The sequence below is a fragment of the Euphorbia lathyris genome, chromosome 7 (genome assembly GCF_963576675.1).
Source record: "Euphorbia lathyris chromosome 7, ddEupLath1.1, whole genome shotgun sequence".
NCBI classification, from domain to species: Eukaryota; Viridiplantae; Streptophyta; class Magnoliopsida; order Malpighiales; family Euphorbiaceae; genus Euphorbia; species Euphorbia lathyris.
The window spans coordinates 72682261-72754349 of record NC_088916.1 but is presented as its reverse complement, the minus strand read 5'-3'; the positions used below and the strand labels follow the sequence as shown (position 1 = coordinate 72754349).

The 72089-nt window shown below is 36.3% G+C and overlaps 3 protein-coding genes and 1 non-coding gene across 6 annotated transcripts in view; 1 reads left to right on the top strand and 3 right to left on the bottom strand.

Moving 5' to 3' along the window:
- Positions 1-2296, bottom strand: part of LOC136235435 (bifunctional aspartokinase/homoserine dehydrogenase 1, chloroplastic-like) — an 11912-nt gene extending 9616 nt beyond the window's left edge. Inside the window, exons 1-2 of the mRNA XM_066025105.1 lie at positions 2046-2296; positions 75-142 (exon numbers count right to left, since the gene is read on the bottom strand). Of these exons, the coding sequence (XP_065881177.1) occupies positions 75-142; positions 2046-2182 (205 nt within the window). The 5' untranslated portion in view covers positions 2183-2296. The remainder of the gene's footprint in view (positions 1-74; positions 143-2045) is intronic.
- A 43892-nt stretch (positions 2297-46188) lies between these two features.
- Positions 46189-50668, bottom strand: LOC136200708 (uncharacterized). 3 transcript variants are annotated; one of them, XM_065991132.1, is made up of 4 exons: positions 50459-50668; positions 48979-49501; positions 46500-47730; positions 46189-46409 (listed from the first exon to the last, which is right to left on the bottom strand). In XM_065991132.1, exons 2-3 carry the CDS (start codon positions 48998-49000, stop codon positions 47126-47128), a joined length of 627 nt encoding a protein of 208 aa, XP_065847204.1. In that variant the 5' UTR covers positions 49001-49501; positions 50459-50668; the 3' UTR covers positions 46189-46409; positions 46500-47125. The 3 variants fall into 3 exon arrangements, with proteins under 3 accessions (XP_065847204.1, XP_065847202.1, XP_065847203.1); XM_065991130.1 differs by lacking the exon at positions 46189-46409 and having other exon boundaries at positions 46419-47730; positions 48979-49311; positions 49404-49501; XM_065991131.1 differs by lacking the exon at positions 46189-46409 and having other exon boundaries at positions 46419-47730; positions 48979-49288; positions 49404-49501.
- Positions 50669-60825: 10157 nt separating this feature from the next.
- Positions 60826-60900, bottom strand: TRNAR-UCU (transfer RNA arginine (anticodon UCU)). Its single transcript has one exon. It is a non-coding gene; the product is annotated as a tRNA-Arg (tRNA).
- A 5842-nt stretch (positions 60901-66742) lies between these two features.
- LOC136235869 (protein DOWNSTREAM OF FLC-like) lies at positions 66743-68804 on the top strand. The gene is made up of 2 exons (XM_066025942.1): positions 66743-67008; positions 68315-68804. The coding sequence occupies exons 1-2, from the start codon at positions 66855-66857 to the stop codon at positions 68638-68640; spliced, it is 480 nt and encodes a 159-aa protein (XP_065882014.1). The 5' UTR covers positions 66743-66854; the 3' UTR covers positions 68641-68804.
- Positions 68805-72089: the final 3285 nt, after the last annotated feature.

Sequence of the window (72089 nt, the reverse complement as noted above, 5' to 3'; positions counted from 1 at the left end):
TTCACAAATTGAGGATACAAATACAGTTATTCATGCATGAATTTAATCTCGAGAACAGGGTATTATTATATTACCTTTAACTGAAGAAGACGCATGAACACATGTTAATTCCCTATTGCCCCATTGGGGAACAAAACCTGTCCTGAACAATCCATAAAAAAGCTTCAGCACTTTGCTCACAAAAACATCAAGACTTCCTACTCATCATACATTGTCAGGTTAGGCCCTAACAGCTGCAACACTAAGGCCAGAAAACCCATAAAAATATTTTTACATGAATTTGTGCCTAAACCTATGCAATTAGGCAGAGAATAGTTTCATTTGTTAAGACCTTTCCTGGTTAACTTGTTCTCACTTAACCTCAACTCCCGTTATATCATATGGAATAGGATAAACCAGAATTACAGTCATCATCTCTTACGCACGTATATCATTCTCAGTTTTGACGGATTCAAATCCATAAAAGAGCACAGAAACAAATTTAAGCATGAAGCCACCAAATTAAGAAACGAAATTAAGCTCCAGTTCCAGTAAGTGGCGGATCCAGGATTTCAGAATAAGGGGGGCTAATTTAAGCCCAAGGTTAAAAAAAAAAATCTTGCATATATAAAAAAGTAAAATCAAATTATACAAAATTTTAATTGTATTGATAAATAAATGCTAAAAAGTACTAGTTACATATACTATATTACTAAAAAGACCTAAAATAAATTCCATAAACTATAAAAACCCTAAACTAAAATTTGGAATCTGATAGTCTGATTCCACAGAGTGATTATGTTGGGAATTATGGATTTTTAACCTGGTACGAGACTAAGGGGACACATATAGTTAGAAGTCCTATTGTGTCTGCAATTGCATCAACAGAAAACCCCTAGAATAGAATCAAATGCTTGAATGACTCTAGTTATAAGTTGTTCTGTTTCTTTTAGTAATATGTGCAATCATAAGAAAAGACCAGAAGAAAATATGCCAAATCACAACAAAGACATTATGAATTAACGTTGTCTAGCAAACAATCAATTTCTTTTTAGATGAATTAATTAGACCTTTTAAGTTAACAATTAAATTAAAGTCTGAACATCTAAGTTTTAGATTTCTACTCAACATTTGAATTTCCATGAATTGAAGAAAGTCTCAAATTAGTTGTTTACTTTCTTCAACTGCCAAATGCAGCAATGTCAAACCGATCAGGCATTTCTAAGCCATTTTTTAGGCAGGACAGTGAATTTCAAGGCTTAAAAGACAAAAGACACTATCTAATAGTCCAATCAGGCATTTCATCAAACAACTTGTCCTCAATCTTTTTCAATGCAAGGATATTCAACAATCGGAATGAATAAGGATTCAGAAAACAGAAAGCAGGATTGAACAACTCAACTTAATTAGTAGATAAAGCATTTAAAAGTTCCTTCAATATTCAGATAAGAGATACATAGTTACCAAAGGGAAGAGCTGAACTTATTGAATAGCTCAAGCAAATTAGGAGAGAATCGGAGAGTACCGTTTCACCTGCTATCGCAAGTTAGAGCCGGAGGAGAAATGGTGGTCAACAAAAGACAATCTAAAGTCTGAACATTTAAGTTTTGATCAGTTGTTTCTTTCCCTTTGATTATCTTAAGATTTCTACTCAAACTGTGGGGGCTAATATTTAGCCCTCCCTAAATCCTCCATGGCAGCGCCCGCGGGGCTGCCTCCGCCTTCCAGTTGATTAATTGCTTCTATTGTAAACATAAACCAAACCTAAAACAGATCATACTAATACAGAGGTAAGCATCCTTTTGCTCTTCGCACTTCATTTTCAGTAACAAAAAAAAAAAGACACGTACACTATTCTCAGTAAGGAACAGACATTCCATCAACGGAACATTTCCTCTCTGCTCCATTTTCTCATAAACCAAAACAATACAATCAAATCAAGAAAAATATGAACTATTCTCAGTAAGGAACAGACATTCCATCAACGGAACATTTCCTCTCTGCTCCATTTTCTCATAAACCAAAACAATACAATCAAATCAAGAAAAATATGAACGAATTTGTACCTAAAAAGAAGAGGAGAACGTGAAAGGCTAAACAAAGGAGAGGAAGAGATCTTCTCCTTGGGCTTCTTCGTACGGTGAGGAAATGCATTGGAAGAGAGAGTATGTAATGTGTTGGAGATTGAAGCAGAAGAAGCCATAGAACAGAGAGAGAAAGAGGGAAAAACAATCTTCCTTCCTGTTGTTCTGCGGATTTTGTGTTTTTTATTTGGCGGCTTTTAGGCTTTGCGCAGAGCAGGTGCGAAGTATGGTGAAATGAAATGCCTGATGAGAAGAGTAGTGTAGAGGTAATGCTAGAGTGCTTTTGCTGTTCTACTTTCCTAATCTATAGTTCCACTAATTAAACAACACGTGGAAGTTTTCTTTTTGTAGAATGCGTGACCAGCGATAGAAATAGTGGTAATTTCGTTATTTTTAATATTTGAAAGTTTAAAATCATGGGATAAGTATCAAAATTGTTCTAAAGTTTTTTGGGCTAAAGGCTCAACGTTTAAAATAGCACCAATATAAGCTTAACATTTACAAGATAATATCAATTTAGGCTTAACGTTTATAATATAAAATCAATTTAGTCTTCACGTACAAAACAGCACCAATATGGACTTAACGTTTATAAAATAATACGAATTTAAACTTAACGTTTACAAAATATATCCAATTTAAACTAAACGTCACAATTAAATTAACCATATTATATCTTTTTCCTATTAACTTTATACGTTATCTTTTCTATTTAGTTCTATTCTCTTATTTATTATAAATTATAATACAATTAATTAGTTTTCTTGCCCATTAAAACCTTATATTTGTTTTTCATCAACCATTCCATGACTCCTAAATTCAATGTCTCATGTAATATATGCAAACTAAAATTAATTGAATATCCACAATATTTTGAACACTAGTTAAAACAATATTGATACATGTCAGTATTCAAAATATTATGGATATTCAATTAGTTTTAATTTGCATATATTACATAAGCAGTGAAATTTAGTAGTTATGGAATTGTTTATGAAAAACGAATATAAGATTTTAATGGACAATAATACTAATTAATTGTATTATAATAAATAAGAATAGGGACAATTACAAAACTAGCACCTTTTAAGGGGTTAGTTTTCTTTTCTAACACACTTTCAAAATCTCACCAAAACTAACACATTTCATTAGCTAAATTCCAACCTTACCCTCATCCCTAACCTTTTATAACGTTGTCTTTCCCCCCATTTTTCCCTTTTCGCCCCGCTCTCGCTCTCGCTCTCTCGCTCACTATCTCTCTCTCTCTAAAGAACGGGATCAATTTACAGACGCCGATCAACATTCAATCCAACCCACAGTGTGTGCTTCAAGATTTTATACACAATCATGTAAGTTTTACATTTATTTACAATATTTAAAGCTTCGTCCTATTCATGGTTAAGATGTATCATTTTGTTTCTCTAAAACCCAATGTATATCGTTGCTGTTGCCATTTCATGCTATTACTGTTCGTGCGAAACCCTAAAATGAGTGACATTGTTGTAAGAAGATGCATTTGATTTGGAACTTCAATCTGTGGTTTTCCCGACAGTGTCGATATTTGTCGATATAAGATGAATATCGACAGTCAGAAATGTGTGATTTTCCATTCTAAATCATAAAATTCAAACACAAAGCACATAAAACATAACCATATTTTTATATTAAACTAAGGAAAAAAAATACATAAAACATAAAAAAAACGAAAAAAAACACAGTAAAACATATTAGAAAAACACAAAACACATAAACAAAAAAAAAGAAACAAACACAAAACACCTAATAAAAGTACGTAAACATTAAAAACAAAAAAACACATAATAAACTAAAGGTACTCAGGACCCATTAACGCCTCAGCGTAGTCCTTCCTGGACTTCTCCAAGTCCCTCTTGAGGCGCCTCACTGTCCTCCTCAGCCGCCTGTTTTGTCCCATGACTGACTCCAGAAGGTTAGACATTTCTTCTGCAGCCCAAGACATGGTGTGTGACATGCCCCTCATGAACCTCACTATTTCGTCCGTGTCTCCATCACGGAACGAAAGGATGAAAGCAGCCATGAGTTCTTCGAACTCGGGCAGAGGATGAGGTGGTGGTGGTGGTGGTGGCGACTGTGGTGATCCTGGTGGTGTCGCTGCCATTTTTTTGATAAACTTGAGAGCTGAAGAGTTTACTAGAATGAATAATAAAGTATGAACAGACAACGAGTCTATTTATAGATGAAGGAACTATAATATGCATGGGGAATCTCAACAGATGATAACATCATGATATTAACCCGAGGACTAAAAGGGATATTCACCTTGAGAACGCCACAAGAAGAACCGGATGGCGGATCTCCACGGTTCAGCTCAGTGAGATCCGCTGGCGAACCTATGAGGTGAATCTCTTCATTCACCCGATTCGCCACTATAACGGCTGGCCGCCGACTCGGCCATAAAGATCATTAATGAGTAATCAATTAGCTAACTGCCAGGTTAGAGATAACTCGTAACCGCCATTAATAGAGCATTAATGGAGACCTTCTAGTTACCTGAAGGTTACGACTTCCTAGCTATATATAGCCTACATCCCTAGGCTATCAAGGGACACATTCTTACAACCTTTGTCAATTCAGTTGGTTTCCTTGAATCATCTTACTGACTTTGGCATCGGAGCTTCCCCCTGTCGAACCCAACGACGCCCCCACAGGGACGGACGTTGACCAGAATTTCGCTACCTGGTGCGGTGAACGTGGAATCCTTGACCAAACAAAGGGTTTTTCGTTCACACTAAAAAACTATGACAAACGGAGATCAAAATTCCTCCTCAGGGATTGAAACACCATTAGTTACACCATCTAGTGCTGGCCGCACTGATTCTACTGCTCCTGCAACGCACGTCGAAAATAGTATGCCTCCAGATGCTTTCATCAGTATGTGTGCCCAAGCAATTGGAGAACGGTTTGGAACCGAGACAGGGAAGCAATCATTTATGACCCTCCCTCCACATTGGAGCATGGCGTCCACATCGACCGTATCATCTTGGCCTTTGTTAAGCTTTGGACCGGGCGCCCAAAGTTCTTCATTCCTCCAAGCTCACAACACGGATTCTATGATAACCACCACAACGTCGACTGGCGAACGGCAAATTAATCGTGAGTTATTTCCTGATGGCGCTGAAGGAAGTCAAAGAAACAATCGCAAGACCTGGATTAAATCTGGACGGACCCAATATCCCCAGGCGTCCACGAACGAATCTTCCCCCGGGCGGATCCAAAGGGCGAACACACAAAAAGCACAGAAAGGAGAAAGGCAGGTGGTCCATGTCACTTTCGCCCCGACGACCGAGATCCTCCCATCGTGGTAGATCGCCCCCATCTACTGGTCGTGGACGGAGTAAAAGGCCAAAAGAGACACCCCATCCAAGTAGGCCACCACCACCACCACCACCTTCGGGAACAGTTGGACACATCCCGTTAGGAAGTCAAGGGGGGGAAACGGGCCGACTCCCCCTGGCGGAGGAGGCGGAGGTGGAGGTGGCGGAGGAGGAGGTAGTGGAGGAGGTGGCGGACGCGGTAATGGGGGAGGGCGTTCGCCATCAGATCCATCGTCTGATTCAAGTTCTTCTTCTTCTCCAAGCAGATCGCCACGAAGAGGTCGTCCCAGGGCGGATCAAGAAAATTTTGATGATAGAGTTAGGGCCTTGGTGCTCCGTATGAATGAAGAAAATGCTAGGCATAACCCGTTCGCCAATAGGGATTCGCCTTTCGCAGCTTGGATTGAGGCGGAGGAAACAGACAGAGCTTTTAAAATTCCCAATCTTGCAATATACACAGGAAGTGACAATCCAGAAGCTCACGTTAGAAAATATCGAATACTGCTTAGGCTCAACCGTGCCACCGAGCCCGTGCTCTGCAAAATGTTTGTTACCACGCTGGGGGGCCCAGCCTATTTGTGGTTTCAATCTTTACCTCCAGGTTCGATAAACAGCTTTGATCAATTGAGCAGGGAATTTTGCGCTAAGTTCACCAGCTGTATTCCTCCAGTAGTGAAATCTGGGAAGCTTTTTGAGTTAAAGTAGAAGGCGAATGAATCCCTTAGGGAGTATGTGGACACTTTCAACCAGTTGTGCATACAAATCGTTGATGTGGACATCTCCGTAACTGTGGAATGTTTCGTAAGAAATACCACCTGTAAGAGTTTGCAGGAAGATCTCATTCGAAAGAAACCCAACAACATGGCAGAGTTGATGGAGCGTTGTAAAGATTTCATAGAAGTGGATGACATTCACTGAGGTTCACCATCATCGTCGAAAAGGGACAAAGGCGAATCTCGTCCCCGAGATAGAGACAGGGACAAGCGTCAGGACTCTTCCTCTAGAAACCGGCGAAGAGATTCTAAGAGCAAATCAACGTTTGTCACCTCTTTCACACCTCTCAATGTTTCTAAAAGTGAAGTCCTTATGTGGATCGAGAACAGTCAACACAAACGGAGCATTTCATACCCCGAACCGAAGGGAGGGGAGTACACCAATAATGGTAAAAATCCTAAAAACTATTGTAAATATCACAGGAAAAATGGCCACGACACTGACGCATATTGGGAGTTAGCTCGAGAGATCGAGCGTCTCATAGAGAGGGGCAAATTGGATCGGTTCATCCAAACTGAAGGCAAAAAAGGAGATGGTGATAGACCCAAGGAGGACCCAAAGAAGAAAGGAAAGGGTACCATCAATGTCATAGCAGGCGGACCCGGATACCAACCAATGCTAAAAAAGGCAAGGACTGCTGCCCTTGACAGGACGTCGTTAAATCGCCCCTTTTCCGATGTAGGTCCTGAGATATCTCCCCATGCGGATGCACTGGTTGTCACTATGATGGTGGAAGGCTGGGAGATGAAAAGAGTAATGATTGATACTGGGAGTTCATGCAATGTCATCACTAGAGGAGCTTTCGCCAAACTCATGATTGATCCCGTTCAAGTAGAACCAACTGTGGTCGATATCCTGGGAGTGACGGGACATACTATCCAAACAAAAGGCCAAGTCACTCTGGATTGTGAGCTTACAGACGATGATCAAGTCTGGAAGGGTGATCTGGAATTTTCTGTCTTGGATGGTCAGTTAGCTTACAATATCATCCTCGGACGGCCCTTTATCTCCGAAGTTGCAGCCCTTATCTCCATACGCCACTTAATACTTTACATTCCCACGGCCAAGGGAGGTGTAATGATCAGAGGTAGCCAAAAGGTGGCCCAGGAGACATATTCGGCATCACTAATGATTCGCCCACAATCTAAGGAAGAAGATGAAGAGGAGCGCGTCACAATGGCCTTGGGCGAGACCGAAATGTACCTTATGGAGGATGAAAAGCAGGTGCGAATGGCTAAAGGACTCAAAGGCGAAATTAAAAATGCAATCACCAAAGTGCTCTGTGAGGCGGAAGATGTCTTCGCATGGAAGGATGAAATTCTCCCAGGAATCAATCCAGACGTGATCACTCACAAGCTCAACATTCATAAAGATGCAGTTCCCGTGGCTCAGAAGCGGAGAAATCATGGCCTGGAAAGGCAGAAGGTGATAGAAGAAGAGATCACCAAGCTCCAGCGGGCGGACGCCATTGAGGAAGTGCTTTACACACAGTGGTTGGCGAACGTCGTGTTGGTGAAAAAAGCAGGCGGATCTTACCGCATGTGCATCGACTTTATGGACCTCAACAAAGCTTGCCCCAAAGACAACTATCCTTTGCCATGTATTGACATGCTTGTAGACGGAACCGCCGATCACGCCATGTACTCCTGTACTGATGTGAAGTCAAGTTATCATCAGATCCCCATGGAGCCCTCAGATAGAATCAAGACCTCGTTCGTAACACACCAAACCACTTATTGTTTCAAAGTTATGCCCTTTGGGCTTAAGAACGCGGGTGCAACTTATCAGAGGATGATGAACAAGATATTCGCGGATAGTAAAGGGGATAACTATTCTGTCTATGTGGATGACATGATCATCAAAAGTACGACCATAGAAAAGCATGCGGATGATATAAAAGAGGTATTAGACGTACTCCGACGCCATAACATTAAGCTGAACCCGGAGAAGTGCACTTTTGGTGCGACGTATGGAAAATTCTTAGGGTTCATGATCAGCGAAAAAGGAGTTAGCCCAAATCCTGACAAGGTTAAGGCTGTCCTAGAAATGCAAGCACCACGGAATATCAGAGAGGTACAACGCCTTAATGGGCGTATCATAGCCTTGGGCAGGTTTATCTCTTGTTCAGCTCGCAGATGTCAGCCCTTTTACGAGGTCATTAAGAAGCAAAAGGCATTCGAGTGGAATGAGGATTGTGAAAGAGCCTTCGAAGGAATCAAGCGGTTCCTCACGGAGCCACCCATGATGAGTCGACCTTTGAAAGGAGAGGACCTCTACATGTATGTATCAGTTACGGATAAAGTCGTGTGCACGGTCATGATACGAGAGGAGGATGGCCAGCAATTTCCGATTTATTATGTGAGCAAGATTCTGAAAGACGCTGAAACCAGATATTCAAAACTTGATAAAATGGCGCTGGCTGTTGTCACCACGGCAATCCGCCTTAGGCCATATTTTCAGGCGCATACTGTAGTGGTTTGAACAAATATACCAATGAGAAAGGTGTTGCAGAAACCAGACACTTCGGGAAGATTAATGGAATGGGCAATCCGCCTGGGCGAATTTGATGTAAGATATGAAAGCAGGTCAGCTTTAAAGAGTCAATTTCTGGCAGACTTTGTGAATGAATTCACTAATGAAGGGATGGATCATCCCAAGCCTCCAATAGAGGAATGGACAATGTACACCGACGACGCTTCCTCGGCGGATGGAGCTGGTGTAGGCGTTGTGATCAAGGGTCCCCAATACATAAAATTACGGTACGCAGCAAAATTAAATTTCCATGGAACTAATAATGCTGCTGAATATGAAGCTCTGATATTGGGATTACGCCTACTCAAAGAAATCACTCCTGAGCGGATTGTGATCTATAGCGATTCCAAGCTAATGGTCAACCAAGTAATCAAGAATTACGAGGTGAAAGACGAGGTTCTGGCCAAATACGTAGCAGAAGTCAAAAAATTGATGGATCACCTTGAGGCTAAAGAAACTAAATGGGAACTGATTCATGTACCAAGGGAATCCAATACAGAGGCGGATCATTTGGCCAAAATGGCCTCTTGCGAGGAAAACTGGACAGATCTGGATTGTCCCTTCGAAGTTAAAATAGCTCCAGCCTTCGCCTCAGAAGAAGTATCCCTACTCACAACAGTAGAAGATGATTGGAGATCGGTCATCCGCCAATATCTGCTAAATGGAACCTTACCTGAGGACAAAGAAGAGGCACGACGGATAGTTAGGAGAGCGGCTTATTTCTCCATGATCAATGATGGCCTTTACAGAAAATCCTTTAGCCATCCCTGGTTGAAGTGCATTCTGCCGGAAGAAGGACAACAAATCCTCAAAGAGCTACATGAGGGATCATGTGGGGCTCACGAAGCATCCGCCACCATCTTGAAGAAATCCAGGTTAGCGGGTTTCTACTGGCCCACGGCAGAATTGGATGCCCAAAAGTTGGTAGAATCTTGTCACAGTTGCCAAATTCATGCGAATGAATCACATACTGCCAAACATATCCAGAGGCCCATCATAGAAGGATGGCCATTCGCCCTCTGGGGAATAGACATCGTTGGCCCATTTCCTCCGACTCGCCGACAGAGGAGGTATGTGGTAGTGGCAGTGGACCATTTCACCAAGTGGGTAGAAGCCGAAGCTGTTTCCCCCATCACTGCAGAACGAATGGTGGAATTCGTCAAAGACAACATCGTGGGAAGATACGGTGTTCCACATACCATCATCACCGATAATGGAACACAGTTCAACTGTGACGAATTCAAGGCTTTCTGCGAAGGGTTGGGCATCCTGAACAGATTTGCCTCCGTTTATTATCCCCAGTCCAACGGAATGACTGAAGTTACCAATCGAACGATCGTAAAGGGGATAAAGAAGAGATTGGGAGAGCATGACAAAAAGTGGACGGACCAGCTGACAAGCGTTCTATGGGCTTATCGCACCACCCCAAGGACGGCCATAGGGGAAACACCATTCGCCCTATCTCATGGTGTCGAAGCCGTGATCCCAGTCGAAATACAGGTCCCCAGTGATAGGGTGGCCTTTTATTGTGAAGAGGACAACAATAAACGGCTAAGGGAGCATCTAGATCAGATAGAAGATCGCAGGGACCAATCCTATGTGCGAATGGCGGCATATAAACAGCGGATTGCAGCTTACCATGATAAAAACGCCAAGCTTGTGGATCTAAATGTGGGTGATCTTGTGCTCCGAAAGGCTGACAAAGTCCAGTCTCGAGAAGGTAAGGGCAAGTTAGGGCTCAACTGGACGAGTCCATATCAGATAGTGGACAAAATTAGATTCGCCACATTTAAAATCCAAGACATGGAGGGCAACACACTGCCACGCACATGGAACCTCCAAAATCTCCGCAAATATTTTGTCAGAAAATGAAGTGTACATACGGTCTTGAGTACTCTTTTTCCTTTAATAAGCTTTTTCCCATGTGGTTTTTCTTATTAAAGGTTTTAACGAGGCTCACCTATAAGACCTACTTGCTGTAATAAAGCATTTCTCCCATTAATAAACATCATTTGTTCTATTATCTATATTCTTTTTAAAGTTTATTGCAGCAATATCAATATTCCAGTCTTAAAAAGAAAGGGGGCATCCAACGCTCTCCACATTTACAATGTATCGCTATCTTATAGCTACTTTCTTTTCGCCTTAAAGACATAAGAACATCAATCTTATGGGCGGATCCATCTCTAAGCGGATCCCAATCTCCAATAGAGTTAAAACGATCATTGGACGCAAGGTCTTTACACTCTTTTATCCTTCCCAGAGAAGGATTCATAAGTCCTACGGGCGGATCACTTCACCTCAAAGATAGGTAGCAAATTGATCCCCTGGGCAGCTTTACTTCCTCTAGAAGGAATAGAACAGCTTCTAACCTTCACAAAGGTTCATACAATGGAGTATGGCTGGCCACCTACTCCAAATCCTTACGCAAATGTAAAGGTAAAATAACATAGCTTCCATAAAGGATTAAAGCAAATGGTACTTAAAAGTGTTTTTACAATGTCACAAATAAAAACAAACTAAGTAACAATGGGAGCATCCTCCTTCGCGCTTTCCTTGCTCACGGCGCTTGCTTGGGGATCTTCTTTCTCCACATCCACAGATACGCCAGCCGGAGATACCTCCTTATCCACAGAGGATGTGGGGCCAAGGGGAAGAGTCTGGTCAAGAATCGGACCTTCATCCGCCTTAGGGGGCACCTCCTCAAGCTCATCTAACGTGACAGTAGTGGACGGCTTGGTTTCCTCCATAGGTCCCTTCATCCATCTCCGAACATAATCACGGAGGTACTCCTTAGCATCTGACATTTTGTCGAATTTCGCCACATCCTCTGGTTCGGGGACGGCGAATTGCGGATCTGTGAAATTAGTCTCAGGATGCGCCAGAGAGAAGTACGCCATGAGCATTTCGCCGTAATAAAAGGCTTGCTCACCCGCCATATATTCAGCTTCTCCAAGGGCGTCCTCGTGGCTTTTGGCATCAGACACTATCTTTGCCTTTAACTTCTCAATTTCTGCGTCCCTAAGAACCAAGGCGGCTGTGGCGGAAGCAAGGTTGGCATTAGCGGAAGCGAGGTTGGCATTAACAGAAGCGATATTCGTATTGGCTTCCGCTACCTCTTTCTCTAACTTCTCGATGGTTGCCTTATCCGCCACGTTTTAGAGGAGTTCTGTTTCCATGGTACGTATGCGAGAATACAACTGTCAAAAACAAACAATTCAGTCAAAAAGCAAAAGGGAATGAAGGACCAATATTTTCCGCAAAACGAAATCCTTGCTAAAGGAACTCACCATGAGGAGCTCCGTTTTCCCCTTTTGCGCATGAATGGAACCAGGAATCTGGTTATGGTTCCTCTGCACTTCGCCCACTTGACCTAAGGCCTCATCCAAATCGTTTAGAATGGATTCATTCTCGAAAGAACCTTGGGCTCCAAATTTGGCGGACCAGTATCCACCAATATCGGGCTTCGCCGTCTACACAAACGTTCTAGGGTCAGAACTCAAGTCCAAAACTTGATAAACAAATAAAGATCAAAGGTAACCTACCTGGGCAATCTCTCCAGCAGGCTTGGCGGACCTCAGGGCATCCGCCATAAGCTTAAGACCTCCGGTGGTGTTAGGCTTCCTCCTCTTTAGTGGCGGCTCAACCACTGTTTCTGCAGGACGTTTTCCAGTATCTGCTTGAGGATTCGCCGCTTGAAATTTCTTGCGTGCTTCAGCCTCCAAAAACTTCTTACGCTTCTCTGCAAGAGCGTGATTGGCCTTAGATAAACCCCTGCCAAGGAAAACATTAAAGTAATCAAAGTTCACGAAGAAATGAAAGGTACCTTGGTCAAATTGCGTAATCTTTGAGTAAATGAATTGATCCCCTTCCCGGCGAATCAATGGAATATCACTCATCATGAAAGCTAAGGCATCCGTATATGTCCATGCAGCCGCCTTGATCTGCTTCATGAGCTCCGCCACCTTCTCATCACTATCCGTTAAAATTCATATATCGCGCGCCATATGTAACGGCATGGGATTCCAAAATGAAGGAAAACCCAGTGGTTCGCCATCTTTTATCTTCACGTAGAAGAATCTCTCATCCCAGCAATGAACATTGGACATTTTGTCACTAAAGGGCGAATACACTCCGAATTTGGCGAACGAAAGATAGGATTCGAACTTCCGTTTTGATGGTTTGTGAAAAGCTCTAAAGATACTACTCCTAAATTTAAGGCGAGCTAGCAGTCTAAAGCGATATCCAACCAGCAGTTGGGATGTAGCTGGCTAATCGTGATGTCAAAGTAGGAGAGGATATCCGCCATCATCTTTGGAAGAGGAAGTCGGAATCCTCTCTCCACGTGACTACAGTATACTGTAAGGAAACCGCTAGGCGGACAGGAAGGACGTTGATGAGATGCGGCAAGCTGAGTTTCATAGTTCTTGATCCAGGGGAAGCGATTCGCCAGATCCACTAGATCCGCGGCGCTCATACGAGACGGAGTAGACTCCGCTCGGGGATTCTTTTTCTTAGGAGGAATTTAAGAAGAGGCCATTGTCCCCGGAAACCACCTAGATGCACCGATCGGAACGGCGCCGGAGACAGAAGGAAAAAGAGTCGGGTTCCTAGTGGAACGAGTTTGATAATGATTACGCGCCGAGTTACTAAACCCAGCTAAATCAGAGTTAATCGTGCCCTCGGAAGAAGAAGAGTTCTCCGATGATGAAGTAGTCCAACTAAAGTCGACTTCTATTTCGGGAGAAGAGGTTGAATTAAAAAGTTCTGAAGTTGATCTAGAAGATGAAGACGAACTTCTAAACATCCAGAGAAAAGTTAAACAAAAGAAAATAAACTTACATGAGAAATCGGAAGCTTGGTGCGATACTATGAAAAATTCCTGGAAAAAGCTTCAAGCAATAGAGAAAAAACGAAGAAGTGAAGAAGAAAGGGAAAGCGAGAGAGGAAGAAGAAAGTTTTCTCATTCCTAGGACAGTGTGTCCACTACACATGTCATTCATCCATTGGCATTGAACAATGTGCTCATTAATGCAGGTGTTTATGACGGCGCGCGGAAGATCAAAAGCCCTAAAGGACTTTAAGGGCATTTTGGGGGGGCTTCTGATAACATCGTGATATTAACCCGAGGACTAAAAGGGATATTCACCTTGAGAACGCCACAAGAAGAACCGGATGGCGGATCTCCACGGTTCAGCTCAGTGAGATCCGCTGGCGAACCTATGTGGCGAATCTCTTCATTCACCCGATTCACCACTATAACGGCTGGCCGCCGACTCGGCCATAAAGATCATTAATGAGTAATCAATTAGCTAACTGCCAGATTAGAGATAACTCGTAGCCGCTATTAATAGAGCATTAATGGAGACCTTCTAGTTACCTGAAGGTTACGACTTCCTAGCTATATATAGCCTACATCCCTAGGCTATCAAGGGACACATTCTTACAACTTTTGTCAATTCAGTTGGTTTCCTTGAATCATCTTACTGACTTTGGCATCGGAGCTTCCCCCCGTCGAACCCAACGACGCCCCCACAGGGACGGACGTTGACCAGAATTTCGCTACCTGTTATCAACAGACTATAGAGTGATATTCGAAGAAGAGTGAAAGTCAAAATAATCATTACCTGCATTTAATGCTCATTAACAGATCATTCTAGAAAAAAGTCTATTCATATTCCGTCGATATATGTCGATATATGAGCACTATCGACATCTATCACGACAATACTTCGCAGATATGTGCCGTTATATGTCGATATGTGCCGATAGGTGTTGAAACCTATGTTGTATCGACATATATCGACGTATTTAATGCTTAGAGTGATATTCGAAGAAGCGTGAAAGTCAAAGTGATCATTACATGCATTTAAGGCACCGCTTAACAGATCATTCTAGAAAAACGTCTTTTGATCTTCCGTCAAAATCAGTCGATACATGATCACTATCGACATCTATCACGAGAATGCATTGTAGATATGTGCCGATATGTGTCTATATTTAAGTTGCATCGACATATATCGACATATCTTATAGTTTAAAGTGTGTATACCAATAATATATAATTTTCGTTAGCTTTCTTCGTTTAGTTACAATAATATATAATTTACTTCCGTGTTTATGGTAATGCAGAAATATGTCTACCCCGAATATTTGTCTGTGTATGCTTTCGTGGGATGGAGAATGGAAAAAAGAGGGGCCCATGGACACTATGATATATGTTGTTGGTCAATCGAAGGTGCTCCATTTTTCAACGCCAACTGATTATCAAACTTTGAGAGATAGAATTCACGCTTTCTTGAATGTTGATGCAGCCTGTTTTGGCATACAAATGGCAATGCACACAACATACGGTCCAAATAAACTTTTTGGAAGATTAGCACACATAGTGGATGACAGTGATATTGCTGGTTTCGTTGAGTTTTGTAGATGGAATAAACCCGATGTGATGCCATTATATGTGACTATGACTTCTCGAACAAGTGTTGCGGAAGTAAGGCGACCAATGGTTGCTGAAGTACGGTGACCAAATGTTGCGGAAGTAAAACGACCAATTGTTGCAGAAGTAAGACGACCAATTGTTGGTGAATTATGGTCACAAAATGTTGCTGAAGTAGAGACAACCAGAATAAGTTATTGTGTACCTAACATAGCAATTGAGACTCGTGGTCTGGCAAAACATGTCATAAATCCATATACCCAATCTCCTGTTGGGCTAGACGATATTACATTGGATCACAATTGTGGGTATGATAATGTAGTGCACGGGGATGATCAAGGATATGGTAATGGATGTGATAACGATGACCATGGATATGATAACGACTACAATGGATTTGACAATGATGATCACGTATATGATAACGATGATCGCCAAAGATCCGTTTCAGAACCATCGATTGCTAATGTTCAACCAAGTTTGCATGAGATTGATGATGAAGCAAGAATGAGAAGGAGAATGGATCCATTTCGGTTTGTTCCACAAGTACCAGAGGATGTATACAAATGTACAAATAAACAAGTCAGTCAGATGTATAGCACAATAGTGACACATATAGGCACAATGCTTGGTCAGCTTACTTCAAAAATGGCTAGGACTTTGGGCAATTTAGTGATACCGGTCTTTTTCCATCGTAGCCATCGTGGGATGCGAGTGCCTTTCTTCTCATACCATGTTCGGGTGGCATCCCATACTTCCAACAACCAAGCCTACAACAAAGTTCCAATTCATTATTTATGCCTATTACCAACATTTCTAGTATACAGAATATACACACATCATACCTGAAATACGTGTGCAAAACCATATAGGTTGTATGAGACACGTTTAGTCCTTAACTTCGCCCTATAAGCGACCAATTGATCAATTCGGTCTTTTCCACCATCTATCCCATTAACAAGAGACTTGTAGGTCACATCCCAGACACAAACACCCCACGGGAACTCGTTAAACAATCTTGGAAATTCAGCAAGTTCCAACACCCAAGGAAGAACTTTTTTTTCGCAAGTGTTATCCAACACACAGCCAATGGCAAAATACAACATGGCAAATGAAACTGCATCCTGATCAGACTGATCCTTCCAAACAGTTTGCAGCATAATTGTTTCCACGTCTTTATAGGATGGTGTAGGGATGCCTAGAAAAAACTTATTCCTAAATCTATATGGCTTATTTATCCCACTGAACCTTTCCAGAAATGCTTCCATGTCTCCAAACCGTAACCCACTTAGGAGTCCAAACTCCCAATCCCCAAATCTTAACTCAACACCTCTAACTTTGAAGCAAAGTTCCCTGGATTTGAGGTCTTCACGTATGATCTCCCTTGTTAAAACGGTATGGTAGAGGACTCCTGCAAATACTGTATTGGTCATTTCCAAATACTGGCCGAAGCAACTCTTCCTAAATAGATTTAGTTGGTCTGATGTTAACAACCCCTTTATCTGGTTTGCTGCTTCTAGGTTACACCTAACCGTGATGACGCTTTCCGTTCCAAATGCTTTTTTGTATTTATATGCAGATTTCTTCTTGGCTTTCTTCTTCGAAGGAGAGCCATGCTCATCTCTCTTCCTCTTGTCTACACGATCATGCTAAAAAATGTTGTAGACATATCATCAGGGAACATACAATTAAGCTAATTATAACGTTGAGTTAGAATGAGCTAGCGTATGCTAAAATAAGAGAGTTATCAGTAATAGTTCATCGATATGAATGTTCTATCGGCAATATAACGTCGATATGAATGTTCTATCGGCAAAATGATCGACGATATGAATGTTATATCGGCAGTATATCGTCGATATGGATGTTCTATCGGCCATTAGGCTGTCTATGATGATGTACTATCTACAATTAGGTTGCCGATGAACATACACATCGACGAATTTCAACCAAACTGAATTACTTCCTAACACCAGACGAACCTAGAAAAAACCCTAACACCAGAAGCAGTAAACGAAACGAAACGAAACGAAATGTTCCTTCTCAAACACAACAAATGTACATGCAATAGAAGAGAGAAACGCAAATGTAAAGTCAAGTTATTTACCCTCTTTTTCGTTCTTCCTTCTGAATTCGATTCGTTGTCTAAGCTTGGTGTTCTCGCCATGTCCACTTCAAGTAACAGAGATTCACCGGATGAAATGTACAGAATCGGCCAATGAATCGCCGGAAAGTTGGAGAGAGGAATAGAGGGGTGTTAGGTTAGAGTGATGGAAGTTCGAATGTTGAAGAGCGGGAGCGGAGTGTTAGAGATGAGGGCAAGGTTGGAATTTAGTTAATGAAATGTGTTAGTTTTGGTGAGATTCTCAAAAGGAGTTAGAAAAGAAAACTAACCCCTTAAAAGGTGCTAGTTTTGTAATTGTCCCATAAGAATATATGATTAATTTAACTATGACGTTTAGCTTAAATTGTATCTATTTTGTAAAACGTTAAGCTTAAATTCGTATTATTTTGTAAACGTTAAGCCTATATTGGTGCTATTTTGTACGTGAGGCCTAAATTGATGCTATATTATAAACGTTAAGCCTAAATTGATATTATATTGTAAACGTTAAACCTATATTGGTGCTATTTTGAACGTTGAACCTAAATTGGTACTTTTCCAAAAACCTTAGACCTATTTTGGTACCTTATCCTTTTTTTTCTAATGAAAATACGTATTATTTTTAATAATTATATTTTTTCTAGATACTAATAACTAATCCCTAAATCCTACTTAACAACTTCAAATATTTCTATTTTTCTTCTTTTGATCATTTTACTTGTCATTATTTTTTGTCTCCAAATCTTTTTTTTTTCAAATACTCATTTAAGAAATTCATATATGTTTTTTATCAAAAAAAAAAAAAAAAGAAATTCATGTTTATGAAAATGTCGAATAAAGGAAAAAAAAATATTTTTTTATTTTTTAAAGGGTTAAGATGCAAAAATACCCCTAATATTTTAGGTCAGGAGTAATTTTACTTCTAACATCTAAAATGGTGCAATTTTACCCCAACGTTGGGAGCCAAGAGCAATTTTTATTCCTTATTCTGCACCAATTCATATCAATTCGTTCTAAAAAAAGATTTCATGTTTTTTATTATTTAATAATAGAATTGAAGATTAATATTTATAAAATGACCGAGAAGATAGTTTGATGAATTATTTCTCAAATTTACCCAATTTATTAATGTTAGGGGTAAATTGCTCTTGGCCTCTAATGTTAGAGGTAAAATTACACCATTTTAGACGTTAAGGGTACAATTGCTCCTGGCCCAAAACGTTAGGGGTATTTTTGCATCTTAACCTTTTTAAAATGGGTAAAAGTTTGTGATTTCCTTTAATTGAGGATTTTCATATTTATATTGATTTTATATTTAATTTTTAAAAACAAAAACGTATAACCATCCTCCTTTTTGCTTCAAAAAAATAACCACCCTTCTTGAAAAGGATGTGATGTTTCAATAATAATTTAATAGTATTTGATATAATTGGAATTAGTTTCTTTATTATGAGTCTTGTGTAGTATTTAATATGGTTAGTGAGTTTTATGTAAGGAACCCTTCGAAAAAGTACACAGGAATTCATCTTTTAACAACTATTTATAGGGTTAGTTTCATGTTAGTCAGATTTGGTTAACTATTTACAACAAACCATTAGTGTAAAAAAAATATATTTAAATGTCAAGTTTTTGAAAAAAAATGGTTATATCATCAAACATTGCAACTGTAGAGTTTTTTTTTAATTAGAAATAATTTAAAAATAACTGAAATGTGACAAAAACAGAAATAAAAAATGACAGAATGACAAAAATCTAAGAAAAAACAGAAAATGATAAAAGCATAAAAAAGAGTTATTAATGTAAAATAATTTTCAAAAGTGTTTTTATATGTAATTTCCTCTTATTTATAACTATGTCAAGTTGTAATTTTGGATTATATCAAACTAGTAAAATCAGTACTTTAATATATTTTAAGGATTAGAATTTATAAATTAAAAGTCTAGAATATACTTTCTAGGATTTATAATTTATGAATTGGAGTCTAGAATTTTTAAACTATGGTGTAAAATCGTAATATATAGATAATAATGATATATTAAGAATTAAGTTTAGTGATATGACTTAATTGTAATTTTGTACTTAATTATGATATTCATGTATTTAACCCATTAAATTTCTATTTAGCTCGGCCCTGTTAGAGATTAGAGATAATATCTATATTATCTCTACAGATAATTATCCTCACACTAAATAGAATTGTAGTTTGTACACAAGTCTATTTAGCGTTCCATTATATCTAGGATTAAGTCTTAGAGTTGTATCTCAACTATACAACTAATTAGGGTTCAGAAAACCTAATTAGTATACATTCATATGTCTGTCATATATATACATGTGATCAATACGAACCCTAATTAAGGGAATTATTTTACTCATTCAATTTCTCTCTCTCTCTCTACACAATTCGGCTCTCTCTCTCTCTCCAAAATACCGAATTGCTTCAACATGGTATCACGAGCAGGAAACGGTTCAAATCCATCTGGCTCCGCTTCCGCATCAATCCCTCCCAATTCCCTCAATCAATCTGCGCCTCTGTCTCAAGAACAGCGGATGTCGTCAATCTTCCTATCAGAATCAATGCCGATCGCGGCTCACAATCCGAACGCGTCTCCATCTACGATCATGTCGATTGTAGAAACAGGCGAAGCAACAAGCTTCGCGACTCTGCCACCTGCTGCCACGGTCGCTCGGTCGAACAGCGGAATCAGAAGCTTCAACACGGAATTCACCGTGGATACGGCGTCGGCCTCGTCGCTTCAGCCGTCGTCTGGCTGGAGGTTCGAGTCTCCTTTCACGATGGCACCAATGTCGTCAGTCACCTCCTCTTATTTGTTCGAACAACATGATGGAGGAATTTTTCCTCGACCGCGACAGCAAGAACAACCGTAACGGACAGCGGTTCAGCAGCAACACCCGCCGCTATTTCATCCTCTAGGTAATTTTTCGCAACCGCCTATCAGACCTGGCTTTGGACCTCCCCCGTCCTATCATAGTTCGCAATTACCTTCTACTTTTTACACACAGTCCAATGACTCGTTGTATGCTAATCCACCTCAAGTTCATCCCTCCAATCAACATCATAACCACATTGGCTCGTCCAATTATCAAGCTTACTCCACACCTAGTAGTGAATCTGTTAATCAGCCTCGCTCTCATCCTACGCATACTCAGACTCATATTAAATTAACACCACATAATTATAAAGCATGGAGGATGGCCATTGTGTCTACCCTCAAATTTCATCACTGCTTTGATCACATCACAAGCAATATACCACCACCACCCAAATTCTTATCTAGGGGAGGTTTTCTGTCCAACAATGATAATGTTATTCTTAACCCAGTCTACACTGTGTGAGATGAGTTAGAAAATGTTGTGATGTCCTTGCTATTACATTCGATTACAGAGGAAGTTTATGAAATTATCACTTGCTTTCACTATTCACATGATATTTGGGTTGCACTTGAAAACGCGTATGGCGTTATTACTGATGATAAACAGTTTCAACTAAGCATTCAGTTACATGAGTTTGAACAAAATGAGTTACCCATTGGTGAATATATGCAAAAACTCAAGGCTATTCTTGATGATCTGGCTGCATCTGGCAATCCATATCCCATGCACCTTCTACCGTCATTACTTTACAAGAATGTTGGGGATCCTTTCAAGTCATGTATTCAGAATTTAGTGACTCAGAAGGGTATTCATATTGACTATTATCAATTGTTAAGCAAGCTGAAAACTGTTGAAGGGATGATTCACTCCACAAAGAAATCTGCCTTCACACTTCCGGTACCACAATTGAGCTCTCATGAAGCAAATGTGTCCACAGTCTCTTCTTCTACAAATGCAAAATCCAAATCAAAAAAGAGGAGAAGCGGTAAATGCTTTAACTACGGTGATCTTGACCATTGGGCGGACAAATGCAAGAGGCCCAAGGGGTTTGCAACACAACAATCGCGACCTAGTGCACAAGAAAATGTCGCATGGCACACTCCTATGGATCCATTCAGTGGGCCGCCGCAACCCTGGTACCCGGACACGGGAGCCACAAATCACATGACGGCTAATTCAAACCAGTTACAACAAATGCATCCCTACCCTGGGAATGATACGGTCCACTTTGTCAATGGGCAAGGTTTGAAAATCTCTCATTTTGGTCAATCTCATATCAATAATCTTAAAATTTCTGATATCTTGCTAGTACCAAAACTTACAAAGTCATTATTGTCTGTTCAGAAATTTACTCGTGATAATGCTTGTTTCTTTGAATTTTGGCCTAACCATTTTCTTGTGAAGGATCAAACTACTGGGGAAATCCTGTTACGCGGTCCAAGTAAGGATGGGCTCTATGTGCTTCCACCCAACTTGAAAGAGGCGTTAGTTGGAGAGAAGGTTTCCTTTGAGCGGTGGCATGCACGACTTGGTCACTGTCAGAATTAGACAGTTAGTAGAATTTTAAAAGACAATAATTTATCATCATCCGCACCTGCTAGTACTTGTTCCTTTTGTCCCTTAGGGAAATTATCTCAGTCTTCTTTACCTTCAATTGTTCGTTCTAGTACTTTTCGCTTTGAAAATTTGCATTTGGATGTTTGGGGTCCTGTCCCTACTTTTTCTTTTAATGGACATCGTTATTTTTATTTATTATCATTGATGAATTCACTCGCTTTAGCTGGTTATTTTGTCTCAAGAATAAAAGTGAAGTAGCTTTAACATTTCAAATTTTTTTTGCCATGATTAAAAATCAATATGATGCTAAAGTTATAAACTTCTACTCCGATTTTGGGGGACAATTTCAAAAACTTCAGCCTTTTCTCCATGAAAATGGAATTGTGCACAAAATTGCTTGTTCACACACACATGCTCAAAATGGCATAGCTGAACGAAAAATCAGACATGTTGTAGACACGTGTTTAACAATGCTTGCCAATGCCAATTTACCTCTAAAATTCTGGAATTATGCTATGATTCACAGCGTACGCATGATCAATATCCTTCCTACCAAAACACTTAGGAATCGCTCTCCCTTTTTTATGTTTTATCGAAAACAACCTGCTTACTCATTCCTTCGAATATTTGGTAGTGGCATTTATCCGTTACTACGGCCTTATAACAAAAACAAGTTTGATTTTCGTTCCAAACTGTGTGTTTATCTTGGACCTTCGTCCAATCATTCTGGCGAACTATGTTTAGACATATCCACAGGCAGAATTTACATCTGTAAATTTGTCAAACATGATGAAGGAGTCTTCCCGGCAGCTCAACCGGTCATCGCGCCTCTCTCCACTAGCGCATGGTTGGAAGCGACGACACTAGAACTACCTTCCATTCTTGGACCATATCCAGGTAATCCTCAAACTTTCATTCCTGTCTCTCTTTCATCCTCTTCTCCTTCACCTGTGCTACCTGTTCAATCATCCGCGAATCCGACCATCGTGACTCACCAAGCACATCAGTCCGCGTCGGCGGAACCGCAAGCCACATTTAGCGGTGAGGCTGTAGTAATAAGCGAGCCAAGTGACAATCTGAATGGTGCCTATAGTGACGCGCAAGTTCGTGACATCACATTGCGGGCTCCTCTTGTTGATCATAATCACCACAGCTCGCCAGTCCCCCTGTCCGGTACAGCGATAATGGCGACAACCGACACTCGGCATGGTGCGGCACAAGAGCTGCGAAACACTACGGCAACGATACCCACATCGAAAATCAAACCAGATACATCCCGACGTCATAAAATGCAATTACATCACTCAACACTGCATTCATGGGGCAGATTTGAAGCACTTCTAGTGTCACATGAAAATGGGGTGATTGATCCTACGTGTTTTAGCAAAGCACATAAATTACCAGAATGGTGACAAGCCATGTCAGAGGAAATCAAAGCACTTCTTGACAACGGAACTTGGAAACTTGTTCAACGACCCCAAGGAAGACATGTTATTACTTCTCGCTGGATTTTTCGCACAAAACGAAAGTCGGATGGATCAATTGATCGATACAAAGCTCGGCTTGTGGCACATGGATTCACTAAAAAATCGGGCATTGATTACAAAGAAACGTTCAGTCCAGTGGTAAAAGCAACCACTATATGAACAGTTATGGCTATTGCTGCAGCAAACAGGTGGTTCATCAATCAGCTTGACGTCTCGAATGCATTTCTCCATGGAAACCTCACTGAAACAATTTACATGGAACAACCACAAGGGTTTCGTGATCCAGATAAAGCTGATCATGTGTGTCTACTCTAGAATAGTCTATATGGGCTAAAGCAGGCTCCGCAGGAATGGTTCACTCGCCTACGAAATTTTCTAATTTCTCTTGGATTCCGCATGTCACTGGCTGATAACTCCCTATTTGTTCACACAAATGGAAAACTTCAGACATACATCTTATGTTATGTGGATGACATCCTTATCACAGGTAACTCATCGGCTCACATTGTTAGTGTAATCTCTTCAATTGAAACTGAATTTCCCATTCGCAATTTGGGACGTGCGGAGTATTTCTTGGGCATCGAGATTCAGTATTCAAAAGACGGTATTCACTTGTGTCAAGCAAAATATGCAACCGACATCCTTGATCGTGTAAACATGGCGGATGCCAAACCAATCACGACACCTATGAGTACCACTCCCACGTTGTCAAAAAGTCTTGGCACGCCGCTTGCATCAAGAGATGAATATCGGAGTCTTGTCGGTGCTCTTCAATACCTTCTTCTCACTCGCCCTGACATTGCCTTCTCAGTCAACAAGCTATGTCAGTTCCTTCACTGTCCCACGGATGAACACTGGAAGAGTGTAAAGAGGGTGCTTCGGTATCTTCAGGGAACTCTTGAGTTTGGCATCCTTATATCACCTAAACATATTTCGCATTTCGCATATGCATTGCTACTCGGACAGTGATTGGGGGGGGGGGGGGTGGCCGGATGACAGACGATCAACTGGAGCTTTCTGTGTATACATTGGGAATAGCATTGTTTCTTAGCAGACACGAAAACAACCCACCATTGCAAGATCGTCCACTGAAAGTGAGTACAAAGCAGTTGCAAATGCAGCAACGGAATTACTCTGGCTCAAATCATTGTTGAAAGATTTGGGATTTCACATACCACCCCATGTACAACTATGGTGTGACAATGTAGGTGCGATTTATCTCACTTCAAATCATGTGTTCCATGCTCGCACAAAACACATTGAGCTGGACTATCTTTTTGTCTGTGAACAAGTCACAAATGGTTTTCTCAATGTCAGATTCATTCCTACTGATGATCAAGTAGCAGACATTTTAACCAAGCCGCTACCCAGTCTTCGCTTCACGCAGCTACGCTCTCGACTGTTGGTTTCTCCGCAGCATCGGCTTGAAGGGGGGTGTTAGAGATAATATCTGTATTATCTCTACAGATAATTATCCTCACACTAAATAGAATTGTAGTTTGTACACAAGTCTATTTAGTGTGCAGAGATAAGATTCCATTATATCTAGGATTAAGTCTTAGAGTTGTATCTCAACTATACAACTAATTAGGGTTCAGAAAACCTAATTAGTATACATTCATATGTCTGTCATATATATACCTGTGATCAATACGAACCCTAATTAAAGGAATTATTTTACTCATTCAATTTCTCTCTCTCTCTACACAATTCGGCTCTCTCTCTCTCTCTAGAATACCGAATTGCTTCAACAGGCCTGACTCAAGCCCGAAACTACCCATTAATTTGTGGGTTGGCCTTGGAATTTATTATAAAAGCTCGTCTCAACTCGGTCTGGTCCGCAATTTATTCACATTTATTTATATTATATTATTACAATTTATAGGTTAGTATTTATAATATTATATTTTCTTAAATAAAACTCAAATATAAAAAGCTAATACACTGGTCAAGTTATAAAACTTATACACTGATCAAGTTATAAAACTTACTCCATATTTAACTACAAAATTTAAACGTACTCAGTTTATTAATAATGTAATAAAACAAACATATCTAAACTTATTGTTCTCTCTGTTCACCAAAGTTTAATGTTGTATAAATCCCTCTATTACTATTTCATTTATGTTTGTAATTTATTTTTAGTGAAAATGAAATTAAAATTTATAAATGTAAAAAAGTAGTATAAGTGGGCCTGGACTAGACCTGAGATTAAGGATCTCTAATTCAACCCAGTCCGGTCCAAGCCTAAAGCATATTTAATAGGAGTTGGGTTGGGTCTAGGTAAGACTTTTTATTCATAAGTCTGGTGTAGCACCCAGACCATGAACATGTCTATTGATGAGTAGAGTAGTGTGGAAGTAATGCTAAGGTGTTTTTGCTATTCTACTTTCCAAATCTGTCTTCCCACTAATTAAATGCCACGTGACAGCTTTTCATTTATGGTAAAATGGGTGACTAGCAATATAAGTAGTAGTAATTTCGTTATTTTTAGTATTTGAAGCCCATTTTTATGTAGTGTTGAGTAAGGAGTTTTTTTTTTCGGAAAATTACACAGAAATTCATATTTTAAAAACTATTTATAATTATGTCAAGTTATAATCTAAAAATTATGTCAAATTAGTAAAATCAATACTGTTAACATATTTTGATTCTAAGGCTAAGCATCCACTAGTGTCACTCTATGCAAATGGCTCTCCACGATGTCATGCGGTGCTTTGACACAGTGAAGAAATTTTTATTTCGTTCTTTTATAATGGCAAAAAGCATGTCAAGACCTATAATTATTCTGATTTTCATTTTATTGAATTGATGGAAAAAAAAGAACATTTTACATGGGCATAATACATCAAAAGCCATGAATTGTTCAAAAAGTTTATTTGGTCCCTTAAACTTACACAGTGTCTCGTTAGTCTCATCAATTTATTTAAAATAACTTATTAACCATCTGAAACTTATTTAAAGCGATATACATTATAATTTTTCTAATCTATAAAAAAATCAAAACTTAAAAATAAAGGTTTAATTCGTGATTCTAAGTTTTTAAAACAAATTAACTTTCTAATTTGTACATCTTTATAGATTTAGGGACGTAATCATAAGATTTTAAGCAAGTTTAGGGGATTAATAAGACATCATATGAGTTCATAGGGTCAATCAATTTTTTGAACAAGTTCAGGAGGCAATTGATGTATTAAGCCTTTTACGTGGGATGGTTTTAATTTGGGTAAATAATTTAGTAGCCACATCTTCTTACGTAACACACTCTTTAGTCTATCTATTTTTTTTTAGAAACACATTATAAGGATTATGTCTTTTTCCTTTTGTCTATTTTTTTAGATTTTTAACCGTTATACTTAGAATAAACAGACATACAAAAAATAACAGAGTATCAGATGCATTTTGTATCATACTATGGATATCCTGAAAGCTAAGATAAGTTCGGGTAAAAATCTAAAAATAATAGACAAAAGGATTAAAGGGTTAATATTGAAAAATATAGGGACTATGGGTATAAACGAGTCGAGCCGAGCCGAGCTGAACCTAGGTAGGCTCGGTATTGGCTCGTTAATATCTCGAGCGAGCCCTCTCGAATCGAGCTTTGACCAAATCTGGCCGAGCTTTGACCGAGCCGAGTTTTTTTTATCGAGCTTTTAACGAGCTTTAAACAAATTCATCATACATGCATAGAATAAGTAGCATAAAAAACAAAAAAAAAAAGCCTTATAATATACTCCATATGAGTTTAAAATTTTATAAAGAAAAACAATGATATGTTATTGTCGAGATTCAAGAATAGTAAATGGTATTTATGGAATATAAATTCAGAGAAAAATTACAAACAATGAAACATATATTAAAGTTTGTAATGTATTTTTTTCATTATCAAAACCAAATTTTCTAGCAAAAGACTCAAAGAATCGGAAAAGACAAAAGGGTTAGAGGTTTAACTGGGGTTCAACTGAGGTTCGATGGAAATTCAAAAATCATATCAAAATTATATTTCTATTCATATTTAATTTTATAATATAGTATAATACCAACAATATTCATAAATGTTATATTAATATAATAACATTTATTTAATATCAAAATATAATATTTTAAAATATCTAATTAATAAATTTAATAGGTTAAATAAATATAAAAATTAAAAAAATATACTTTTAAAACTAAATGGTTATTATTTTTAGGGAAAAGTACAAAAATAAATCTTATGGTTTAGGTCATTTTCTAACATACACTATGTGGTTTAAAAGTTGGCAGACAGATACCTTGAAGTTGATTTCGTTGGCAAACACAATCAAAATTGACTAACGGTATTAAAAAAAGTCAAAAGTCAAAGGGAAAATAGTTGATTTTGTCTTTATATTTATTTATTTTATAAATTGATCCCATTTTTATCTAATTATTATAAACAAAACCCCATTATTATTCCGACGACATACGTGGGGAGTGGTGGTGGTGGTGGTGATGAGAGAGAAATTAAGAAAGATGAGAGAAAGAAGAGAGAGAGAAAAGAAGAAAAAGAAAAGATTAGAGAGATATGGAGAAGATTGTATATTTCATTTTAATTTTGGGTTTTGTTTGTAGTAATTAGATAATAATGGGTTAATTTATAAAATAAATAAATATAAAGAAAAAAAAATCAACTCTTTTCAATTTAACTTTTTTTTTAACAATGTTAATCAATTTTGACCAACATTGTTATATGGTACGGAGTGTTGGGCAGTGAAACACTGCCACATCCATAAGATGTCAGTGGCGGAGATGCGTATGTTGAGATGGATGTGTGGTCATACGAGAAAGGACCGGGTGCGTAATTGTTGAGCGATTTCCGCAAGTGCACGGTATACGCTTGTAGTAATAAAAGATATCGAACCCACATGGAACACTTTCTAACTAAAAACTTATTTAATTCAGTTTTATTCACGTCTTTAGGTTTAACAAAAGAATATCGTTTAATTGATTGTATTGGTTCGGGTAAATTAGGATTAGAAAAGAATATTATATTGAATTTAGAGAACAATTCCGTCTTGAGATTTTGATTACAAGACAGATGCTTCCGTAGTTGGAATAAATAGAAGGTATAAAACTTATTTTCATTAAGCAAATAAAACAACTTTAACTTTGGAAATACTATTGACATGTAATAATATAGGAATTTATTCAATTAAATTGCTTTGAACCGTAGAAATCTCTCTAGATCGGAGCAGATTTCTACCTTAATCAAACTAGTATTTTATATCTGATAAGCCGCGATCAGCGATCATATCATCCATAAAAACTAAATCTGTCTAGTGTTCAACAAAGTTCTTATATGAATAAGATGGAAATAGAACGTTTTAATAAAAACACCAATTTATCATTTTGAAAATCATTTTGTCAGAACAATATCAAAATAACAACAGAAAGAATGTATTGAATAAATAAGTATATCATTAATGAAATGTGAATCTTCACAAGTTAACAGAGAAGTAGAAACTTGGAGAGCATTTTAGCGAAACCTTTGAGATCCGGGTTGTCAATCTTTCCCTCAAACTCCGCAGGTTTGTCAGACCCTATACGCTTCAGCCGTTAATCCTTCTCGCTGAATCTTCGGAATAGAGACTGGTCAGTCCACTACCAGAATGAAAACTTGTCTTTGATCTACCTTAGAAACTAAACTAATACTGTGTTTATAACTAATCTAATAACAACTTGTGTACAACAAGTTTGTTTACACAGAAATGTAATCTAACTTTCTGACTCATTTTTGAGTCAGAGTTTCTTCAACATAACAACTCTCTAATTTCTCTAACTATTTTTCAACCTTGATTTCTTGAAATGGATCACTTATTTATAGTTGGTGAAGGATTGCAATTGATAGGTCGTGTCCGTTGGTGAAGGGTCGTTTTTATCCAAACGAACAGACGCGTTTCTTGGATTTAAACATGTGAAAACTGTGCAGAATTCTTCGTGTCTCATATAAGATTCTGAAAATCTCATATGAGATTCTGAAAATCTCAGTCGCGACAGGGGGTGCAGGGGCGAGTTGAAGACTTCGTTTTTTCGGAGTTTGGCTTTCGTATGTCGCGACTGAGATTCTGAAAATCTCAGTCGCGATAGGGGCTTTTCTCCCCGTCTCTCGACTGCTTCTTGTCCTCCTTGAGCGTCCTTCTGACTGATACGTATTCTTGGTACGTTTTTTAGGTTTTTCCTCCATTTTAGCTCCGTTTTAGCTCCGTTTTGGATTTAACGAAATAATTAAGTACCTTGCATCAAAGAAGTAAATAAAGACGTAAAAGTATTCCAAATGAATATAATTAGCACGATTTCAATGTAAATTTAACGTATTTATATATGATATTTTAGGTATATTTTGGGCTTAACAAACTCCCACACTTAAGCTTTTGCTAGTCACGAGCAAAATTTCACTGAATTTATTCTTTAATCAATCTCTTTATAAATAGAATATATATCCATATATTCCTTTTTAAATTAGTTAAACCAAAAGATAAACTTTTCATGGTAAATTTATACGCAAAGTATCAAACTAGCTAGTGTAAAAGAGATATATTATTCGTCTTGTATCTCAATTTTTATATTGAAGTATTCGGGACGGTGTAAGCACGTATGTTTTTGAATCTTTCGTCTCAAGGCATTTCTAAGCACAAAATTTCCTTTTCCAAACCTAAATTATTAAAAATGTAGATTTATTAAGGACTTAGGTTTAATATATTTACTTAGTCATGCCCGTGATAAGGGTGGTCTCGTCCGTGACTTTATATGAATTATTTTGCTTTTGTGTTCGTTTAAGAGGTACCGACCATGCCATGGGTGGACGCAATCGTTACTTAAAACTTTAAACACGTTTAATTTTGCTTTAATTTCTAACGTTCCTTTCATACATCGACTGTGATAAAGGTGGTCGCAATCGTGGCCAAAAGTAAACGGTACTTAATGTTCTTGCCTTTCATACCTCGATTGTGATAAGGTTGGTCTCAATCGTGGCCAAAAGTTAAGAATACGACTACTTGATTAAATTAACACGAGTTATAAAATTAAAATTATAAATTGGGAAAAGAAAAATAGCACATTCATCCTATATTGACTTGAAATTCAACATGTATTATGGCTAAAGTTTCCTTAAAAACTTCAATTGGTTTTTAATGTAAGACGAAAAATCATACCGAGCTAAAAAGCTAGTTTGATTTATGCCTATAAACCTAATTGAAAATTGAAAATAAGATTTATATTTATCATGAATTCATGATATAAAATAGAGATTTGAAACTAAAGAAATTTTACTTATATACATTTACTCGAGACGTTTTTGATAAAATCGTATCGGAGATTTGTAAAAATATTGCCCGTATAGAAATATTATTTCTAACGATAATGATAACCTTAAAATATGTTTAAACTTTATTTTGAAAGTAGAATTTATTTGAAACATATGAAATATAGACTAAACAAAAATTCACGTTTATATAAAAATTGTCATTATTTTTGAAAAATGTTGTACTTTATATAAAAATGTTGCATTATATACTTTACTTAAACTTGAATAACAACATGCATTTATACTTTAAATAAATAGCATTCAATCTCATTCGTTGCATTCATTCGTACTTAAAATTAAAAATGAATATGAAATATCTCCTCCCACACTTAATTTGGACCATGTCCTCATTGGTGCAAAAATTGATAAAACACGAAAAATAGTACGAAATGAAATCATACGAATTTGAATTAAAAATATGGTACGATAACAGTCAAAAATAATAATAAAGATAATTGTACTAAACATAATTAGAAATATTGTACCAAAGCGAATAAAACATAATAACGAAAATGAGGTAAAAGATAGAAAGGATAAAACCTATCAAGGCGAACTCGGTGGTGAAGGCGTAGTCTCAACTCCTTGGCGTCGGAAGAAAGATAGCAACCGGCGACGAGTAGATTTGTGCTCACGTCTCAAAGTATTGATATTGGCATCCACCGTGTTTATCCTCGAACTCATTTCGGTATTGTTGGCAACGACTTCATCTAACCGCAAATTCATATGACGGTTATGCTCGTTCATTTGTGTCAAAACACGTTGCCATCCAACTTGGTCTTCAACATTTGGTTCTTCATGTGCTTGCTCTTGGGCATTAACATCAACATGTTCCTCCTCCTCTTCTCTATCAAACTCCTCTTCATCCTCCTCATCATCATCTTGGGCACCTAAACCTTGAGAACTCGAGGCTTCACTACCCATGGTAGCAAAAACACGTCTTGTGCGACCCGCATAAGATATAAAGACGGGCGGTCCCATTTTCTTCAACAAATTGGCTCTTTGTAGTGCTGTGAGATCCAATGAAGGTAAACCAACATGAGGCATATTTTGATAATCCGCTAATTCACCCCGAGCACCCAAAACAATGCCGGTAATTAAATTACCCATGGGCACTTGCTTGTTGCGGGATTTGGAAGCTCGAACTAAATTAGTAAATATCATCTCAATACTATCAATGGTCAAACCCTTAAAAATAGCATCTAACACAAACAAATCACGAACTTGCACTTTTGAACTTTCAACCCGACCAAATAAGGAAAATGATAAAAACTTGTGAAAGAAAAAGATACAATCATCATTTAGTAGCTTACTAGAAGTGTTCTTCGGAAGAAAAACATCTAAGCCGGTTAAAGATTGCCAAACCGTGTGTGAATTAAAAGGCTTAGGTTTGGAATAAAAATTCCGAGTAGGAAAACCAAACCAACGGTTCATAGCCGCATACCCAACGTCATAATGAACGCCATTATTCCGAAAAGAGATAACTCCTTTCTTCTTGTCATAGGTTAAGGTAACCAAAAACTCAATAATATGCAATTTAAGACTAGGAAAACGCATACTAGAAAATCGTTTCCAACCAAGAACGGAAATATATTCATCAATACGTTCGGTAAAAGAAAGTGTGTTTACCATTTCGGTGTCAAGAAAAAGCATTTCGACGAACTCTATTAGGCTATAAGAAAATCGGCGATATTTGCGTCCTTTGGCTTCCGTCGTAATATCGAACGGTGCTCCATATTGAACCCGTAATCTATTGACTTCGGTGGCCTTAGCTTTGTTAGCAACGGTCTTTTGTCTAGGCATTTTGTTTGTGAAATTTGGTGAAAGAGATGAAAATATGAAAGGATGAAAGGAAGAGTAAAAGATAATGGTGGTGATTTAGGGAAGAAGAATATGAATAGGGAATAGATTTATGGGGAAGATGAGTGAATCTTGGTATTGGGAAGAGAAAAGATGATTGATTGGTGTAAAAATAGGTGATATAAATAGGTGTAAGTAATAGGTATTGATTAGGATAGATGAATAGGTAAGTAATTAGAGTAGGAATAGGAGAAGAAGCAAAATTTTGCCCAAATCCCGTGACTGGAAGTCGCAAGTCGTGACTGAGATTTTCAAAATCTCAGTCGCGACAGCAAGTATATAGGGGGTCGAAATTTTTGCTGAAAATGGTCCTCTTGCCGTCTCAACTGAGAATTCAGAATCTCAACTGAGAATTTGGAAATTCTGGGTAAAATTGGGACTGTTTTTTATGATTTTAACACTTCTAAACCAATTCCTCTTATAATTAAGTGACATTAATGTGAATATTAATCCCTGAAACTGAGATAAACAAAATTGAAACATTAAATTGAAGGAAAACCAAGGGTTGTTCCTTAAATAAAAATAAACTAAGGAATTAATGCACTTTTATTTGATAATAAAAAATATAAACAATACCTTAATATATAGTACATAAAAACATCTTACTCTTAAAAACACAAAATATAAACACTCATATATACAATAAAACAAAACAGAAACTCAAATTATATCCCTAAGTAGTTGACAGACGACGTGCATTGGCCCTGTTAATCTTCATTTGAATGAAGACTTGCCTCTCTGGTGCAGAAAGGAATGTTGGACCAGAACGAAAAACTCGTTTGACAAGCCCTTCGTTCTCCAAGAACTCGTAGTCTAGAATAGGGAATGGTTCCGTATCAGTCTAAGGGACAGAAATGGTTCCCTTGGCTCCTAATATGATTCCACAAATGATATTGGCGAACCCAATCTTCCGGTTCTTCGAACGGGAAGCGGCAACTAACCCCTCCATTAGAATCTTTGAGGAGTTCACTGAGTTGCCTTGGAAAATGTCGCCCAACACATAAAGATCAGTATCTTTCACAACATTGCTACTGACTCGACTCGGCCAAAAAGACTATGACAGAGGAATTTATGTAGATACAACATGGAGTTTAGAATTTATTGATTTGTTGTAGGCAAGACTTGGATTGAGTCTCCAAAATCCTGTCAACATTCTCCAGATATCTGTATAAGTCATATCTCTGCCAGGATGATGTGGAGTGGTGTCCCGTGACGGAAAACCAAACCAAGTATGAAGTTCAGGATATCCAAAAGTGAATATCTTCCCTTCACAACGAAAACTAAGACGAACACGCCTCTTATTGATGAACCGAACAGTAGAAAAAAACTCTAATACCCAGTTTCCAATTATAGGAAACTTCATTGATGCAAACTTGATCCATCTTAAGTTTATCAGATAGCGATTCATGTCATCGCTTATCCAGAGTTCATCGTTCAGGAACTCATATACAGCATTCCACAAAACTGTGCATATCTAAACTATAAATAACGTTTCCCCTCATCATGATTGTAGATTGGAAACCATGCTCCATAGCGTGAAGAAATGTCAACACACTTGCTATGAGCAGAAGTGTGTTTTCGAACATTTTTCAAAGACTTAGTCATGTTTGTGAGAGAGAAGAAAATGATGTACTGTAGGATTGAGAATTTGAGAAAGAAATTCAGAAAGATGAAATGAAATGGAAGAAGTCTGATCCTACAGGAATATATAAGACATTTAAGTGAAACGTTGTGTCTGTTAAAAAGAAAAAGATGCCAAAGTGATACCTCTTCGATTCAACTGACAGAATTTTTGAAATAAGAAGGCTGTAATCCCTTACAGTTATTTCAATTGCAAAAGACAGAAAATCTCAACTGAGATTTTCAGAATCTCAACTGAGATTTCCAAATCCTGAAACATGGAAAATCTCAACTGAGATTTTTGCATTTTGTAATTCCTCAAGATCACTTAACACTTAATGAAATCATTTTCAAAACATGACTAGATTAAAATTTTAATGTTGACAAACTTATTTGTACACAAAATAAAAATGAAAATAAAAACAAAAATAAAAATATATAAATTAAAAAGAAAAATAAAAATTATGAACATAAGATAAGAAAAACTAAAAATTAAAAATATGAAAACTAAATAAATTAATTTTCATAGAACAAAAGACATCTTATTGAAAATTATGCGTGTCATGATCGAGAAATTGGAATATCGATCGCGACACATCTTGCCCAGTTCTATAAAGAATTTTAAAATCTCAATTGAGAATTAAAAATTCTCAGTAAGTTCAGAAATTTATAAAACTTCAAATAAAAATCACTGTAGAGATTTGTTTAAAAATCTCTATACAATCAGAAACTTAAATTATATGTGATTTTAATTCAAATGAGATTTCTTTAAATCTAAAGACACTTTCCTCATTAAGTACAAATATTTAAGATACATAGCATATTTTCAATATCTTTCAAAAAAAAATTTTTTATTTCTAAACTAATCATTATTGCTAAACTAAAGATGAATATAAAAATTAAACTAAAATAAAATGTAAAAATTAGAATATGAAATATTAAAAACTAAAAATGTGATAATCCTTAAGAATTCTCAAGGAGAATCAAAATCATGGACAGAGTCAATTACCTAGACCGGTTCTAAATAATGGTTCTGTTTACTTACCTGGGAATGATTTCAAGCAGGAATAAAAGAAAGTAAAAATGTACCCCCAATTTGAAATTATGATTATATATTTTTTTTCTTTTTTTCTTTTTTTAGCATTTTTTTAAACGCTTTCTTTTTTTAGCGTTTTCTCAATCTAAGGATCTAATGATTTCGGTTGAATGTCCGAACTTCTGGTTCTGGCCTCGAACAAAAAACTACGCACATGAACTGAAACTTTCAAAACTATTGTAAAAATCAACAATTCCTTCCTGGGGGATAAGATAATTTCAAGGACTGTATTCCTCACTCCACGTTCTGATGTATCTGTCTGAGAAAAAATTTCCATGGTGATTTCTTAGAGAGATAAATGTATTTAAGGAAATGGTATGATAAAAGATGAAATTATTTGGATGTAATGTAGGAATTGAATAATTTTTGTACAAAGAGAAATGATGTTTTGGTGAAGGGTTAATGTATAGAAAAGAGGTAAATGTGTTTGGGAAGAGGTAAATTTTTCTGGAAAAACCATCTGTGACGTCTGACAAGCTTTTTCAAAAATTTCCTTTCCCTTCTGATGTATCTGCTAGCCAAATTTCTTTTCTGTAGACTCCTTCTGTGAATTTATATTAATGATCAAATCTCCAGTCTATCTTTGAAAAAACTTGAATTTTTTATCTGCAAACATCTAATTTCAAACGTTAAATAACAACGAGGATTTAGTCCTAGTAACCATCCTCAAAATAATAAAAAAAACTATAAAATAAATAAATATAATTACTATAAACCAAGGTTCGGAATAAAACACGAAAAATATAAATTTTTGTTAAAATTTTTGGCATTCCCCGGCAACGGCGCCAAAAACTTATTGAGCGATTTCCGCAAGTGCACGGTATACGCTTGTAGTAATAAAAGATATCGAACCCACAGGGAACGCTTTCTAACTAAAAACTTATTTAATTCAGTTTTATTCACGTCATTAGGTTTAACAAAAGAATATCGTTTAATTGATTGTATTGGTTCGGGTAAATTAGGATTAGATAAGAATATTATATTGAATTTAGAGAACAATTCCGTCTTGAGATTTTGATTACAAGACAGATGCTTCCGTAGTTGGAATAAATAGAAGGTATAAAACTTATTTTCATTAAGCAAAGAAAATAACTTTAACTTTGGAAAGACTATGGACATGTAATAATATAGGAATTTATTCAATTAAATGGCTTTGAACCGTAGAAATCTCTCTGGATCGGAGCAAATTCTACCTTAATCAAACTAGTATTTTATATCTGATAAGCCGCGATCAGCGATCATATCATCCATAAAAACTAAATCTGTCAAGTATTCAACAAAGTTCTTATATAAATAAGATGGAAATAGAACGTTTTAATAAAAACACCAATTTATCATTTTAAAAATCATTTTGTCAGAACAATATCAAAATAACAACAGAAAGAATGTATTGAATAAATAAGTATATCATTAATGAAATGTGAATCTTCACAAGTTAACAGAGAAGTAGAAACTTGGAGAGCATTTTAGCGAAACCTTTGAGATCCGAGTTGTCAATCTTTCCCTCAAACACCGCAGGTTTGTCAGACCCTATACGCTTCAACCGTTAATCCTTCTCGCTGAATCTTCGGAATAGAGACTGGTTAGTCCACTACCAGAATGAAAACTTTTCTTTGATCTACTTTAGAAACTAAACTAATACTGTGTTTATAACTAATCTAATAACAACTTGTGTACAGCAAGTTTGTTTACACAGAAATGTAATCTAACTTTCTGACTCATTTCTGAGTCAGAGTTTCTTTAACATAACAACTCTCTAATTTCTCTAACTATTTTTCAACCTTGATTTCTTGAAATGGATCACTTATTTATAGTTGGTGAAGGGTTGTAATTGATGGGTCGTGTCCGTTGGTGAAGGGTCGCTTTTATCCAAACGAACAGACGTGTTTCTTGGATTTAAACATGTGAAAACTGTGCAGAATTCTTCGCTGTCTCATATGAGATTCTGAAAATCTCATATGAGATTCTGAAAATCTCAGTCGCGACAGGGGGTGCAGGGGCGAGTTGAAGACTTCGTTTTTTTCAGAGTTCGGCTTTCGTATGTCGCGACTGAGATTCTGAAAATCTCAGTCGCGACAAGGGCTTTTCTCCCCGTCTCTCGACTGCTTCTTGTCCTCCTTGAGCGTCCTTCTGACTGATACGTATTCTTGGTACGTTTTTTAGGTTTTTCCTCCATTTTAGCTCCTATTTGGATTTAACCAAATAATTAAGTACCTTGCATCAAAGAAGTAAATAAAGACGTAAAAGTATTCCAAATGAATATAATTAGCACGATTTCAATGTAAATTTAACGTATTTATATATGATATTTTAGGCTTAACAGTAATGAAATAATTAGGACAAAAGTAGGGGTCACATCTATTGAGAATAAAATGAGAGAAAACCGACTAAGGTGGTTTGGCCATGTGAGACGTAGAGCGCTTAATGCGCCGGTTAGGAGAACCGAAGAGTGGCAAAGGGATGTAGTGGTGTGGGGTAGGGGAAGACCTAAGCAAACTTGGAGGAGGGTGATCGAGAGTGATATGAGTTTACTGGGAATTGAGGAAAATATGGTAGTGGATAGGACGGAGTGGAGGGAGCGAATTTGTGTCGCTAACACGACTTGATTTCACGGTTTTATATGATGGTTCATGTTAGCCGACCCCGAATCATTTCGAGACTAAGGCTTTGTTGTTGTTGTTGTTGTTGTTGCTAACAGAATCAACCTCAAGGTACCTATTTACCAACTTTTAAACCACGTAGTGTATGTTTGAACAGAGTCTTCTCCAACATTTTGGAGGCCCTAGACATATTGTGTACTTTTTTCATATCTAAACTTAATACTACTTTAGAAATAATAAATATTAAATAGTAAAACCAATATATTATTAACTATAATTCAAGTCATATGATAATAACCTAAGCTAAGAAATTATTCTTCTTCTTGCTTTTGTATATGTAAAATCGAGTTTTCTTTTAGAGCATCTCCAATAGAGGGTGCTCAAAAGAGTGCCAGCTGATGTGGCATCAGGTTTGACAACTTTTAAAAGGTGCCGACTATTGGAGTGATTGTGGGTGTCAAGGAAAGTTGCCAATTTTTTACAACCTCTTAGCAACCTTGTTTATTATTTTTTAATATAAAATATGTGGTCCCTCTCTTAGAAATAATAAAATCTGGAGTTTTTTATTTTTAATATTTATAATAAAATAATAATTTGTAGGATTATAATGACAACTTTTCAAGCAACCTCTATTGGAGCATTTTTAAGTAAATGTTGCCAAAAGTGATGTGGATGAAAGAGACAATAAAATATTATATTTTGGGATTATGTGTTAAGTTTTGGGACTCTTTTAGGCACCTCTATTGGAGATGCTCTTATATATGTAAAGTCAAGTTTCTTCTCACCAGTAATGAGAGAAACAAGCAGACGACAAAGTATTAATTCCTGAAAATTAAACTTGGATGGCTGAACTCGAACCTAATCGCAATATTCTATGGAATGAAAGTGAATAATTTATCTTGGTGATTAAAGATTGGTTGAGTCGCGTCTTTATTATGAATTATAGGCTTAAATTACTATTTGGATGTCGATTGATCTAAGGAATCTTGCCATTTGGCGATTGATCTATCCAAAATTTTATCATTTGGCCACTGAACTATCCCAATTGGTAAAATTTCATCCAATTTGGATGGAAACTTAATATAATTATTGACATATGATGATATTTTGACAACTAGGCTTGATAAATTTTAATTTAGAGATTTGTTTTCTTGTTTTAATCTCATTAATTATTTGGGTTAATAAACTTTAAAACGTACGACATGTCAAGTCCATATGTCAAAATATCACCACATATCATAAGGAAACAATTTTATCAAGACTTCATCAAAATTAAGTGAAATTTCATCAATTTGAATAGTTTGTGGTCCAAATGTGACCAAATAATAAATTAATAGCTAAATATTAAAATTTTAAATAAATCATAGTCTAAATAACACTTTACACCAAATTATAAATTGTAATTAATAAGTGAATTTCGTCTTGTAGTTTATAAAAAATAAAAAATTTAAAAATCACTACAATAACAAAATAATAGTTTATACATTGTTTCCAAATATGAAAAAAAAAGTTCAGGAATGTTGTCAAAATAAAGAAAGAAAAAATAAGAGAAAATGTGAACCAAAAAATGTTGATCCAATGAATCGTTAAAATTGAGTGAAATTTCATCAATTTAAATAGTTTATGGTCTAAATGTGACCAAATAATAAAATAGGGGCCAAATATTAAAATTTTAAATAAATCAGAGTCTAAATAACATTTTACACCAAATTACAAATTGTATTCATAAGTGCATTTCGTCTTTTAATTTATAAAAAATTTAAAATTTAAAAATTACTACAATAACAAAATAATTGTTTATACAGGTGTTGTCAAAAGAAAGAAAAGAAAAAATATGAGAAAATATGAAAAAAAATACTAATCCAGAAAATCAAACTCTCACTCTTACAATCACTTCCACTATACTTTTACCATTCATTCTAGCACTATTTTTTGTTATAAATTTAAGTTTATATACCTTTTAACTATAGAAATCTTAATAATTATCAAATTTGAAACAAATTCCGATCAGAGGACCTATGCGGCCACCCCTAGGGCCGGCTCTGTGTTTGGAAATGACCTAAACCACAAGGTTTATTTTTATACTTTTCCCTTATTTTTATTAATATTACTAACATGTAAATAATAGGATATGTATTTTATAATTCAACTTCAATTATTAAATTTTATTTGTATGTATTTAAAATTTAGATGCTAATTAAACTTTATTAATTATTGATGTCTTTTAAGATTAAATTATAATAATTATGAAATGTAATTAATTTTAAAGACTTTATTATCATTGTGTTAATTGCATCAACTAATAAGGGTATAAGCTGGAATTTGTATATGGTAAAGCTAGGGAATGTCAGAAAGCCTTTTTAGATGAGCAGCGCATGAGAAATAGAAGTAGAAGGACTGTCACGGTTAGTTGGAAGCCCCCGTCGAAGGGCTGGATTAAGGTGAATAGTGATGGCGCTTGTAAGGGAGCCCCGGGTCCGGCGGCTACAGGGGGCGTTGCTCGGAATGACAATGGAGTTTGGGTAGGAGGGTTTGCTATTAACTTAGGTATTTGCAGTGCTGTGCTTGCGGAGCTATGAGGTCTATACTTCGGGTTGAAGTTTGCTTGGGATAGACATTTCCGTAGAGTTGTATTCGAAATGGACTCGCTTGTGGTTGTGGATTTGGTGAAGAATGGTAAGGATCATATGCATAGGTTGTTTTGGCTGATTGATGAGTGTCAAAGATTGTTAAGACAGGATTGAGAAGAGGTTAGGTTGATTCATGTTCTCCGTGAAGGTAACCGTACCGCGGACTGGATGACGAATTACACAGGAAGTTTACCCCTGGGTTTTCACGAGTGTGAGGTGCCCCCTGTAGGCATCCTGGATATCTTATTTTCTGATATTTGTGGTACTTGTCTTCCTAGGATGACTAGTATCACTTAGCTTGTTCTTTGTTGTGCTCCGGGGTTTCGTCCCCTCCATTAAGATAAAAAAAAAATAGGGTATATTTAGTAAAAAACAATTAATATACATTGATTGAATCAAAACATTATGTATTATGGAACAAAATAATTTCTCTAGAAGATATATATTGTGAAACAGAGAATATTTTTAAAAAACATATGAAATGTATAAATATTAAAAAAAAATAGGAATATATCGATCAATATTAAAAGTATAATAATAATAATAAGATGGGTATGCATACTCTATAGTAAGCAAGGAAGTTGGAATAATAAGAACATCTTGCCAGGGATTTTTTCCAACAGCTTTACTCTGATGATCAACCAGTTCGAGACAATCTCAGAACAAATTCAGCTTTTCCTAGTTGGCAGCCTGGAAGCACGGAATTGTTGAGTCGACCTTTTACTATGGAGGAAGTGAGAAAAGCGATTTTTGAGATGGCTCCCCTGAAAGCTCCAGGACCAGATGGCTTTCATGCTAAATTCTACCAAGTTCTTTGGCCTACAGTCGGACCAGCTGCCTGTGAATGCGTGCTAAACGCATTGAACTATGGAATCTTTGAAGAACAGCTTAATGACACACTTATTACATTTATCCCAAAGGTCGGTCATCCAGAGAACCTGAGCCAATTCAGACCCATAAGCCTCTGCAATGTTCTATATAAATCAATTACGAAATGTATTGTTAACAGATTGAAGGAGCACCTGAAGTATCTCATCTGTCCTAACCAGAGCAGCTTTGTCCCAGGGAGACAAATCACAGATAACATTATATTAATGCAGGAGGTAGTCGCATCGCTAAAACGGAAACAAGGGCGTAAAGGTACGATGGTACTCAAACTGGATCTTGAGAAAGCATACGACCGGCTAAGCTGGGATTTTGTCGAAGATACACTGAGAACTTTAGAACTCCCTCCCAACCTAATTAGGGTGATTATGCTATGTGTGACATCCCCCAATATGTCAGTATTGTGGAACGGGTCTCGAACGAACAACTTTAAGCCTAAGAGAGGTCTTCGACAGGGTGACCCCCTCTCACCGTACCTCTTCGTGCTCTGTCTGGAACGCCTCAGCCATCTTATTACGGATGCCATAATAATTGGAGATTGGAAGCCCATAAAAATATCAAGAGGAGGCCCAAATATCTCCCATATCTTTTTTTGCAGATGATATAATTATGATGGCGGAAGCGTCTGTACAACAAGCCAGAATTATCAAGGGAGTGCTGGATCGATTCTGTGAGTGCTCCGGTCAGCGTATAAGCAATCACAAATCCAAAATCTGCTTCTCAACGAACATTTCGGAACGGATGAGGGACGTGATCTGTGAGGAGCTGAACATTGGACAGACGGCGGATCTTGGGAGATATCTGGGAGTTCCGCTGCTTCATTCTAGGGTGCGAAAAGAAACCTTCGTGGAGATAATTGAACGGACACAGGCTAAACTTAGTGGTTGGAAGGTGCGAACGCTTTCTCTTGCGGGAAGAGCGACACTAACCAAAGCAGTGTCCATGGCGATTCCAACATACCTGATGCAAACTGCAAGGCTGCCCCAAAGTACATGTAAAACACTAGACAGACTTCATCGAGGTTTTTTTTGGGGAGATACAGCAACGTCAAGAAGAGTTCGCCTAATAAAATGGGATGTGCTGTGTCAACATAAGAATACAGGTGGTTTGGGAATGAGAGCAACTAGAGAGTTTAATGAAGCCTTATTGGCGAAGCTAAGCTGGCGGTTCTTGACGGAGGAAAATACATTATGGACACGGGTGATACGACACAAGTATGCAAGGAATCAAAGTAGGATGGAGCAGTTCCAGCACCGACTAGCCTGTAGCCACCCATGGAGATGTTTAATTAAAGGGGCGGAAGTCTTACGAAGAGGGATTGGCCGAACGGTTAATAACGACAAGAACTGTAGGTTCTGGACTGACAGATGGACGAATGAACTAACGTTAGCCGAAGTTGCAACAGGAAGCATCCCAGATGAGGTAAAAGCAAGAACAGTTGAATCATACTGGGATAAGACGGAGGGGTGGAAATGGGCCGAATTTGCTAATTTAATCCCGACTGACTGGCTGCTCAAGATAGCATCATGTGTTATTTTCGATGAGGCGGATGAAGAAGATGAATGGAGTTGGCCGGCGTCCCCTACTGGTAAGTTCACAGTGGCCTCGGCTTATCAGATAAACAGGCGGCAAGGCAATGTCCCGATCCAGGACAAGGTGTATGAATCAATTTGGAAACTATGGACCCCGGAGTGCATCAGATACTTCATCTGGATGCTCACAGGGGATAATATCCTCTCCAATGTTGTGCGAGTCCGCCGACATATCGCAACTGACCCGTCTTGCAACTTCTGCTCTCAACCTGAGACGGCTCTTTATATCGTTCGAGATTGCCATCGGGGGAAGGAAGTCTGGGAGCTGCTGCAGCCAGAACGGGTGGTGCAGAACTTTTTCGATGGAGATTTGAAGGCTTGGATCAGAATTAATCTCGAATGTAAGAGTTCGTGGAATGGGGTCCGATGGGACGTGTGGTTTGCAACGGTAGTTTGGTGGCTGTGGAGATGGAGGAGTGCTGCGATTTTCGATCCAGATTTCAAAATGCCTAGCGACGTCCTTCAGTTCATCCGAAGCCAGACTGTGCCATTTGCGGGAGCTTTTGCGATAACAAATGAAGGAATCGGAAGAGATCGGACGGTTATCAGTATCGGATGGAAACCACCTGAAATGAATTGGGTAAAGATCAATTCTGATGGGGCTAGTAAAGGTAATCTGGGGCTTGCGAGCACGGGTGGTCTCATTCGGGATTGGAACGGGATTTGGCGAAGGGGCTTTTTGGTGAACCTAGGGATATGCACAGCGGTTTTAGCCGAGCTATGGGGGCTATACTTTGGGTTAGACTATGCTTGGAGGCAGGGGTTCAGACAGGTCATCATGGAGCTTGATTCGCAAGTAGTAATCCAGCTCATTGAACATAATGCGACCAGACACAGATATTTTTGGTTACTCAAACAATGCAAAAAACTTCTGGCTAGAAATTGGGTTGTTAGACTTCAGCACGTCTACAGGGAGAGTAACCAAGCTGCTGATTGGATGGCAAACTTCGCGGGCTCTCTAGCCTTGGGTCATCACGAGTGTGGTGTGCCGCCTGCAGGCATCCAGGATATTATTCATCGGGATAGGTTGGGAATTTCCTTCCCTCGTCTTGTTAGTAGTTAGTTTTTCGGGTTTTTCCCTCCATGTAACCAAAAAAAAAAAAAAAGCAAGGATGTTGGAATAATAAGAAATTATACAATATAAATTATCATCAATATTTACAAAAACCAGATTCGTGTTTTCTATTTTCAATATTTACGGAAACATATATAGAAACATGTTGTGTTGTTTCTAAGACTGACATAAGGAAATGCTACTAAATAGAACTTTCCATGCAACATAGCTTGAAAACTTTTTATTTTTTTTGTCGTTTGATATGCTGAACTTATTAATTTTTGGCGCTATTATTTACTAACTTGGTACACTTTAAATTTCATTAAGCATGCAACGTGGATTTCATTTAAAGTTTGTCAAAATTGCAAATAAGGATCTTAGATGTCTAAAATTGATAAGTTGAGGGTGTTAAACCGTAAAAAGTTATAAATGTAGGTGCGTGAAAGATCCAAGTATAATTATAGAATGTTTTGGCAAAAATGTATAATTATATATTAAGCATTTATATATCACTATAGAAAAACGGTAACAACTTAAAAACAAAATTAAAGATAATGTGCAAAAACACCTCTAACTTTTACTGCTATGAGCAATTTTATCCCTAACGTCTAAAATTGTGCAATTTAAACCCGAATGTTGACAACCAAGAGCAATTTTACCCCTAATGTTGGCAAGTTGGCTCAATTTCAGACATTATTATAAAACACATATTTTGTTCCTTATTCTGCACCAATTGCATATAAGTTTGTTCTAAAAAATATATTTCATATTTTCTATAATTTAATAATATAATTGGAGATTAATATTTATAAATTTGATGAAATATTTAGAATTTTTTTGTCCAGTTCGTACAAAAGACAATATATTTTTTAATTTTTAAAAAAAAGAATTCACGTCTAATCATATGTTTGTGATCTGTTATTAATAAGTGATAAAATACCGCGCATGTGAACATAGATGACAAGATTCATGACTGAGAAGGAAATTTGATGAATTATTGTTCAAATTGGCCCAACTTATAAATGTTAGGGGTAAAATTGCTCTTGACTGCTAATATTAGGTCTAAAATTACAATTGCTCTTGAATATAAACGTTCAAAAAATTAACTAACTGAATTAGATATTTTAATGTGGTTAAAAATAAATAATTAAGAGTTTAATGTATTGAAATTAGGTGTTCAATCATTAAAATCGAAATGATTTGGGACCTCAACTGGTTTTTGTCATTATATCTGTAAAGTTACATTATATCATTGGTAAGCACATATTTGAAAAGGAATTTGTTTATATTCAAATTAGTTAAATTTGCAAAGAATTCAAAGTGACACTGTCATTAATTAGATTAATGCTCTCAGGTAGAAAATATCCAATATCCCGTGGCGGATACAAGATTGATCGGTTGGGGAAACCGATTTTGCATGTAAGTGCATAATTTTTAGTGGTTAATAACCAATTTTTAATTATCAATGTAAAACTTTTCAAAATTAAGCTAGATTGTGTCTAAGATTCTCAAAATGTAAAAAAAAAATTGTTTTCACTAAAAAAATTTGGATTTAGGGAGAGGACAAAAAAAATTAGAAATTTTGATTTGCAAGGCCTAACAGAGACAGGGGTGGAACTGCCTCTGGTCAGGTCAAATACTCAATCAAAATTTGAGGTCAAATTCCCAATTTATCAAATACCTAATCAAAGTTTAATCAAATCATCAATTTAATATCCTAATCCTTAAATTTTATGGAAACAGAGAGCAAAAACTACCCCTGGTCGCGGTGGTTCCGGCGGCCAGAGAGCCCCGACCCCTGTATACGCCCCTGAAAATATCTAAAAATCTTCCAATTCCCTAAAATTATTGAGAAAGATTCAACAAGTCTTTTCAAAGTTTTACATCATAAATAAAGTGGTACATAAGAGCATCTCCAATAGAGGGTGCCCAAAAGAGTGCCAGCTGATGTGGCATCAGGTTTGGCAACTTTTAAAGGGTGTCCACTATTGGAGTGATTGTGGGTGCCAAGAAAAGTTGCTAATTTTTGGCAACCTCTTGGCAACATTGTTTATTATTTTTTAATATAAAATATGTGGTCCATCTCCTATAAATAATAAAATCTGGAGCCTTTTATTTTTAATATTTATAATAAAATAATAATTTGTAGGATTATAATGGTAACTTTTCAAGCAACCTCTATTGGAGCATTTTTTAAGTAAAGGTTGTCAAAAGTGATGTGGATGAAAGAGACAATAACATATTATATTTTGGGGTTATGTGTTAAGTTTTGGCACTCTTTTAGACACTCTCTATTGGAGATGCTCTAAAAAGGTATAAATTTGCAACGAATTTAAAGTAGATTCAACTAATAATCAGACTACATATTAATAACATAATGCTACTGGATTAACATCTAAAAATCAAATAAAAAGCTAAATCAGACTAACATAATGCTACTGTCACTTTACTGAGATAAGAAAACTTCTATATGGAACATTCACGTCAAGGCTTTCTGATTCTGTCAGATGGCCTAACCCGAGTAAGAAACTCTTCCTCGGCATTTCCCTACATAACCACAAACAATTAATCATTAAACTTAGTTCCTGAACATGGTTTAAAGTAGAGCAGAATAATCATAAAAACAAAAACACATACATATAGGTTTGATTAGGAGTTTTTCATATGTTGTAAAACTTCCATAAGAAACAGAAGAAGCAGACCCCATTGAACAATCTGATGAAGCCATGGATTCTCTCCTTGTATTGCTTCTAGGACTTCTCTCATAGCTCTGATCTTTCCGTTCTCCCTTACCCTTACCCTTACGCATAATTATATGTTTGATTAGGACTTTTTCATATGTTGTGAATCTTCCATATGACATTGATGCCATGGACTCTTCAAGCCATGGATCTACTGCGATTGCTGCACTTAAGGATGTTCGATTCTTCTTCGTATAAATAGAAGGAATAACCCAAAGTAGAATTAAAACAGTCAAGGAGATGATCCTCATCATTGAATGTACTAAAAACTGGTTCTTAATTCCATCAACTGTCATTTCCACTGATCCAGTTCTTTGTGTCTCAATTGTTGCAGAATCTGAATCTAAGCTTTTCGTTTTAAACTCAGCCATTGTGAACTCAGTTTCAATTGGACTAACAGTGATTTCAGCTATAGGTTGCTCGACTTCTGGCTCCATTTCAACATAGAGCATTGCAACATCTGCTGCATTACTTGACAACACAAACAACTCTGCAACCAAATTAGAATGATCATTCGCCTCATTAGTCCGAGTCATCCTCAGATTCAGGATTAACAACCCCCGATGCCTCAACGCTATCTTCACATTTGTCATGTGCAACTTCTTCATTGCTTTCATCAGCTTCATTGTTATATCCTCCTAAAACTTGTTCAATAAACTCAGCATCTTCAATCTCTGGATTTCCTTCAATCTGTATAGCATCTACTTCTCCTTTTTCTTTGTGCCATTCTCTAAAACGGGTTACCAGATTATGAATATAAGACATGCATTCATATAACCATTGCCTCAACTTCTGAGCTATGCCTTCCGAATTCTCTCCGGTGAGCTGTGAAAGCTTAACTCGATGGTTAGTCTTTGGATCATAAGCATCAAGTGGTGCCAAAGCAGCAGTTTGCAAAGAGCTACTAGAAGCCATGAGACTAGTATTGAAACTTGGATCGAGATTTACAAAACCATCTATCACATCTGCAGTCTCTGAAAATGAATCACAACCATCTACCACAAAGTCAAGATCTTCATAACTAGTCATGACTTCCTCTTCCTTATCCTCCAAATAAGTGATTGTTGGAGACATGAAGTTCCTTGTTTTCTTGTTCTCACTGTAAATAGAGTTGCTCAGCGGATAATCTGCTAGCCAAGAGAACGAGTAAGGAAGTATGGAAAGCAATAAAATCTTATAGTATTGCTTCTAGATTAACGTGATTGTGCATCATTATATATATATACAATATTAAACGATCAATAATACAAAAGAAAAAACAAAAAATTTAAGGAGAAGGGAAGAAAGAAAGAAAAAGAGGAAGGAGAAAAAACCTAAATATAGTAAAAAGATTGTTTTAGAAAAAGGGAGAAACCCAAACCTTTGATTCCGAACAATCAAAGGTTGGTTTATAGTAAAAGGATTGCCGGTGAAACATCTTCTCATGAAGAATTGGGCCAACTCTGAATTTCTTTGAGCAATTGGCTGAGTTGTAGCCATTGATAGCAAATTCCTATGTTCAAAATTCTGATTTCTTTGAATATAAAATAAAAGTAATATGAAACAAAATCAAAGAAATTGGTGTTTTTGATTTGGAATCCAATTAACATAAAAGTTATGGAAAGTTTGATTTGCAATCCAATTAACATAAATGTTTAATTGAAACTAATAAGGAAATAAGATAAATCAGATCCAATTAAACATTATTCTTATGGAATGTTGGATATGGAATCCAATTAACATAAATGTTTAATTGAAACTAGTAAGGAAAGAAAATAAAATCTTATTTTATTTTATTTCACATATAACATAAATATAAATGAATATATTTATGTTAGGATTTTTAATTTCCAGCATATAACCCCCAAAATTATTTAGGGTTAAATAAGAAGATTTTAGAAAAAACTTTTTCTTAAGCCATCTTACCTCACAAAAGGGTTAGAGGGATTTTTTTTTATCTAAGGAGCTAGCACTCCGGCTCTGATACCATGTCATGGAACCGTTTGAGCTAAAAGCTTAAGTTTATAGTAAAAGGTCCACTTCATATTAATAGCTGACAGTTCTTAATTGTGGCAACATTTGATCCCATCAACTCTTTAGCCAACAGATTCGGTTATGTTCTTCGGTTAAGGTTTGAAAAACTTAATCAATTTAACCTATCATTTATCATCATCACTCACCATACCCCTTATTTATACCGTAAAACAAACACTTGCATTTAAATAAACTTTTATTACTTTATCTTAAAAAAACCTTAGATGAAAAAGCAGCATTACGATATACGAAATCAAATGTTAATATAGTAGTGAAACCTATTTTTATTATAAATATATAAGGCTAATTCATAATTAAACCCTTGAATATTCGTGGTATAAACAAACAGATGTCTTCATTACCTATGTATATTGCACGAAGCATTGCTTTTAGGTTATTGACATCATGATGTAATCGAGACAAAAAAAACTAGCAAGATCATCCCCATCAAAAACAGCATCAACAGCAGCAATATAAGAATCATCTCGGGCTTGTGCCTTGTAAATGAGATCATACATCATATCATATCTGTCACCTTTGACACTGCGGACACAACCACCAGCTTCCCTTCGGACCATCACTAACACTACATCTGCTACATTCTTTATTCTATCAGAGCTTCCCAAACTTATGGACATACCACTTGTCACCTTTTGGAAGACGAACCTTTTCCTTGGATTCATCCAGTAAAACAACTAAAAAGTTGGAGAAATTTCCCAAATTTTGGATACAAATACAGTTATTCATGCATGAATTTAATCTAGAGAACATGGTATTATTATATTACCTTGAACTGAAGAAGACTCATGACCACATGTTAATTCCCTATTGCCCCATTGGGGAACAAAACCCGTCCAGAACAATTCATAAAAAAGCTTCAGCACTCTGCTCACAAAAATGAAAATAATCAAGCTTCTTCCCTAAAAGAATATTCTAAAACCCCATATTGTAGATTCCCCAAAACATAGGATTAACAAAGACTACACTAAAGTATATATTAGTATATAATTAGATTACCAAAAGACTACAGGAAAAAGAATCTAAGCACAATAAAACAGAATAACAAAAAAGAGTTATTGCACCTAGTATAATATTTATAGGCCCTAACAGCTGCAACACTAAGGCCAGAAAACCCATAAAAATATTTTTAAATGAATTTGTGCCTAAACTTATGCAATTAATTCAAATCCAAATTTTTCCCATTCCCTTTATTACATTGTCAGATTACGCCCTAACAACTGCAACAATAAGGCCAGAATAATTTCATTTGTTACTCATACATTATCAGATTACGTCCTAATAGCTGCAACAATAAGGCTAGAAAACAATTTTTTACATGAATTCATGCCTTAACCCATGCGATTGATTCAAATCCAATTTCTTCCACATTCCTTTTAACACATCAGTACATTGTCAGGTTAGCTGCAACAATAAGGCAGAAAATAGTTTCATTTGTTAAGACCTTTTCCTGGTTAACTTGTTCTCACTTAACCTCAACTCTCGTTATATCATATGGAATAGGATAAACCAGAATTACAGTCATCTATATCATTCTCAGTTTAGACCGATTCCAAATCCATAAAAGAGCACAAAAACAAATTTAAGCATGAAGTCAATAAATTAAGAAATGAAATTAAGCTCCAGTTGATTAATTGTTTCTGTCATAAACATAAACCAAACCTAAAACAGATCACACTAATACTGAAGTAAGCATCCTTTTGCCTCTTTGCACTTCATTTTCAGGAACCAACAAATAGACATTCCATTAACGTTCCTCTCGGCTCCATTTTCTCATAAACCAAACAATACAATCAAATCAACAAAATCTAGAGGAATTCGTACCTAAAAGGAAGAGGAGAACGTGAAAGGCTGAACCAAGGAGAAGAAGAGATTTTCTCCTTGAGCTTCTTCGTACGGTGAGAAAATGCGTTAGGAGAGAGAGTACCTAATGTGTTAGAGATTGAAGCAGAAGACGCCATAGAACAGAGAGAGAAAGAGGGAAAAATAATCTTCCTTCCTGTTGCTCTGCAGATTTTGTGTTTTTTATTTGGCGGCTTTTAGCCTTTGTACAGAGCAGGTGTGAAGTATGATGAAATGAAATAAATTGAAATGCTTGATGAGTAGACTATTCATGGATCGGAAAGCCCGCCCATGCCCATGGACAATAGGACGGGTTTGGTCAGACTAAATTTCTATTTAGTCCGTTCTATTCCAAGCCAGAAACTACTCATTAATTCGTAGGTTGGGCTTGGAATTTATTATAAAAGCTCATCTCAATTCGGTCTGGTCTGGTCTGCAATTTATACACATGTATTAATGCATCTAATAAAATTATAAAGCTTATTCCATATTTAATTATAAAATTTAAACGTATTCGGTTTATTAATAATGTAATAAAACAAACTTATTTAAGTTTACTGTTCTCTCTGTTCGTCAAAGTTTAATGTTTGTATAAACCCCTTTACTACAATTTCATCTATGTTTGTAATTTATTTTTATTGAAAATGAAATTAAAACTTATAAATGTAAAAAAGTAGTATGGACGGACCATGGGATTAAGGATCTCTAAATCAGCCCAGTTCGGTCTGAGCCCGAAATATATTTAATATGGACTGGGTTGGGTTTGGGTAAGATTTTTTTAAGCCCGGTGCAGTATGGTCCGAGCCCATCCCATGAATAGGTCTATTGATGAGTGGAGTAGTGTGAGGATAATACTACAATGCTTTTGTTCTTGACTTGCATATGGTTATTATATATGTTGTAATTAATTTAGTATGCATTTAAACGTGTTTTTGGAATGTCTACACGTAAAAAAATGGATCTGAAATCGCAAAATATACAGTATATGCTCTACTAGGGTTTTAGACATTGTTTCAGTCTCGACAGAAGGTATGTGATGCGCAAACCCAGTTTTAAGACCTTACCAATGGGACTGAATATTTCAAAAATCCATGTACAGACAAAATTTGGGGATAAAAAAGTGTTAGGAAGGTGGTGCTTAGCACACATGCGTCGCCATTGGGGTCTCAAACACACTAGTGCACACATGCCACGCAGCAGGTATTGAATGGATCACATGTATCGATCGCGTGAGCAATGCATTTTGCATGTGTCGCAACTTAGAAGAGGTTTTCGATCTTTGTTTTATTTACAAACCGTGTTTTTGTAATATTTCTAAAATTTTAAAGTATTTTATTTAAATTTTTTAGTGTAAAAAAATTATTTTTACTTTTTTAAATATTACTTAAAATATCTTGAAAATAATTTTAAATACCCAAGGATTGCATACAATTATTATAAAATTTCATAAAGTTCAAAAAATAATTGGAAAGAGAATAGAAGTAGTCGGAATATATATATATAGGGGTGAGATCCAGTGTGACAAGGGGTTAGGGTGTGACAATGAGCTTATTGTGTGACATAACAAAACTACGTAGTTTTAATGATAATTAAAAAGGGCAAAGTGGTAAATTTGTAAATAAAATGAAAAAGATGATAGAGAAAATTGTTTTATTTCTTTTCTTTAAAATACATTTTCCTGACCTCTCTAACATCGTTTTTCGAAAATTTTTATACTATTAGACTCGTCTAAATTAGACGGTCATTTTAAGATCCCTGAAGCTCAAGTAAAAAAATTCCGGTGAACGGAATCTGGGTGGACGTTTTCCGGCGAGAAACCCAGAAAATTCTAAAAAAAAATCCAAAAAATGTAAAACATTATTCTAAAAAACTTTAATTCTTGGGTCGAAGCGGGATTTCTTACAGTTTAGTCCTAATAAAACTTTTTCCTTAATTTTATCCATTTTACATGCTTAAACAATTTGTTAGGTCAAAACTGTAAGGAATCTCACTTTGAGCCAAGAATTAAAATTTCTTAAAATGATGTTTTAAATGTTTTGGAATTTTTTTATAATTTTTTGGGCATGTTTTTTATCCTACTTACATTGTTCCAAATCAGTGTAACATTTGTTCCAACATAATACTTATATTGTTCCAACAGAAAATTATTTTATTTCTTTTCTTTAAAATATATTTTTTCGACATTTCTAACCTCGTTTTTCAAAAAAATTTATACTATTAGACTCGTCTAAATTAGACGGTCATTTTAAGATCCTTGAAGTTCAAGTAAAAAAAATTCCGGTGAACGGAATCCGGGTGGGCGTTTTCTGGCGAGAAAAAAATGCCCAGAAAATTCTCAAAAAATTCCAGAAAATGTAAAACATTATTCTAAGAAATTTTAATTTTTTGGTCGAAGTGGGATTTCTTACGGTTTAATCCCAATAAAACTTGTTCCTTAATTTTATCCATTTTACATGCTTCAACAATTTATTGGATCAAAACTATAAGGAATCTCGTTTTGAGCCAAGAATTAAAGTTTCTTAAAATTATGTTTTACATGTTTTGAAATTTTTTGATAATTTTCTGGATACGTTTTTTTGTTCTACTTACATTGTTCCAAATCAGTGTACTATTTGTTCCAAATCAGTGTACTATTTGTTCCAACATAATACTTATATTGTTCCAACAGAAAAATGTTTTATTTCTTTTTTTTAAAATACATTTTTTCGACATTTCTAACCTCGTTTTTTGAAAATTTTTATACTATTAGACTCGTCTAAATTAGACGGTCATTTTAAGATTCCTGAAGCTCAAGTAAAAAAAATTTCGGTGAACGGAATCCGGGTGGGCGTTTTCTGGCGAGAATCAACGTACCCAGAAAATTCTCAAAAAATTCCAGAAAATGTAAAACATTATTCTAAGAAACTTTAATTCTTGGACCGAAGCGGGATTTCTTACGGTTTTGACCCAATAAATTGTTGAAGGATGTAAAATTGATAAAATTAAGGAAAAATTTTTATTGGGACTAAACCGTAAGAAATACTACTTCGACTCAAGAATTAAAGTTTCTCCAAATAATGTTTTACATTTTATGAAATTGTTTGAGAATTTTCTGGGCACTTTCGGGTTTTTTTTATCGGAAAACGCCCATCTAACCGCCGGATTCCGTTGATTTGGGACTAAACCGTAAGGAATATCATTTTGAGTCAAGAATTAAAGTTTCTCAGAATAATGTTTTACATTTTTTGAGAATTTTCTGGATATTTTTTCTCACAGAAAAACAGATCGCCGGATTCCATTTACCGGAATTTTTTTTACTCGAGCTTCTGGGATCTTAAAATGACCGCCTAATTAAGATGAGTCCAACGGTATAAATTTTTTTTGAAAAACAATGTTGGAAAAGTTAGAAAAATGCATTTTAAAGAAAAAAAATAAAACAATTTTCTCTTTCCTTTTATTTACAAATTTATCACACATATATATATATATATATTTATGTTTTTCTATTTACTTGATATTAATAGCTATTATGATTCATGTTGTAGCTATTATGATTCATGTTCCTATTATTTTTTATATCCTAACTAGTTACCTAAAGTGTATAACTTAAGAAAGGAAATAAAAAATTACAAAATGAATCGATATGTGAGATGGGATGATATTAAAGTAATAATGTTTTATATAGTAAAGCTACAACATTGATGCACGACTATATCTGGATCGGTGGTTTAGCTCCTAGGAATATAACAAGCCACTATTCATCAAGTTGAAAAAGCCATTTTCAGCCCCAATGTTAAGATGTTTAATAGCTCTGTCGACATCTCAAACGGCGAAGCCTGGGGTGCAGGCTCGCCGGGGATTATGAATTGTATCAGCTGGAACTGTCGGGGTTTGGGGAACCCCCGGACAGTTCGATGTCTTGGAGATTTAATTAAATATCACACCCTAATTTGGGTTTCCTTATTGAAACTTTGGTTCTTGGTTCGAAGATTGAAATGTTAAGACGAAAATTCTAGTTCGATGGAAAGTTTGTTGTGTAGTGTAATGGGCATAGTGGCGGCTTGACTGTGCTCTAGAGGAATAGTCTGGATGTTAGTATTTCTGGATACTCAGATCATCATATTGAGGTAACTATTCAGGATTTGGTGCATGGAGATTGGAGGTGCATAAGCTTTTATGGTTTTGCTAACAGGAACAAACACTGGAAATCTTGGAACCTGCTCAATGCGATTGCATCTTCCTCTATTCTCCCTTGGGTTATTCTGGACGACTTCAACGACATACTGGATCAGTCTGAGAAGAGAGGTGGCTCAACCTTCCATGCTTATCTGATTAGAGCTTTCTCTGATGTTATACTTCAAAACCCTCTTCATGAGATCCCCCTGAAAGGTAGTAATTTTACTTGGGACCGAGGGCCTGGTACTGATCATTGGGTCCAGGAAAGGTTGGACAGGGCGTTTGCCTCAACATCTTGGATTAATTTGTTTTAGGATTTCTTTTTACAAAATCTATTTAGCCCCTATTCGGATCATTCGCCGATCATGTTATATAAAGAGACTTGTTCGTGAGCTAGAGCAAAGAAGCGCTTCAGATTTGAGATGGGTTGGATACGGGAAGTGGGGTTTACAGATTTTGTGCGGGCTAGTTGGGAAAGAACTTGACAGATTGGGGTTATGCCGAAACTCGAAGCTTGCGCATCGGCTATGGGGCAGTGGGGTCGAAATTATAAGCAGCGGTTTGCAAAGAAAATTTATAGATACAAGGCGGACTTGTTGAACCTCAGAGATCGTACTAACAGTACATCAGTCTCAAAATATACAGAAATCAGAAAACAGCTTGAGCATGTCCTTGAAGTGGAAGAGGACTATTGGCGGCAACGTTCAAAGAGCTTCTAGCTTGTGGGAGGGGATATGAATTCAAAATATTTTCATGCCTGTGTGAAAGCCTAGAAAAAAGCAAACAGAATCGACTCCCTGAGGAACGAATCGGGAGCACAATGCACTGACATTGATGGTATGAATTCTATTGCCAAGAACTATTTTGATAAATTGTTCTCTGCTTCTACTGCTTTATCTTATGATATTGTCGATGTGGTACCAACTCTGGTGTCTGATGAATTTAATGAGGTGCTGATTGCCCCTTTTGTTATTGAGGAATTTAGAACCGCTATTTTCCAAATGCACTCGGACAAATCCCCGGGCCCTGATGGGCTTAATCCTGGATTTTTTCAACACTTTTGGAATCTAATTAGCTTGGAAGTATTTAATGAATGTATTACATGGTTGTCCCGTAATGAAATTCCTGATTCTTTAAATGACACCATGATTGTTTTGATTCCTAAATTTGAGCAACCTGAGGCTATGCCTGACCTTCGTCCCATCTCTCTATGCAATGTCCTGTATAAATTGATTGCAAAGGTGTTAGCTAATCGGCTTAAAACCATATTGCCTAACATCATATCTGAAAGCCAATCAGCTTTTGTTCCGGGTCGGGCCCTTGTGGATAATGTGTTTATTGTTTTTGAATCCCTTCATTACATGCAAAAGAAAAAATCCGGTCCAATTGGGAATGTTGCACTAAAATTAGATGTCAGTAAAGCCTATGATCAGGTTGATTGGGGCTTTCTTAGATCTGTTATGATCAGAATGGGTTTTCATGCTAAGTGGATTGAGTGGATTATGCTCTGTGTCTCAACAGTCTTCTATTCTTTTGTTGTGAATGATGATATAATTGGCCCAATTAATCCTAATAGAGGTCTCCGCCAGGGTGACCCTCTCTCTCTCCGTACCTATTCATACTTTGCTTGGAAGTGTTGTCTAGAATGTTAAGCAAAGCTGAGACAAATGGCACTCTAAAGGGATGTTGTATTACGAATGGGGCCCCTAGTATTACACATCTGCTTTTTGCTGATGACAGTTTCTTGTTCTTTAATGCCTCTGTGGGGGGAAGTCAGATTATGCTAAATATTTTAAAAGATTATGAACAGGCCTCTGGATAAGCCATCAACGTGCAAAAATTGGGAATCTTCTTCAGCTCTAATGTACCACATGACACTAGAACATCCATCTGCTCATTATTAAATATCTACTCGCCCCTCAACACGGGTAGGTACTTAGGTCTCCCCTCTCTGATTGGTCATTCAAATACATAAGTATTTAAATTCCTTACTGGGAGATTGCACAAGAGACTTGGCAGTTGGAGTTTCTGTTTCCTTTCTAATGCTGGTAAAGAAGTTCTCTTAAAATCAATGGCTCATGCTCTCCCCACTTTTTGTATGAGTGCTTTTCTAATTCCCAAATCTGTGTGTGATGAAATGCAGAAACTAATGAATTTGTTCTGGTGGGGTATGAAGGAGAATGGCAAAAAGAGCATTCACTGGTTTAGTTGGCAAAATTTGAGTTACAAGAAAGAAAAAGGTGGCCTGGGGTTCCGAGAGCTCCGAGATTATAATTTAGCCTTGCTGGGCAAACAGGGTTGGAAGCTTATAAATAATCCTCACATGGTGGTTAGTAAGATGTTCAGAGCTAAATACTTTCCGAGAAATACTTTCCTGACTTCCAAATTGGGCACTAATCCCAGCTATGTTTGGAAGAGTGTGTGGAGTTCTAGAGAAGTGTTGGAGATGGGTCTGAGATGGAGAGTGGGAAACGGAACAGAAATGGCTATTTGGGGTGATCCTTGGCTTAACAGGGATAAAATGTTTAAAATCTTGACCCCAAAACCCGAGGATGTGGATAACGGGCATGTGAAGAGTCTCTTTGGTTCGGGGACTCGTGTTTGGGACAAAGGCAGGTTAGAGTCGTTATTATCATTTGAGGAGGTTGATGTTGTGCTCTCTATTCCTATTCCGATCAATCCGTGGATTGACCGGCTTATTTGGCACTTCACTAAAGATGGTTGCTACTCAGTTAAATCCGGGTATAGGCTCCTTGAAGATAATCGGGACTCTTGGGTGGCGCGGACTAGTTGGGAGAGATTATGGGCTTTAAACTTCCACCAAAAGTTAAAAACTTCTTATGGAAACCGGTTTCTAATATTCTTCCTACGAGTTGGCGTCTTAGAGCTAAACATGTGAATATTCCGTATGATTGTCCTATGTGTAACACTAACATTGAACATGATTGGCACCTTTTTATTTCATGTCCTTATACAGCTGCTTGTTGGTCCTGTATGGGTGTCCCGGTTCCTGATGAATTTCTGGACAGCCTTGCGGAATGGTTCTTGAATATATGCGACTCAATGAGCAAATCAATTACTGCGGATGTCGGAACAATCATGTGGGCTATCTGGACACAGCGGAATAATCAAGTCTGGAATGCAAACTGTCTCACTCCTTAAGCAGCTATCAACTCGACTCGTCGCATCTGCTATGATTGGAAGAACACCGTTGCGAGTGCTGCTGCTACTGTTGTTCCTGATGTTGCTGTTCATGTTGTTGTTGTTTATGCTATAACTGTTGTTTCTGCTATTTCTGGAGTTGTTAATTATGAAGCTGTTGCGGTTCGCACTGATGGTCCGGGCATTGATGTTGGTGCCGCTACAGATGCTATTGGCGTTGCGAGTCTTGGCGCAGGGAGCTCTCTTCATGCAGCGGGTGCTGATGCCCATGGAGATGCAGCATTTAGTGCAACTATAGCGGGTCCTGCTACTAGATCGGGAGTTTCTATTTCTGCTATCTCGGCTGGATGGGAGAAACTGCCACCAAGGAAGTTCAAATGTAACGTGGATGGGTCCGTGTTCAGAAACGAGAAGAAATGTGGCCTGGGAGCGGTTCTTCGCGATGCAGAAGGCGTGTGCAGTAGATTTATGAGTTCATGGTACTTCGACGGCTTTGATCCCGTTGTTGAGGCGGTGGCGCTACGACAGAGCATTGTGTGGGTTATGTCACTTAATCTAACCAATGTTGTCTTCGAAATGGATGCTAAAACGATCGTGAACAAGCTCATGTCTCCAACTGAAGATATCTCGGACCTGGCGGGATTATTCAAGAATGCAGAAACCCCTTGTCTCTATCCCAAAATTTTAAAGTTCGTTTCGCTCCCCGTCAATTGAATAAGGCAGCTCAAGCCATTGCTAGGAATGCTTTAACAAATGCTAGTTATGTTTCTAGCACATTTATGCCAACTTGGCTCGAGGTTATTCTTTGTAAGGATTCAAGTCTTAATTCTTAATAAAGCCTCTTTTTCCCGTAAAAAAATAACTAAAAATTGGATATCAAGTAATAAATGTTACATAACATCCATATTTGGCATGTTTAAACCTTTTAGGTGTAACAACTTTTTAAGCCCATTCTTACATGAAGTTCAGATCTAGTAAACTTATTTCTATCGTTTAGTAGAAAAGAAAGTTTAGCCAAATCCCGATTACACTTTACATGAAAATCATAGAAAATATGATTTTTCGAGTTGTTATCCTTAAGACCTTATACTTATTCTAATAGAAGGATATTTTCAAGGGCTACATAATATTTCGACCTGGAAATAGGCTTACTAGATTAGCGAATTAGATTATGATGAAATATAGTAAGAGCAAAAGATTTTTCATTAGTTCACACATCTTTAAAGTTTTAATGTTTTACAGTCTGGATAATTATACACGTACATAATTGTGAAAATTAAAACTATAGATATCCAGGTAACTACAGCAGATGTGATATGAAATCTAGGATAAATACATGCAACTTTTTTCAATACATATTTATAAGAGGCTATATATCTCTAATATGTGTATAGTGTTATATCATATATTATATGTTAATGGCTAAATACATCACCAGCTTCCTGAACTGGTTCATAATAGTATATTGGCTCCCTAAACTTTGCAAGTGTCTCACCAGCTCCCTAAACTTGCTTATTTCGTATCATCAGCTCCCTAAACCTGTTCATAAAAATTCATTAGCTCCCTAAACTTTGAAAATGTCTCACCAGCTCCCTAAACTTGCTTATTCCATAAAAACTAAATACAAAAACTTACTAAACTTAAATTCTAAAAATAAATCTTTATCTATTTATGAGGTAGTTTTTTCTCTTCCCCTACCTTTCAACCTATTATAAGAGTTAGTGTTGCAGGATTGAGAGATCGAAATGATGAGGATTGAGAGTTAGTAGAGTTAAGGTGCAAAAATACCCCTAATGTTTTGGGTCAGAAATAATTTTACCACTAACGTTTAAAATGGTGTCATTTGACTCCTAACATTAGTAGCCAAGAGCAAATTTACCCCTAAAGTTGATAATTTGGGTAAAACACAAATAATTTTGTTCCTTATTTTGCATCAATTGCATATTGATTCGTTCTAAAAAAAATATTTCATGTTTTTTAGCATTTAATAATAGAATTGGAGATTGATATTTATAAATTTGGTGATTTTTTTTATTTTTTTTTGTCCAATTTGCACAAAAGACAATATATATTTTTTTTTATTTTTTTCCGATCCCAACATATGTTTGTGATTTGTTACTAATAAAATGACGCACCGTGTGAAGTGTAGATGATAAGATTCATGACCGAGAAGAAAGTTGGATGAATTATTTCTCAAATTAACTCAATTTATCAATATTAGGAGTAAAATTGCTTTTGGCTTTCAATGTTAGGGGTAAAATTGCACCATTTTAGACGTTAGGGATAAAATTACTCCTGACCCAAAACGTTAGGGGTATTTTTGCACCTTAACCCGAGTTAGTATTATGGTTTTTGTATTTAGTTGTTACAGAATAAGCAAGTTTAGGAAGCTGGTGAGACACTTATAAAGTTCATGGAGCTAATAAATTTCTATAGACAAGTTTAAGGAGCTGGTGATACGAAATAAGCAAGTTCAGTGAGCTGGTGAGACACTTGCAAAGTTCAGGAAGCCAATCTACTATTATGGACAAGTTCAGGGAGCTGGTGATGTATTAGGCCTATGTTAATGGAGTATATCTCTAATGAAAGGATTTATTTAACATGAGAAAATGAAAAACTATAAAGATCCAAGTAATTAAAAATCACGTTTTAAAATGGATCATATAGAAAAGAAAATATCACATTCGGTGGGACTCATATTTAACTTATTATGAAAGTATAATTTAATGTAGCTACCTCAGAAGGATACTTTCAATGTTATATAATATTTCGACCTAGAAATAGACTGACTAGATTCGCGAATTAGATTATGATGGAATATAGTAAAAGAGAACTATATTTTTATAATGGATCATATGAAGGATACTTTCAATGTTATATAATATTTCGACCTAGAAATAGACTGACTAGATTCGCGAATTAGATTATGATGGAATATAGTAAAAGAGAACTATATTTTTATAATGGATCATATGAAGGATACTTTCAATGTTATATAATATTTCGACCTAGAAATAGACTGACTAGATTCGCGAATTAGGTGGGACTCGAACCCACAATCCTTTGATTAGAAGTCAAATGCCTTATCCATTAGGCCACAAGCACTCGTTGCTTTTAAGATAATGTTTTATATTGAATTAACATTTTATGAATAAAACAAACTAATTTAACCAAAGCGATAAGGTTAAAGAAAAAAGGGATAATGTAAAATAAAATTCACTATTAACACTAGGAAAGGTAAGAAGAAATGAAGTAGAGTTTCAAAAGATTTAGGTTGATAGCCGGTAACTATTTTATCCTAACGTTTAAAATGGTTTAGAAAACAAGTGTTTTATAAATTTTGCCATTTCAAAATAAGGATGAAGATGAATTACATTACGCTCTACAAAATGTTCGGGTTTTAAAAAAAAACTAGGAAATGTATAAAAAAATTACTCAATCTGTTCATAATAAATTTCTTTCTAGGGAATTTTTTTCTCCATAATACATGGCGTTTTGATTTAATCCATGCATATTAATTGATTTTTTTTACTAAATATAACATTATTTAAGTTGTCTTTTTATTTCGGAAATAGATAAAAAATTATTAGTTGATGTAATTAATACAAGGCTAATAAAGTTTTTCGTTAAAATTAATTATATATTTTAATTAGGGGAAAGTTCAAATAAAACCCCTGTGGTTTCACTAATTTTCAGATAAAGGACTGTGGTTTACTTTTTGTCAAAACGAGGACTGAGGTTTCACACTTTTAATAATGCTATTAAAACTATCTTTAACGACCTGAAAATGAAAATTTTCAAGAATTAAAGTTGTTCAATGTCACATTTTCTATGGAACTACATTTTCAATTTTAGAAAATCATCTTTTTTGGAACTTTCTCTCTCTAAACATTAACTTTCTCTCTCTTTACCAAACATCATCTCAATAATCTCGAAATAAAAAAGTTGAAGAATTAAAGTTTCTTAGAATATTAGTAGTTCTTAAAATATGCCATTTTTGAAGTTGTTAAGGGTGATTTTAATAGAATCAATCGAAAAAGTCCTTATTTTACTAAAATTGAAAACCTCAGTCCTCGTTTTGACAAAAAGTAAACCACAGTCCTTTATCTGAAAATTAGTGAAAGCACAGAGGTTTTATTTGAACTTTACCCTTTTAATTATTATGCATTAATCTTAAAAACATTTATTTTTAGTAATTGTAAGCATAAGAATGTGTTAATTTTTTTTTATAAAATAGAAGATGTGGTTTACACTATTAAAAATAAAAACTAGTAATTAAGAGTATTTTCAATAAAGGGTATTTAGAATAATGCTTGATGATACGAGGTGACTTGACTTCGACAACTCTCAAAGAGTGCCATCAATTAAAATGGTTGTGAATGTTTGAAATTTTTAAGTAATTTTGACACTTTTTGGCAACCTTTGACACGTCTATTGGTCTATTTTTAAGACAATATGTATAATATATATATATATATATATATATATATATATATATATATATATATATATATAAAATAAACTAATTGATTTATGAGGGTGGGTTAAATGCACTATTGGTTACTAGACTTACATGGTTGTCTCAAAATAATTATTCAACTTCAATTTGTCTCAATAAAATCACTCAATTTTGGGTTTATCTCAATTAGGTCACTCTGACGATTTCAGTGATTAAAAAGCATCAGAATAATGATATAGGTGACACGTCAATACAAGTCAACTCAGATCTCTGATCGAAACGACACCTGACATCTACATATGCACCTCATGGCTATCACGTGTCGGTTATTTTCATGAAAAAAAAATTAGATTTTTTATTTTTTTCATAAAAATAACCGACATGTGGCTGTCACGTTTCGTTTTTGTTAGATATATGAGTTGACTCATGTTGGCATATCACTCATGTTACTATTTCAATGCCTTTTAACCATTTAAATTGATGAAGTGACCTAATTGAGACAAAACTTAAAGTTGAGTAATTTGATTAAGATAAATTGAAATTGAGTGACCATTTTGAGATAACCATATGAATCCAGTAAGCATGTCCACGGGCCCGAATACCCGCCCGGTCCGTCCAGACCCGAGTTCTTTGGGCCAGGCTTGAACAATGTTAATTAATGTTAGGCCCAGACCCGCTAAAGCCTCCTATTTTTTGGACGGTCTTGGGATTAATAAAAATAGCACGGACCGGTCCAGCCCGACCCGTATATTAATATTAATTAATAAATTTTATATATTTATATATTTATATATTAAATATTTATTTTTAAGTATTAAATTTTATTTTTTATAATTAAAAAATTATGTATATATGTTTAGGTGTTTATATGGGCTGGGCTTGAGATTTGATTTTTAAACCCGAGCCCAGTCCGATCTGAGCCCGTCTAAATTACTAGTGGGTTGGGCTGGGCTTGGACTGAGGAGTTTTATAGAAAAGTCCGTTTGATCCAGCCCGAGCTCGGGTGTAGTGATAAATGTGCAAGGGTTGCTAGGTCGTCGCCCCGAAGCGGCGTGCCACCCCAAGACCCGGGGGTGGTGTCAAATATGCAAGGGTTGCGGGTAAATAAGCTAGTCCATGGTAATGGTAGGGGTAGGAGTAAGGGTAGTAGGTTACGCTTTGGGACATGGAACATAGGTTCTTTGACAGGAAGATTAGCTGAAATTGTAGATGTTATGAAGAGGAGGAGAATAAATATAATGTGCCTACAAGAAACCAAGTGGGTTGGAGCCAAGGCTAGAGAGATAGCTCCTTGGGGTTATAAGCTTTGGTACTGAGGAAAGGATAAGGGTAGAAATGGAGTAGGTATTCTTATTGATAGGGAGTATATTGATGATGTAGTAGCGGTGTCTAGGAAGAGCGATAGAATTATGAGTGTTAAGCTAGTGATAGGGGATGAGGTTGTGAATGTCATTAGTGCATATGCGCCACAAATAGGATTAGATGTCTCTATAAGACAAGCTTTTTGGGAGGACTTAGAGGAAGTGGTGCAATAGGTTCCTAGGGATGAAAAAATGGTACTGTGGGGTGATCTTAATGGACACGTGGGTTCTAGGCGAGATGGGTTTGAGAGTGTTCATGGAGGGTATGGTTTTGGAGATAAGAATGAAGCAGGAAATGATATTTTGGAATTCGCATCAGCCTATGACTTGAGTATCATGAACACATGGTTTATGAAGAGAATATCCCACTTAGTGACTTATCGGAGTGGCAGTAATGCGAGCCAAATTGACTTCTTCTTAGTAAGGAGTGCTTGGAGAAAGAGTTATATTGATTATAAGGTGATCCCTGGTGAGAGTACGACAACCCAACATAGAGTAGTGGTGCTTGATTTTCGAAGTAGGAAATGTATAAGAAAACAAACACCACAAGTAGAGACTAATATTAAGTGGTGGAAATTGCAAGGGGAGAATCAACAAAAATTTATGGATGAGATGACCAAAAACGATATTTGGACTTGTAATATGGATTTAGATATAGATTCGATATGGACTAAGATGGAGCATAGTATAAGGGAAGTAGCGAAGGAAGTTCTAGGGGAATCTAAAGGTAGCATGCCACCGGGTAAGGACACATCTTGGTGGACAGAAGAAGTACGACAAGCAGTAAAGAGTAAGCGAGAATCCTATAAAATATTGGGGAAATGTAGGAGTGACGAGAACTACGAAAAATACAAAGAGGCTAAAAGGGAAGTAAAGAAGGTCATACGAGATGATAGAGCAAAGGTGAATCGGGATCTGTATACAAGATTGGATACGAAAGAAGGGGAAAGAGACATATATAGAATTGCTCGGATGAGAGATAGGAAGACGCGAGATCTCGGAAAAGTTAAATGTGTGAAGGATGTGGACCAGAAAGTCCTAGTTGGAGATAAGGATATCAAGGAACGATGGAGGTCCTATTTTGATGACTTATTTAATGGAGATCGCAGACAAGATGTTGGAGATATAAGTATCCATCATGATATGATAAATCATGAATGCCTACGGAGAATTCAAAAGGGTGAAGTCAAAATGGCATTAAGTAAGATGAAGTTGAAGAAAGCAGTAGGACCTGATGGCATCCCTATTGAGATTTGGAGATGTTTGGGAGAAAGAGGAATCGAATGGTTGACGACGTTCTTCAACAAAATTTGGAGAAACAATAAGATGCCATTAGAATGGAGGAAAAGTATCTTAATCCCTTTGTATAAGAACAAAGGCGATGTCCAAGATTGTGCCAACTATCGGGGAATCAAATTAATGAGTCATACTATGAAACTTTAGGAGCGAGTGATCGAACAAAGGCTAAGGAGGACGGTGAAGATCTCAGAAAACCAGTTTGGCTTTATACCAGGAAGATCAACTATGGAAGCCATCCATCTAATGAGATAATTAATGAAGCACTATCGAAATAAGAAGAAAGACTTGCATATGATTTTCATTGACTTGGAGAAAACATATGATAAGGTACCAATGGAAGTACTTTGGTGGGCCTTGATAAGGAAAGGCATTTCGCGGAAATATATTGACATCATAAAGGACATGTATGAGGGAGCATGCACGAGTGTACGTACTAGTGTTGGGAAGACCGAAGAGTTTCCTATTACGATTGGAGTGCATCAAGGTTCCGCACTAAGCCCATTTCTTTTTGCCATCGTTATGGATGAACTAACAAGTTCACTTCAAGATGGTATATCATGGTGCATGTTGTTTGTAGATGATATTGTGTTGGTTGATGAGACGAAAGAAGGAGTGGAGAGGAAGTTGGAACTATGGAGAGAAACTCTAGAATCTAGAGGCTTTAAGTTGAGCCGAAGTAAGACAGAATATTTGGAGTGTAAGTTTAGCGGCCATAGGAATAGGGAGGCAGGGACAATCACCCTAGATGGGAGAGTTGTTCAGGCCTCAGATTGCTTCCGGTATTTAGGATCTATTATCCAAACGGATGGAGAAGTAGATGGAGATGTTGCTCATAGGATTAAAGCTGGTTGGTCGAATTGGAAGAGTGCTACGGGTTTCCTTTGTGACCCCGGCATGCCTAATAGATTGAAAGGAAAATTCTACCGGACGATAATTAGACCAGCATTGTTATATGGTACGAAGTGTTGGGCAGTGAAACACTGTCACATCCATAAGATGTCGGTGACGGAGATGCGTATGTTGAGATGGATGTGTGGTCATACGAGAAAGGATCGGGTGAGTAATGAAATAATTAGGACAAAAGTAGGAGTCACATCTATTGAGAATAAAATGAGAGAAAACGACTAAGGTGGTTTGGCCATGTGAGACGTAGAGCGCTTGATGCGCCAGTTAGGAGAACCGAAGAGTGGCAAAGGGATGTAGTGGTGAGGGGTAGGGGAAGACCTAAGCAAACTTGGAGGAGGGTGATCGATAGTGATACGAGTTTACTAGGAATTGAGGAAAATATGGTAATAGATAGGACGGAGTGGAGGGAGCGAATTTGTGTCGCTGACACGACTTAATTTCACGGTTTTATATGATGATTCATGTTAGCCGATCCCGAATCATTTCGGGACTAAGGCTTTGTTGTTGTTGTATATGATTATTTTAAATTCACAATTTTTAATTACTTTGATTTTTTTTTCTTTCTTTTTTTTTTTTTTTTGTCTAATATTTGTACCAAAATCAATTTATGGTCCGGTTACAAGTTAATCATCCATCTAGTTAGTTACTTGTACTCAATGCCAAACAAAGGCCCATTACTTTTTCCCATGTGAGCACCGACGTCTCCAGCTGCAAACCATCAATACAACACAACTGTTCTTTCCTCTGCATTTCTTCTCATTATTGCAATTAACCCTCAACCAATCAAAACCCTCCACGAAATCAATAACATTACTAAAGTGTACCTTTTATCACGAAATACAAATAAGCCCACCGCTTTCACCTTTCTATTGCAACACCTGATTATTTCTCGGACGCGCTATCACCGCCAAAAATTGCTGATCTCTGTCAATTAACCAGAAAGCAAGCATCCACTTGAACTTCACTCATTTTTCCTTACTTTTTCTCTTCTTCTTATTGTTTCTCCATCTCTGTTATTCTCTCATTCTCAACAGCAATGGCTAGATTGATGTTACTCTTCGCTCTCTTTGCTCTTCCGGCCATCGTCTCCGCTGCTCGCCCCGCCAGAAATCCCTTTGAAGTTGAAGGCCGCGTCTTCTGTGATACTTGCCAAGCTGGTTTTGAAACCCCCAAAACTACCTACATCGCCGGTATTAGTTCTTTCTCTTCTTCATTCTCGTGTTTTTGTACTTTTTATTGCCTTCCGATTGCTAGATCTGTTACTGTTAGTGACTTCTTACTCTTCAGTCTTCGCTGTTAACTTGAAACGAAATTTTTTGAAAGTTGGAAAATCTGCGTTGTTGACCAAATCTAGAGTGGTTTTGACTGGTATTTTCTAGATCTGGTCTTCTCTAGTTTAGTTTCATATAATGAACTATTAACACTAGGAAGTAACTGTAGTTAACTTTCCGATTTGATAATCCGGCTTGTGGTATGCATTCAATGCCGTTGATGTTAAGATCGCTTGCCATTACTGAGTACTTTCACTAATGGCGCAGGTAGTCGGTCCGATCTGTTAATTTATTGTCTCATTTCCTCGATTTAGTGTAGGAATTTGAATGAACTGATCGATTTACGTTAACTGCCATTCGGTTGGAATATGTTTTGGGATTAAATGCACGGATGATAGTTCAACATAAAATTTTAATTTGAGTCAGTAAAATCATTTGCAACTTTTCGTGAATTTCAATTCTGGAATCTTACAGGATTGCTCTCATAAAATTTTATTTTGAGTCAATAAAATCATTTGCAACTTTTTCGTGAATTTCAATTCTGGAACCTTACAGGATTGCTAGAGCAACCAACTAACACAACATCAGTTCAAATCTCTAGTGTTACATCAATAAATTTTGAGATTTCTAATACAATGTTCGATTCAGATTTGACACCTAACGTTGACATGGTGTTACTATGTTGATTGCTCTGGTCATCTGGTCAGCATTCCGGCTGGACTGAAAATATTGGGAAATTTCAATTGTTATTTTAATGGGAAAAAAAGATTTCATGTATTCTATTGGTAGAAATATGTATTCTATTGGGAGAAATTGAAGTCCTGTATTGCAACATTACCAATACAAACGTTACAAATAGTTAAGTGTAGGTTGAGCACAGATGGAGCAACCGGAATAAAAAATTTAGAATTTGATGAATCGTTGCTTTTTTTTAGGACCGAACTAAATTGTAAGATTGACGTTCATTAAGTTCAGTTCTAAAGATTTCTATATAATTTGAGCTTTGAGTACGTAGTTGAAGATTAATATTCAAATAAAAAGATTCCGATTAGATTGATCTGTTGACTTTCTTTTAAAAACCAAACTAATTGATTTTCATTAGCTACAATCCAAATCCTGGATTGAACTGGATGGGTCTCAGAGTGTCCGTCTGACAATTTAACTCCATATTTGTGGTGATTGATAACCACTTGAAAGTTTAATGTGGTTTCGTCTTGTGTTATAGGCGCCAAAGTGAGAGTGGAATGCAAGGACAGGAAGACAATGGAACTTGTATACAGCAAGGAAGCAACAACCGACTCTACAGGAACATACAAGATGTACATTAATGAAGATCATCAAGATCAGCTTTGTGATGCTATGGTAGTGAGCAGCCCCCAGTTGAGCTGCAAGAATCCGTCTTCTGGCCGTGACCGTGCTCGTGTGATATTGACTAATTACAATGGCATTGCATCCAACAAACGTTTTGCCAATGCAATGGGTTTCGAGGCAGAAGAAGCCATGTCTGGCTGCACTGAGCTTCTCAGGCAATACCAGGAATACGAAGACTAGATTTTCATCCTCATATTTCTTTGATTCAATTGCTGTTATCTGTATTATTATTATTTGGATGATTTTTTGTTTTCTTTAGAGGACTGTTAATTTTTCTTGTTAATGGACTCGCTCGTGTTTGACTTACGAAATTATTTATATAAATATGTATGTTAGAGATGGTATTTGGGTTGAGTATGTTTATTCTTGAATCTTGACTTTTTTTGGTGAATTCTTGAATCTTGATTAGTTGTTCATTTCCTTAAATATTCCGCTGAGCTAAGGGTTGCATTCTCGGAGCACATGTTTAGGTCTGTTCCGTTTGACATGGTTAATCTAAATGAATAAAAGAATATCACTATCAACCAATTTAATTTTATTGCACAATTTAATAAATTAGAAATTCTAGGGACAAGAGGGAATAACTATATACATTAGGATAAAATTATTAATAAATCCATAACAATATACTCGTAAGTTGGAGAAATTTTACTGGCGACATGCTTCCAACAAAAATATAAAATAAAGATTTGTTTTGGCTACAATACACTAATCAAATGCGCAAGCTATGATTACTTCAATAATAAAAAAAACCACTCTTCTGTTCACGTCTCTTTCTCCAGTCTTTCTTCCTTTTTCTGCGTCTAGATTTTTCTGAACTTTTCATCAAAACAAAATCTCTTCTTTCAACTCTATCTCTACATCACTTCTAGAATACAACCGCCGGCATACAATAAATTTTCTGTTCGTTCTCCTTCTTCGTCGACATCAGTGGTCTGTTCGATATCCACCCGGTAACCACCAGTTTATTCTCCTGCACCACCAACTCCGTTTATCCTTCTGTCTACTCTTTTTTCTATTGTCGAATTAAACGACCCTACCATCTACCACCGACCACAAAAAAAAAAAAAAAAAGAAGAAGCAAGTTCCGGCGACAGCCAATGCAAAGGAATTGAAGTTATCGTTCGTATTCGTAACCATCAGCGAATTTTGAGATTCATGCTTACTATCTACCGTAGAAACCCCTCATCAAAGGAAATAAGCTTTAGCTTTAGCTTAATTTTAACTGAAATTTTTGCCGTTCACAGAGACTTGATTTTTTTTGGGATAAGGTGCAAAAATACCCCTAACGTTTTGGGTCAGGAGCAATTTTACCCCTAACGTCTAAAATGGTGCAATTTTACCCCTAACGTTGGAAGCCAAGAGCAATTTTACCCCTAACGTTAATAAATTGGGTCAATTTGAAAAATAATTCATCAAACTGTCTTCTCGATCATAATCTTGTTATCTACACTTCATATTTGTGTCATTTTATCAGTAACAAATCACAAACATTCGTTGGGATGTGAAAAAAAAAAAAAATATATATATATTGTCTTTTTATACGGATTAGACAAAAAAAATTTTAAAAATCTACCGAATTTATAAATATTAATCTTAAATTCTATTATTAAATTATAAAAAACATGAAATTCTTTTTTTTTTATAACGAATTATTATGCAATTGGTGCAGAATAATGAACAAAAATATTTGTGTTTTATAATAGTGTCTGAAATTGACCCAATTTATCAACGTTAGGGGTAAAATTGCTCTTAGCTTCCAACGTTAAGAGTAAAATTGTACAATTTTAGACGTTAAGGGTAAAATTGCTCCTAGCCCAAAACGTTAAGGGTATTTTTGCACCTTAACCTTTTTTTTTTATTTGTTGAAGTTTTGCAGTTGGGTCTTAATAATTTGGCTGAAAAAAACCCATTTCACAACAATGAGGAGTGGTTAATCTTTTTTTAAAAAAATAAAATAAAAGAATGATTAATCTTTATTAAAGCCTTATAATTTTTCAATGAGCTGTTACTTTTTTTTTATAGTATGCCGGTCATAAAGTAAAATTTCTCTGTAAGTTAGGTTATGTCTGCCTTTTAGCCTGAAAATAAGCTCCTCCTTTCGTTTTTCTAATGTTTTGAAAACTAGACCGGATTAGACTAATTGCTTGAACCAGTTCAACCGCGAACCAGCTATGTATTCAGTTCGGTTATACATATTTTGAGTTAATCTCATTGATCCTTTAAGAACCGGTATCAAACAGACAAATCCTATTAACCAAGTTATTGGACCTTTTTTTGAAAAAAACGTTGGGCAATCTCACTGGCCCACTTTCCCTTATTGCATCTTTTAATTTGTCACCTTTTTACTCTTTTTTTTTTTTTTCTACCTTCTCCACCTGCCAATCCATGTACGCCATTGTCGCAAGTTAAAATCGCCCCAATGTGGATTCCTGGCTCGGTCAATCACGATAGCAAATTTTAAGAGTGATGAGTTAATACTATCAACTTTCTTTTCCATTCTTTTTAGGTTAAATGAACCTCAAATTTAACGTTGCACAAGAGAGTAGGAGAAAGGGTATACAATGAGTTCTTCCGCACAGAGTCCCAAATTTAAGAGGGCCCATTTTTTATTATACAAATCTAAATAATTTATTATTATTAGTAATTATTATGTAAAAAATTAAGTGAATGTTAACGTATCCAGAAAATAAACGCTCTAATAAGGGCCCAGTTTTTATTATTATTATAATACAATATCTAGTTTAATTATTTTTATTATATTTAGTATGTTAAAATCAAGTTAAAAGTATTTTGGTGTTTCATTTTGTAGAAACATTATTATTATATGAAAATATTAATTTTTTTTAATAAATAAGGTCTATTTTTTTTCCATTTAGCACATGCCCAAAAATGTTTAAAACGGCCCTCACGATTGCATGTTTAACAATTAAATTTTTTTAAAATTCTATAACAAGTTATTAGTTTTATATTTAGGTTTGAAAATAAATTTAAAACTTGATGGTATTCAATGATCGCTAAGTTCTTAATTTTATATTTGTATTAAGATATTGTATGTATTATATTAATGATGTGGCATTTAGATACTGTTTGGACGATGGTCAAAACAAAATTTTTTTTTTTTCTTTAGTAGTATAATTTATTTTTGAATATTGTTATATGGTTTTTGGGTTAGTTGTGTTTATTAATTTAGATATTTTTATTTAATTAGATTCTCTATGTATTTGTTTTCAGGATATAATTTAACACATTTTAAGGATATTATTCATAGTTTTGATAAATAATATTACTTATGCACATTATATTTTACTTGTTTGATTTGTTTTAATGATATTATTGTTTCAATGTTGTTGTTGACATATTTTTAAGGATATATTTCACAAAATCATTTAATAATACATGTTTTACTGGCATTATATAATAATTTATTTATTAATAAATAAAAAAATATAAAAATACAAATCCAATTAATCTTCCAGAACATTGTCTAATGTTTTTTACATTATTATTAGTCAATTTGAAAAAAAATATTTTTTTAATTATTATTTAGTTAATTTGAAAGGAAATCCTGGATTTGAATAAAAAGTAAAGAAACAAATTTTTTATTAGGCTTAATATATCATTAGTCT

Coding starts and splice junctions, on each gene's coding strand:
- LOC136200708 (XM_065991130.1), bottom strand. CDS start 47,229: ATGAAGCTGATGAAAGCAATGAAGAAGTTGCACATGACAAATGTGAAG.
- LOC136235869 (XM_066025942.1), top strand. CDS start 66,855: ATGGCTAGATTGATGTTACTCTTCGCTCTCTTTGCTCTTCCGGCCATC. Junction 67,009..68,314: donor CAAAACTACCTACATCGCCG/GTATTAGTTCTT, acceptor CTTGTGTTATAG/GCGCCAAAGTGAGAGTGGAA.